General features: G+C 38.4%; 1 protein-coding gene across 1 annotated transcript; it reads right to left on the bottom strand.

The window, feature by feature from the left end:
* Positions 1-51,193: 51,193 nt before the first annotated feature.
* On the bottom strand, positions 51,194-65,545 carry grpr (gastrin-releasing peptide receptor). The gene is made up of 3 exons (XM_041259451.1): positions 65,053-65,545; positions 56,683-57,034; positions 51,194-52,670 (listed from the first exon to the last, which is right to left on the bottom strand). The coding sequence occupies exons 1-3, from the start codon at positions 65,469-65,471 to the stop codon at positions 52,278-52,280; spliced, it is 1,164 nt and encodes a 387-aa protein (XP_041115385.1). The 5' UTR covers positions 65,472-65,545; the 3' UTR covers positions 51,194-52,277.
* Positions 65,546-72,089: the final 6,544 nt, after the last annotated feature.

The following is a 72,089-nucleotide window of genomic DNA, read 5'->3' as shown; positions in this document are numbered from 1 at the left end:
TTGCCACAACCATATACTTATATTTTTTATTTCAAAATAAATATTTCAGTGATTATATGGAATTCAAAGTCATACATGTATCCTTTGTCCTTTTGTGTGGACTTAAAAGTGTCAATTCACCCTTTGTAGCTAATGACCTCACTTTCTTCTTCTCTTTTACGGTCAGTTTTTCTTTCTTTCACTACATACAGTACCTACACAGCGTGGGCATGACAGTGTGTAATGAGCCCTTAGTATACCAGCCTGTAATAATGTCTCTTAATCAGTTCTCCCTCTTTATTTGGATTCCGGACTCTGGTACAGTTGGGCTGAGTTGGAGACAGTGAGGGCTTTAATTAATAAGTGCTACAATACAACTACCTCGCAAGTATTGAGAAGAAGGGTAGATGAAGAATACTTTGGCAAGCTTTATTAGGTTTAGGTCTATGAGCAACATGTATGTGCGTGCAATAGTAAAATGTACTACGTCTAGTTCAGAAGGCTCTAAAGAAGTTCTACATGAGTGGCGATGACCAGCAATACTACGTAGAGCCTGAGATACTGGGAACCACATTCTCCACAACCGGATATTAAACCTGGGGTCAACAATGGAATGGAAATCTCACATGTTTCCACAATACCAAAGGTTGTGTGTTTTATACAACATACTTCAATTTCTGCAGTATGTTTCTTCATCACTTCTTCAAAATAGAATAAGCAGGGGAGGTTTTTCAAGGTAACAGACCCTGCAATCCCTCATATATATTTATAGGCCAGATCTTCGGTGGTTAGTTGCTTTTCTACCAGGGTGATAAACTTGTCCAAGTTTGCTGGCCCTCCCTGGCCCACACATTTACGTACGGGTCCTGGTACAGCACATAGATATCAATCCATCACCAGTAGTTCCAACATGCACTGTGATTTTTTTACGTCTGGCTGTAGCAAGCTGTTGCCGAGATGCAATAAATCAAACATCTGGGTATTGCTGTAGCTCCAGGCATGGTACTTCTGGGCTCTGATTGCCATGGTTACTCCCGCTCGAGCCAGTATCTCCATCTTCAGGTGATCGTAGTTGTTAGCTTAATTGGTGTTCAACTCATAATATGCTTTTTGGGCTTCCCCAATCAAGAAAGGAGCCAACACTCGAGCCAACTTCTCCTTGGGCCAGGCTTCTAATGTGGCTGGTCTTTCAAATGCCAAGAGGAAGGCTTCAACGTCATCATTCTCTGTCATTTTCTGTAGTAATTGGGATGACCTAATTGGGTCGGAACTTCCGGACCTCCTCCTGGTCTCGGTGAGATGTCCTTGTAGGAGCCTGTTGGCTTCTTGTTGAACCTTATTGGTTTCCTGATGTGCTTGTAGTGATGCATAGTGAAGCTCCTGCATCTTCCTCGTGCTCTCTTTATGAAGCTCCTGCATCTTCCTGGTGCTGTCTTGTTGTGATGCAGTTGCATTGACAAGCGCGTGCACCAGTTCACAAGCCTCTGCCATGTTGTCAGGAGATTCTCTCATTTAGAAGCTGTAATGGGGTACTGTAGCTTTTAGTCTGAATTTATGATCCCACCCTGACACCATATGTGAGCTTGTGGCTTGTTTTCAACAGTAACTTGAGAGATCAGCAGAAGGCAATAGTGAAAGTAAAACAGGTGCAGATTTTTTTTACAGTGGGTTCACACAAAATTTTCACTGTTGGGACCCAAAAACCCTAGCCCACTCATCGGGCCCTAGTCTTAACTTCTTTAGTTCCCTAGTTTTAACAGTTTGGGCTGGGCTAGCCCCAGATCAAACCAAAACGAAGACACTGTCCCATCCTGTGGGTGTGTTAGAAGCTATGTTTCTTTCAGTTGCTCTTAGACTGCAGTTCCACCACTGGCCACTATTCCCAGGTAAATTTCTCCTCTCCCAATCTTGGCAATTATATTATTCTTGGTCTCGGTTGTGCACTAGCTTTCCTTCTGTTTCCAGGTTCCACAGATAAGTAAGGGCGCCCCCTACAGCTAAGTTCCAGGCACTGAGGGTGAAGTAATTCTAGCTTGTGAGATCAAAGAAGAAAAATAACCAGGCCCACGTTCCCCACCTGAGCCAACTCAAAATACCACATTCTTTTATCAAACCACAACAAGCTAAAAATAAAAGTTTGTTAAACCTAATCTTTTCAAAACAGTCCAATAATCGTGGTTTCATAAACACAGTAATTTGGGTTTCATAAACACAGTCCAATAATTGTGGTTTCATTAAACACAGTTTTTCACCCCTGTGTCTCCTGGGGATTATTTAAATAGTGCACAGTCCTTAATATAAGCCTGGTGTAATACAGTGTTAGATGCTACAATGCATTTCTCAATAATGCAGTCTCTAGTGCCAGCAGTATACAAGCGATTTGTGTGCTGAGCGACACACTCCAAGTTCAGCCTTTTCAGAGCGCTACTGCGAATGTAAACAAACTCTCCACTCGTACTGTAAAGTAGGAATCAAACAGTCTTGGTTGCTGTCTGCACTCACAGCTCCCAGTGCATAAACACACAAGACAGTTTACTTCTAAAAATCTTAAACACACTCACGTTTAGATTATTAGAAAGTTCAACCACCTCACTGCATCATAGTTGTATTGTCTTGTCTGCAGGTTGCTTTGCTGGATTTCTCCAAAATATTCAGTTCGTTCACGATCAGGTTCTTTATAGCTGGCAATATACACTACGCTGCTGCTACAGAACTCCAAACCCTATGTATTCTGGGTGTCTCCTCAGGAGGTCGTTATGGTGGACATCTTCAGTAAAACTTTTGGTTTATGATTTATAACACTGCTTATGAAAACGTTTCTCTTTTTATTATCTTTGGGTGGAAAAGATATAATTAGTAAACGTTCCTGTCGTTGTCATATATATATATATATATATATATATATATATATATATATATATACACACACACACACACACACACACACACACACACACACACACACACACAGACATGGTATTGTATTATATTTGCAGCAAGACAAAGAAATACGTAATTTGCAAGCTTTCACTCCAGTTGTGTGCAATCACCTATCCCCATTTGAGCAAGCAGACTTGAAAGCATCTTCTAGCAGTGCTACTCAAAATGTAATGGAAAACAGAAAACAGAGTAAAGTGATTGTTGCAATCAGAGACCTGTTCCCCTCAGTAAAAAGAAAGATATATAAGTCTGCAACAAGAAGCATTTGTAATTTAAACTTCTGGGGCTTTATTTTATAAATGACATTGTCCCACTTTCAATCCAGACTACTTAATTTTTACGCTGTCACCAAATTCCTATCTACTCAACTAGTAGCTGACTGAGTTGAGTTATGTTAAGTTGTGTGCGTGTGCTCCGCTATTCCTTAACTATTAAAGCCACACTTAGTCGGCCCCTTGACTGGCGTTAATAACAAAGTTGTTTTTCACTGTATTTACACTTCATTATATGCTCCACTTCTCTTTGCCATCTTTCTGTATGGTTAGTGATGGGACACGGTAAAGTGCGTATTTGTGCTTGGGACGGGCTTTGTTAAAAGTGGGGGAAAATGTGACTGAGCTGAATAATTTAGACTGTCTTCTCCACAAATTAAACCTTGCTCATTGCTCATGCTTTGACGCAGAACAGAAACATCATGGTCCTTGGTCCATGGCCCAGTTATTCAATGTCAAGTACATTTGGATCAGGTTGCACACGTGGATGAGAAGAAAGTATAGAATTTACGTATAGAGTTGTGTCTGACCTGTTGGGGTCTGTGCAGTCTAAATATACCAAGTTATCAAGAAACTGTGATAAAGCCCCTACAGTAATTACATCTTTTCTTGGCGCTTCCTTGCAAATATTTTGATACTTTCTAGTTAGTGTAATCTTACAAAATATTTTGGGAAAATATTTTCTCATTAACTTAATTAACTTCTCTGGAGACAATCAAGGCAGAAGCCTTGTTTCTTGGGCAATATTGGCATGGCACATCATTATAACAGAAAGCAAAAAAAAAGCAAATGTTGTTTTTGGGTGCCTGTGTATATTGCAGTTCATAAACATGAAGAATTGGCAAGACAATTACATTTTTTTGTCTGGAAGATTGAGATTTAGACAAATTGAGATTGGGGAGGTTAAACTATACAGCAGATTATATTCTTAACTTGGTTTCAAGCATGGACAATAATAATGGAAATATTATATTATGATCTGGGCTGATGGCACATATTTTTTCATAGCAATTCATCTGACAAACACCTGGAACATAATGGTATGTACAAAACACATTAAACATCCATGGATAATAATAATGCTTGTTGCCTAGGTATCTTTCACTGTATCTATATTTAATGTAATTAGGTTTCACATGGAGAATGTAACATAGTTTATAGTCAACAGTCCTATGGCAATGCTGATTAAATAACCCTCTGGTTGTAGAACTTAATCTGTTGAATTGTCCTATGAAGTCCGGTCCACATCTTCTTTAATTATTCTAGAAATGTGTCCGAACAGTCTTTTGGATCTTTTGTAGTCCACTAGACTTAGAAGTGTTCGTTCGAACAGTCCCTTTTAATAGACGGCACGGTATCTCTCTCATCCTAGCACGTGACCTCTTCCTCAAAGTCCTTAGTCTCTAAGTATGTAACAACGTCTTCCTAATATTGCACCTTCAGCAGAGGTTGGCTTTATGATTTCCTTCAGTCAAGGCGCGGCAAACCTTGGGCTTTCGGAGTTTGAGAGCAACGTGTTTCTTTTTAGCTGAATTTTTTCGAGTGGTATTCTGTGTTGCACTTTCTTTATAAGTGTGATAGAGTGCCCGCCCCTGTGTGTATTTTCTGTTATATGCTGCGTGTGGTGTGTTAAATGTTGGTGTATAGGCACTGGTACACGGTGTCTGTGTTTCACGTGTGTTTAAAAATGTATCATTGTATTTAGGCACGGGATTGTACATCACTTCACGTGCATGTAAAGTAGTTAATATGAGCACGAGGTTGCACATAATTAATTCACGTGCTAGGATTCAAGTGAATAATTAATTGGTAATTGAATCCCAGCACAACAGTATATATAGATGAACGTTTTACTCACTGGGGGTTGTTGGGTGTTCAGTGAGTAGAGAACGAGAAGAAGAAGAAGAAGAAGAAGAAGAAGAAGAAGAAGAAGAAGAGTTTAATATCAATTGCTATTGCGTGCTAGTGGGACCAGCATGATACTCGTTTGTTTAAACTCATCATGTTTGTTAGTGTGTCGATCCGCTCACCGTGTTTGTTTAGTATAGGCCGTTTTGTTAGTCTACTTATTTTGGCGTAAAGTGCAGTGTCCTGCCTTTTGTCTGTTTAAACCTTTTATTTGCAATAAACCGGCGCAAGCAAGAGTCTTCATCATTTCACCTCATCTGTCCTGTCTTTGTGTATTCATTTCCTGGTTCTGACATCTCCACTCAGCCGTCTTTGTGACAATAAGGTTTCCCAGCGACAGCGAGTGGAAGCGACAGAGAGTGGGAGAAGTTCAACATGGTCTTCAAGCCAGTAATCTGTGACACCTGCTTGATGTGGGAAATCCGAGAAAACCCAGCGACAGCGAGTGGATCCAGCGACTAGTAAGAGTGCTAGAAATGGAGCTGGAAGAAGTGAGACAGCAACAGGATCTTGAGGAACTGGCAACCCACAATTCATGGAAGCAGTCACCCCTAAGACTGAAAGCCACCAGTTTGTCAGAACAGCTGGGTTCAGGTAGGCAGAAGCAGGGAAAAAAAGAAACTTCGTCAAACACAACCACCAGAAATCAAAACAACCAGGTTGAGACTTCAGAATTTTGATGAGCAGAACCAACAACAAGAGAAGAAAGGAACAACATCCAGGACCCCATTGACAGTGGTGACCAGACAGCAAAAAGAAGGGAGGTCATGATTGTTGGGGACTCCATATTGAGAAACACAGCAAGTTCAATTCGCAGTTTGGACCCCCTTACTACAACAGTGTGCTGCCTTCCGGGAGCCTCGGTCAAGCACATCACTGAGAACGTGGACAGGCTCCTAGAACGAACAGGAGACGACCCGGTAGTAGTCGTCCACATCGGTACAAACAACATTGGAAGAGACAGACCAAAATCCCTGCAAAACAAATTCAGAGAGCTAGGAAGGAAATTAAAAGAGAAAACCAAAACTGTGGTATTTTCTGGTATACTACCGGCACCTTGCAAAGGACCATATGGACAGCTGGAAATAATTAATCAAAACGCATGGCTGAAGATGTGGTGCACACGGGAAGGCTTCACCTATCTTGATCATTGGACCACATTCTACAACGAGGACTATCTGTATAGATGGAATGGACTGCACTTAAATAACAAGGGAACCAGTCTACTTGGAGAAAAGATCCTCAAGCAGGTTCAGAAGCATTTAAACTAGAAAGGAAGGGGGGAGAAATCAACAAAAAAACAGAAGGGAGACCGCATCAAAACAAGAACAACAACTCAGGTAAGACAACCATTAAATGTATTTATCTAAATGCTAGAAGTATCAGAAACAAAATTCTAGAACTTGAAGCTACTGCACTAACAAGTAACTATGATGTGATAGGTGTTACTGAAACTTGGTTGTCTGAGAGTGATGGGGACGAATATAATATTTGTGGGTATACACTGTATAGGAAAGACAGGCAGGACAGAAGAGGAGGAGGGGTAGCGCTATACATAAGAAACAGTCTTGAAGCCCAGGTGTTAAACCTGGACAAAGAAAATAAAACCGAATCAATATGGGTCAGAATAACAGACAAAAATTCAAAGGGCATAATAATAGGAGCATGCTATAGACCGCCAGATTCAGACGGTGAGCACAATAATCTGTTATACAATGACATTAGAAATGCGTGTAGCAAAGGAGAAGCCATACTAATGGGGGATTTCAACTTCCCCAAAATAAAATGGGAAAACCCAGTGGGTAGCACGAAGGATGAAATAGAAATGGTGGAAATGACAAATGACTGCTTCCTAACACAATTTGTCAAGGCACCGACTAGAGGGGAGGCATGCCTTGGTTTAGTCTTTTCAAAAAACGAAGATAGAATAACTAAAACAGAGGTCAGAGAAACACTGGCAAACTCAGACCACAACATGGTCTCATTTGAAGTGTTTTTTAAAACCCCAAAAGGAATGACTAAAGCTAAGGTTTAAAATTTTAGAAAAGCAAACTATGAAGGTATGAAACAGAGACTAACAGAAGTAGATTGGAGTAAAATAGAGAAAACACCCACAGAAGAAGGATGGTTGTTCTTCAAAAATGTAGTACTAGAGGCGCAAAACAATTACATCCCTAAAGTAGACAAATCTAAATGTAAAACTAAATTGCCAAAATGGTTTAATAGATCAATTAAAAAAAATATTCAGCGAAAAAGGCACTTTACACAGCATTAAAAAAGGACCAAAAAGAAAGTACGCAAAAAGAGTACACGGAACTGCAAACGCAAGTCAAAAAGGAAGTTAGAAAGGCCAAGAGAGAAATAGAAATGAACATTGCTAAGGGAGCTAAAACCAATTCCAAAATGTTTTTCCAATATTACAACAGCAAGAGAACATTCAAAGAGGAGATTAAATGTTTAAGAGATACAAATGGCAAAATCGTAGATGAAGAAAAAAAAAATAGCAAATATATTAAATGATTACTTTTCACAAGTTTTTACAAAGGAAGATACCGACAACATGCCCCATATGTCATCCAGTTCCCATCCAGTTTTAAATAACTTTAGCATAACTGAGGCAGAAGTGTTAAAGGGACTAGGAGCTCTTAAAATAAACAAATCCCCTGGGCCGGATGAGATCCTCCCAGTAGTACTCAAAGAAATGAAAGAAGTAATTTACAAACCGCTAACCAAGATCATGCAGCAGTCTCTTGACACAGGGGTGGTACCGACAGACTGGAAAATTGCAAACGTAATACCGATCCACAAAAAGGGACACAAAACTGAACCAGGTAACTACAGACCAGTAAGCCTGACTTCTATTATATGCAAACTTATGGAAACTATAATAAGATCCAAAATGGAAAATTACCTATATGGTAACAGGGTCCTGGGAGACAGTCAACATGGTTTTAGGAAAGGGAGATCGTGTCTAACTAACTTGCTTGATGTTTTTGAGGATGCAACATCGATAATGGATAATTGCAAAGCATATGACATGGTTTATTTAGATTTCCAGAAAGCTTTTGACAAAGTCCCGCACAAAAGATTAATTCTCAAACTGAACGCAGTTGGGATTCAAGGAAACACATGTACATGGATTAGGGAGTGGTTAACATGTAGAAAACAGAAAGTACTGATTAGAGGAAAAACCTCAGAATGGAGTGTGGTAACCAGTGGAGTACCACAGGGATCAGTATTAGGTCCTCTGCTATTCCTAATCTACATTAATGATTTAGATTCTGGTATAGTAAGCAAACTTGTTAAATTTGCAGACGACACAAAAGTAGGAGGAGTGGCAAACACTGTTGCAGCAGCAAAGGTCATTCAAAATGATCTAGACAAGATTCAGAACTGGGCAGACACATGGGAAATGACATTTAATAGAGAAAAGTGTAAGGTACTGCACGCGGGAAAATAAAAATGTACATTATAAATATCATATGGGAGATAGTGAAATTGGAGAAGGAATCTATGAAAAAGACCTAGGAGTTTTTGTTGACTCAGAAATGTCTTCATCTAGACAATGTGGGGAAGCTATAAAAAAGGCTAACAAGATGCTCGGATACATTGTGAAAAATGTTGAATTTAAATCAAGGGAAGTAATGTTAAAACTGTACAATGCACTAGTAAGACCTCATCTTGAATATTGTGTTCAGTTCTGGTCACCTCGCTATAAAAAAGATATTGCTGCTCTAGAAAGAGTGCAAAGAAGAGCGACCAGAATTATTCCGGGCTTAAAAGGCATGTCATATGCAGACAGGCTAAAAGAATTGAATCTGTTCAGTCTTGAACAAAGAAGACTACGCGGCGACCTAATTCAAACATTCAAAATTCTAAAAGGTATTGACAGTGTCGACCCAAGGGACTTTTTCAGCCTGAAAAAAGAAACAAGGACCAGGGGTCACAAATGGAGATTAGACAAAGGGGCATTCAGAACAGAAAATAGGAGGCACTTTTTTACACAGAGAATTGTGAGGGTCTGGAATCAACTCCCCAGTAATGTTGTTGAAGCTGACACCCTGGGATCCTTCAAGTTGCTTGATGAGATTTTGGGATCAATAAGCTACTAACAACCAAACAAGCAAGATGGGCCAAATGGCCTCCTCTCGTTTGTAAACTTTCTTATGTTCTTATGTTCTAATAATTCCAGTCATGACAGCCTTAACTTTTTTTTCTCAAATATAGTTTATTCATGTTAAAGTTCTTAGCTGAGTTTCCAAGAAGTAATAACCTTTGTCGTTTGCAAAGTTGTCGTTAATACTGATCATTATGTGCCCTTTTCTAAGGTCCCCTTTTGCTGCGCACAACGCTTTATCATTAACCTGTGTTTAGTAAATGTTGCGCTTAATGTCTTATTTATATTCAATTAATTAGTCAGGTTGCCAATAATTAATCAGTTTACAGGGAATGTCTCCTACAGTATGATAAACGTATTGTAAAAATAGCTATTTTGTACCATTCAAATAGTCTCAATCTGTGTATTGAAATCACAGAAAAAAAGGAAGAATTATTTTCATAAGAAACAGCGATAACGCTTCTGACACAAAAGGAAAGAAATTGGATTTTAAAATGGTACACAGGTGTTATTTTCACGACAATCGTAGTTAATTTCATTAAACAAATAAAGCTCTTTGTGATGGCTTCCCTGTTTATTTCATTTCTTTTCAACAACACCTACAGTTGTGAGATGTTTACTCAAATGATTGCACAGATAACTTTCAGCCTTTAGAGTGATTTTTCCAATTTTTTTTTTAAGCAATCAAATCAATGATGGTTTATGCATGCATCTTGTAATATAAATGCATCAGAAGTGTTTGCTCTCTCTATATAAATAATCCATCCAGTTTGCACTGTGTGTGGTCTTTGTTCAGCTCACTGAAGTCATTAAAAATGTAACTGACACTAATATTGTCAGGAATATCTGTTGTGCTGTTGAATTGCTGCATTAAATCAATACATTTGTTAACTAAAGGTAATCTTTGAGCTGTTTTTGCACTCATGTGGATTGCTCATCTGTAGCATGTGAATTACATTTTCCTTTTGTGCTTACAACTTAAGTTACCAGAGTACATTTAATTATATGATGAAATCAGAACAAACTGTACCAGCTTTTCAGTGCATTTTATCCAATACACAGAGTGAGATTGGGGGATGCAAGGGATTAAAGTGGAAACAACATGAGCTGTTCAATTTATCCATGTATTATCGTAATCACTTAATGCAACTGTCAGTTACATTTCTGGCTGTGTCTCTGTCCTCCATGATTCATTAAAAAATGTTTTAGAATTTTTTAAATATACTGAAACATAATTACTGTAATGGTATATTAATGGGAATTACGGTGATTTTTTTTTTTTCTTACTAGTAAAGAAATTAACATATTACTAAGAATTACTACAATCCTCAACAAAATTAGTAAAATCTAGTAATTTTAGATATCATGTTAGTTCAAATAAGATGGCTTTCCTACAGGATTTGAATATGCTGAATTGAAAAATAATTGAGTTTGTTTTGTCAGTTGAGGAGGTGTGGGGTTTATTGCATAATATGTTTATTGAGGTTGTCAACAAGCATGCACCATTTAAAAAACATTGGGACCGTGGACAGTGTTCTTCATGGATCACCAGGCAGTTCATTGCTCTTTATGGGTCTAGAGATCAAGCCTGGAAGAAGGCACAAATTCATGGTCAACAGAAGAATTGGGTCCACTATAGATAGCTCAAAAATCGGTGTACTTTAACTAAAAATTGCAAGTATAATTATTGCAATAATCTCCTAGACAAACCTAAAAAAAATGTGGTCTGTGGTTCAGAATATAGGTGGTGCATGCTCTTCAAATGGTCTACCAACAGAACTTAACACTGAACAAGTTTGTGGTCTGTGAAATGTTATTTATGCTTTTAACCAGTATTTTATACAAGCTAGTAATGCTGTGATGAGTCAAAGGGGTTTCGGTCTGCAATTCAGCCTCCCAACAGTAGAAGGCATCAAACCAACTCGGGACTTCCCTTACCAAGGTCTTGTGACCATGACAAAAGTCATCTTTTTGAGGGGCGGCACCTTGGTGAGGGGCGGAAGTACGAGTATGTAAATTCCAGCCACTGGAGTCAAGTGAAGTTAAGGATACCTGTCAGTCTGGGATTGGTGATCCACTGACTACCGGGGCGGGTTTGCATACTAAAGGGAACGTGCTACTGTGTTCGGGGTTGGTCCTGAGGAATAGAGGCGGGGAAAAAAAGGCTGGAGGGAAATCACGAAGAGGATTAAGAGGCTTCCGTTCCTTTATTTTTGATTACTCCAGCACTCCCTCCCTCACATCCCTCTTTATTGTTTTTTTTTCTTTTCCGTGTAATATTAAATAAAATTTTTATTTGTTTTACACGTAAATCGTTGTCTGGAAAATCCATTTTTACTCACACGCCTCACACGTGGTTCTGGAAGTGGGATATGGATCCAGCTACAGTCTTGGCGATGTTTAGGGAGCAGGAGGAGAAGCGAAAGGAGAGGGAAGCACGGCGCCAGGAACAGCTCGCCCAGTTCTTTGGTCAGCTGGTAGAGAAAATCTCGACTCCAGCGGTGGAAACAATGGTTGCCCGGATGTTTTCTTCACAACCAAAGTTACAGAAGATGACTCCGGAAGATGATCCTGAGGCGTTCTTGGTCACCTTTGAGAGAGTGGCAGAAGCAGCAGGGTGGCCCAAGGAACACTGGGCCATGAAATTGGCACCCTGTTTGACAGGAGAAGCGCAAGCAGCGTACAGAGCATTAATGGCCTCGGAGGCTGCGGATTATACAAAAGTAAAAGAAGCCATTCTCTCACGCCTCGGGATCACGGAAGAAACATACCGGCGCCGTTTCCAGGAATACCAGCTGTCCAAGGGGGTGCGGCCCCGGGTTGCGGGACAGTATCTTCTGGATCAGTGCACCCGGTGGCTGCAGCCGGAAGAACACACACCCCAAGAACTGGTGCAGAAGATCGCCATAGAGCAGTTCACATCCATACTACTGCCAGGAAATCGGGAGTGGGTTAAAAGGAATCAACCTACCACTCTCGAGAAGGCCATCATCCTGGTGGAGGCATATGAGGATGCAAATGAAGGCGCCGCCTCTGACCCCACTCCCGCGCCTAAACTAACCAGGACCAACCCATCAGTGAAGCCCAGAGGAGGTAACCAGACCTTCAGACCATGGAGGTCGAGGTTAGCCCCATCTTGGGCGAGAGAAAAACCCCCTAACCTGTTGGTCACTGACTCACAGGACAAGCAAACTCCGTTGGTGCCTTCTACCCCAGTTTGTTACCGATGCAATGAGCCCGGACATATAGCCAGGGACTGTCCGATGATGGAGGTAGACCTGGCAAGAAGATCCTGGTCGGCAGTAACAGGTAAGAACACTGGGGAATGTCGGGAGGGCCCTTATCAATTAAGAGTACAGGTCGGGGATAAGAGTACTAATGCATTTGCGGACTCTGGGTGTGCACAAACATTGATTCGACAAGCTCTTTTGGAGGGGGTAACCTGGGAGCCACAGGGTAAAGTGGCTATCTTATGTATCCATGGAGAAACTCGGGTTTATCCCACCACTAAAGTTAGACTTACTGTAGGTGATTATTCAGCTTACGTTAAAGTGGCTGTAGCGCAATGTTTACCATACCCTGTTCTCCTGGGAAGAGACTGGCCGTTTTTTGATCATATTTTAGGTCGGGAAATGGTCTTAGTTTCTACCAGGGGACAATCTAAGCAACGGGAGAAAACAATTGGCGAGATTTTCCCATTACAATCCGACCTGTTTAACCCTAAAATCCGCCCAAGAAAAACAAAAAGAGAGCGCAGGGTGGAAAAATATGAGGGAACTCTGAGACGACAAGGGGAGGGGTCTGACTCAAAGGTAAACCAATCTTGTAAACGGCAGGGTAAAGGAGTAGGTGTTCAGTGTGACCGGGGCTGCGAGGTTACTGATGTGGAAGGTCACATAATAAAAGACACTCCTCTCAGCGTACCTAATCATTGGGACCGAGATATTGACCTGGGCTATGAACAACAAAATGATCCCACATTACAGTATGCTTGGAAACAGGTTAGATATGTTGAGGGGAAGGATATGCAGGAAGGACAACCAGTGGTATTTCCGCATTTTTCTGTATCTGGGCACTTATTATATAGAATAACCCGGGCTCCCGGGACGGGACAGCTCGTAAAACAGTTATTGGTTCCTAGGCCTTTTCAGTCAGAAGTCATGAGATTGGCGCATGACATTCCATTTTCAGGTCATTTAGGAACTGAAAAGACTCAGGAACGAATTCTGGCCCGGTTTTTTTGGCCAGGGGTTTATGGTCTTGTGCGGAAGTATGTATCTGAGTGTCCGGAATGTCAATTAGCTGCCCCTAAGTTAGTTCGCCCCGCACCTCTGGTTCCACTGCCAATTATTGGAGTACCGTTTGAGAGGATTGGTGTAGATTTAGTAGGCCCTCTGGAGGGAGCAGAGTCAGGATATCGGTATATTTTGGTAGTAGTGGACTACGCAACACGATATCCAGAAGCTGTTCCCTTACGCTCTATGAGTGCAGAAGTAGTAGCAAATGAATTGGTTAAAATATTTTCTAGGGTGGGAATCCCGAAAGAAATTCTCACTGATCAGGGCACTAATTTTATGTCTGGCTGTATTCAGCAATTATACAAATTACTGAAAATCCGTTCAATTAGAACTTCAGTTTTTCATCCTCAAACGGATGGGCTTGTTGAACGATTTAATCAGACTTTAAAAAGTATGTTGCGCCGCTTTGTAGATCAGGAGAAACGTAATTGGGCTAAACTGCTTCCCTACTTGCTCTTTGCAGTTCGTGAGGTACCACAATCCTCAACGGGGTTCTCTCCGTTTGAGCTCTTGTACGGTCGGCAGCCGCGGGGTATCTTGGATCTCATAAGAGAAGGCTGGGAAGAACAGTCAAAAGACTCTAAAAATATAGTGAAATATGTATTACAGCTACGCGATCGCTTAGAATTAGTCGGTCGATTGGCACATGACAATCTCAAAGTGGCACAGCAGAAGCAACAGCAAAGCTACAATAAAAATGCAAGAATTAGGAACTTTCGACCTGGAGACAAAGTGTTGTTGTTGCTTCCCTCATCAGAATCTAAGTTGTTTGCTAAATGGCAGGGTCCCTTTGAGGTTATTCGAGCAATTGGTAAAGTTAATTATGAGATCCGACAGCCTGGGCGTCGGAAGGAAAATCAAATTTATCATGTTAATCTCCTCAAACCGTGGAAAGAACGGGCGGTCCATTTTATGTCTCCCGAACAGGAGGGAGAGGACTATGGACCCTCAATTGAGCCAGTATCAGCAGCTGGGGTTCCGATGGGGGAACAATTAACTCCTGATCAACGCAAAGAGGTAAGCAATTTAATCAAAATGTTTGGTGATGTGTTTTCTAACGTGCCCGGAAGAACGCATTTGATTGAACACGCGGTTATCACTCCGCCAGGTCTGAGAGTTAGACAGAGACCGTATCGCATTCCAGAAAGTCGGAGAGATTCTGTCCGGAGGGAGGTGGAGTGTATGTTGAAACTTGGGATAATTGAACCTTCCCGAAGTGAGTGGTGTAGCCCAATTGTACCAATAGACAAACCAGATGGGTCACTACGGTTATGTATAGACTTTAGGAGGGTGAATGCTATCTCTAAGTTTGATGCATATCCCATGCCTCGGGTAGATGAACTCTTAGACAGGCTGGGGCGAGCTCGGTTTATTTCAACTCTGGATCTGACGAAAGGATATTGGCAAATTCCATTAACGAAAGCCTCTCGTGAGAAAACGGCATTCTCAACCCCAGATGGTCTTTTTCAATTTTGTACTATGCCATTTGGACTTCATGGAGCTCCCGCAACTTTCCAGAGACTGATGGACAGGGTATTACAACCTCATCGAGAGTATGCAGCTGCATATATCGATGATGTAGTCATATACAGTTCTTCCTGGAAAGAACATTTGAGTAGATTAAAAGCCGTCCTACAGTCTCTGAGGAAGGCGGGGCTCACAGCGAACATGGCAAAGTGCGCTATTGGAAAAGAAGAAACAAAATATTTAGGTTTCATAATGGGTAAGGGTAGAGTGAAACCGTTGGTTTCAAAAGTCCAGGCTTTGTTGGATTCACCGGTACCTACCACAAAAACCCAGGTGAGATCATTGTTGGGATTGGCTGGTTATTACCGCCGCTTTATTCCACACTTTTCCACTATAGCCGCCCCTCTCACTGATCTCACTAAAAAGAACGCTCCAAATAAAATTAAGTGGAGTGCAGAGTGTCAGACAGCCTTTGAATCTATTAAAACTAATTTGAGTCAGGCCCCAGCATTAATAAGCCCGGATTTCAGCCGAGAGTTCATCCTGCAGACAGATGCATCGCAGACTGGTCTGGGGGCGGTTCTGTCCCAGGAAAAAAATGGTATAGAACACCCAATACTATATATTAGTCGGAAGTTACTGCCGAGAGAACAAAGGTACTCTGTGGTAGAAAAAGAATGCCTGGCAGTAAAATGGGCGGTGAAGTCCTTAAAATACTATCTTCTGGGACGACCCTTTGTACTCATCACAGATCACGCTTCTTTAAAGTGGTTAGACACGATGAAGGATTCAAACGCTAGGATTACGCGGTGGTACCTGGCGCTCCAACCCTTCGCTTTTCAAATAAGGCATCGTGCAGGTAAGTTACATCAAAACGCTGATTTTTTTTCCCGGGAGGGAGGGGAAAAGGAGGGGTTAGAGGTTTCCGAGTGTTCCTTCGGCTCCACTCTGAGGGGTGGGATATGTGATGAGTCAAAGGGGTTTCGGTCTGCAATTCAGCCTCCCAACAGTAGAAGGCATCAAACCAACTCGGGACTTCCCTTACCAAGGTCTTGTGACCATGACAAAAGTCATCTTTTTGAGGGGCGGCACCTTGGTGAGGGGCGGAAGTACGAGTATGTAAATTCCAGCCACTGGAGTCAAGTGAAGTTAAGGATACCTGTCAGTCTGGGATTGGTGATCCACTGACTACCGGGGAGGGGTTTGCATACTAAAGGGAACGTGCTACTGTGTTCGGGGTTGGTCCTGAGGAATAGAGGCGGGGAAAAAAAGGCTGGAGGGAAATCACGAAGAGGATTAAGAGGCTTCCGTTCCTTTATTTTTGATTACTCCAGCACTCCCTCCCTCACATCCCTCTTTATTGTTTTTTTTTCTTTTCCGTGTAATATTAAATAAAATTTTTATTTATTTTACACGTAAATCTCTGTCTGGAAAATCCATTTTTACTCACACGCCTCACAAATGCATTAATGGTAATTCCTGCATGTTTGTAAGCTCATATGTAAGTAAAGATGAACAAATAATGCTATATAAAAGCATTTGTAAAGATGATCCACCCAGCTCTTAAGACAAGGTTCTCCTTCTAACAGACAAGAAATGTTTGGTACTGTTAAATAAGATTGTAAGAACGTGACACCATCAACTATAGGTGCTTTCTTTTTAAAATTGGCTTGTAATATTTCATACCGTTTGGCTCGCTTATTTACTCTATCTTTAAACACTGAGACCATACCAACATTGTGTAAGCTTGCACATTTGGTACCAGTACACAAGGCAGGCTCTCGAATGGAGGTTGCCAACTACTGACCAATATCATTGTTGCCTGTTTCTCCAAAATGTTTGGAGAAGGTGGTGCTGGATCAGCTTAAAGCATTTATTGGCTCAAACAACCTGCTGTCCCCAGTCCAGTTTTAGAGAAGGCCATGGTACAATAACAGCAGTGACTAAAGTGGTCCATGACAAAGTGACTTGGATAGTTAGCATTTGGCAGCTGCAGCTTTTATTATTCTGTCCAAGACTTTCAATAGTGGGGTAGATGGAGGGAATTGGGTTTGTCTGATAAAGCTATTGTTTGGTTCCTTATTTAAGATAAACCACAACAGGTAAAGAGAGGAGGTATGTTTGTCTTCTATTTTAGAGATGAAAAAGGTTTACCGCAGGGCTCTATCCTGGGTTTCACTATAGATTGATGGTGTGTGTATTTGTTGGTCGATCAGCATTTATTTACAGCGCCCCTATGGAATGTGTAGCAGATGTATTTCTCATTGTGTTAATAAATTAAACTTCATCCAGGATATCCCAGTCAGAAGCCACAGCCATAAAAAATAAAATTGGCAATGACTAAATTTGAAAAAAAAAATGAAAAAAAATTGGTTCAGGAGAGGTATGGAAAGCAAACAACAAATCATACCAATTTTTTTTATTATTATTTTACGAGATGAGATGCAGCAATGCAAGAAATTGTCGAAGAGCTCCAACTTATTGAAGCAGAACATATCATCTCAAAGCTGCACTCTCTCCACCCTGTATACACCAGAGAGTGGAAGAGAAGCAGGGCCCCTGATAAACCACATTGTGGCCATTTCACCTTGTCTCATTGTGGAAGGACCAGGTCATCTGTAAAGAAAACAAACTCCAACCTTGTGAGTATCTGGAGACTTTTGGAAAATTGCTCAAGCTCCATCAAATTGGATGGGGACCTTTGGTGAATAGCAATTTTCAACTCTTTCCACATATTCTCAATTGGATTGAGGTCCGGGCTTTGACTGGGCCACCCCAGGACATTGAGCTTTTTGTTTTTAATCCACTCCAGTGTGGCTTTGGCTGTATATTTGGGGTCATAGTCCTGCTGGAAGATGAATCTTCTCCCAAGTCCCAGGTCTTTTGTAGACTTCAGCAGGTTTCCCTCCAGGATTTCTCTGTACTTGGCTCCACACATTTTGCCCTCTATCTTAAGCTTTCCAGGCCCTGACGCAGAGAAGCATTCCAATAGCCTGATGCTGCCACCACCATGCTTCAAGGTAGGGATGGTGTTTCCAGGGTGATGTGCTATGTTAGGCTTGCGCTAAACATAGTGCTTAACGTTGAGGCCAAAAAGCTCTATTTGGTCTCATCAGACCATAGAATCTTCTTCCACTTGGTCTCAGTCTCCCACATGCCTTCTGGCAAACTCTAGCTGAGATTTGATGTGAGTTTTTTTCAACAATGGCTTTCTTTTTGCCACTCTCCCATAAAGACTAGTTTTGTGAAGCACCCGGGCTATTGCTGCTGTATGCACAGTGTCTCCCAGCTCAGCCATGGCAGACTGTAACTCCTTTAGAGTTGCCATAGGCCTCTTGGTGGCCTCCCTGACGAGTATCCGGGCGAGAAGGGCACTAAGTTTTTGAGGACAGCCTGTTCTAGATAGATTCACAGTTGTGCCATATTCTCTCCATTTCTTAATAATGGACTTTACTGTGCTCTTCAAATGTTACAATGCCTTGGAAATGTTTTTATATTCTACCCTTCATTGGTGCTTTTGAAGAACCTTATTCCGGATTTGCTTTGTATGTTCCTTGGTCTTCATGATGTAGTTTTTGTTAGGAAGTGTACTAACCAACTGTGGGACCTCCCAGAGACAGGTGTATTTAACTTGAAATCATGTGAAACACCTTAAATGCACACAGCTGAACTCCATTCAACTAATTATGTGACTTCTAAAAACAACTGGTTGCACCAGAGCTTATTTAGGGGTGTCATAGCAAAGGGGGTGAATACTTATGCAATCAGTTATTTTCTGTTTTATATTTGTAATTAATTTAGAACAATTTGTAGATGTTATTTGACACTTTGACTTTATGCATGCACATGGATTAGGGAGTGGTTAACATGTAGAAAACAAAGTACTGATTAGAGAAATCTCAAAATGGAGCAAGGTAACCTGTGGTGTACCACAGGGATCATTATTAGGTCCTCTGCTATTGCTAATCTACATTAATGACTTAGGCTCTGGTATAGTAAAGAACCTTGTTAAAAAAATTAGGAGGTGTGGCAAACACTGCTGCAGCAGCAAAGGTCATTCAAAATGATCTAGACAGCATTCGGAACTGGGCAGACACATGGTAAATTATATTTTGTAACACCTGCCCGCCAAGACGGAGCGGGGCAAGCGCCACAGAATGGACAAAACAGTATAGCCAGACTAAGCCACAGAGGAAATTTCGCCCTCAGAATTAAAACAAACCGTAGTTTAAAACAAGTCTCTTAAGTAGGTTCTTTTATAGGGCGTGGAGCTGGGATACAAATCGGAAGGAGCACACAAACTACAACAATTAAAAATAATTCCAGGTTTTATTTGGAGAGGACACAGACTCAGATCATAAATATGCACAGTAACAAACAATTACTACTACCATTGACAGTATATAACCGTACAGACATGACGGAAGAGTTAAACACTTATAGCAACAAATCAACTGACTGTGCAGTGCTGCATTTGGACTGGCTTTGGTTTCGGACAAGTAAATGTCTGTCACAAGCTGCATCACAATTTGTTTTATTGATGTTAGTACTGTTAATATTACATTACTGTTTAAGTTGTTTATGTATACCGATTTTTACCAGTTTGGATTTGAGGAACATGGGTTGGAGGGTTTTAATTTACCTGTCTCATGGTCCTGAAAATAAGTGCTGATACCTGCTATTTTTTTTTTTAAATGCCAAAAACAGGCATATTTCATAACCCCAACATATTTCAGAACCCCACTTCCTTCATCAAGATGGTATTTCCCTCACCAGATGAACAGTGACCCAGGACCACACTCCAGAAAAGGTTGCCATAAGAATATCGGCATGATAAGAAAAATTACAATAAACATTACTGCTGTCTGTTTCTGGTCATCTTGCCAGGACACCCTTGTAAATGAGGTATCGATCTCAATGTGCTTATTCCCAGTTAAAGTGTGAATAAATACATTAAATAAATAAACAATGCCCTATTGTAATTAACTTTTAAACCACTATAAATGTGTTCATTCTGCAATATTTCTTTATTTTAAATAGCTTCAGCGGTCTTCAATAGAATGAGGTACTGAAAAGAAACTAAATACTTAAAGTCTGGTACGGAACAGTTAGGGTGCTATTTTGGATCGATGGCCATCTTGCAATATTCCCACTTATTCAGGCTCTCACAATTAACTGTATACCACAGATACATTTCAAATCACAAAACAAACATTATACTTCAACTCTACAGTTTGCATGCAAAAGCACATTATGAAAAAACATTTGTAGGTGAAAAACACAAAGTTGCTACATTTAAAAAATATATATATATATAAACATGTAAAGTATTCATTCTACTAAAATAATTGGCTTTACATAATCTCCGTCATTAAGAAATCGGTGTGTCCATTGTGAAAACATGACACGAAATAAATTCATGTAGCATCCCAAGTAGCACTATAGTATTAATGTGCATTCGCCACTGCACCGTACCTCTGTTCTGGTTGTGCTTTCTTCTGGTCTGGGTCCCCGCAAAGCCATTTCCTGCCACAGGAGGCTTTCCCTGATTCAAGGGGCGAGGCTACAGCATATCTGTCATATCATTCGTCAGATAGTTTTACTTTTTTATATATTTAGAGAAAACAATCAAGAGTAGTCTCCATTATTGCTTAAAAAGATCCAACGAGCACTGAAGTGCCTGGTACCACTATAAAAAGACAGAGACGACATCAACGAAAATCAAGCGCTAGGATTGACAATACATTTGTGGTGCTTGTTAAAGTTCTAGGATTGAAATTGAGTTTGAATCCTATCTTGAATGCTGCCATGTGGAACCATAACATTGCATTGCAAGATCAAAGCAATCAGAAATGTGTGTCGCTTGAACATAAATAATGTTGAGGTTTGCAGGAAAGTGAGCATTAAGATATCATTCAACACAAAATTACTTTTACAGCATTTAACAACACTGGGAAATCACCCATCCTATCAAGCACCTGTAAAGATAAGTGATTGATGAAATCCATGGGTATTCCCTGGTGTAGGTGTGTATATATATTATATATATATATCTATATATATATATATATATATATATATATATATATATATACATATATAGCACACTACCAGGGAATACCCATGGATTTCATCAATCACTTATATATAATCAACAATCTTATCCCTTAAATTTTTCCCACTGTTCTACTTTTATTATTAGATTGGTTGTTCCCTGTGGTTCACTTGCTGTGTGTTATTTGGAACATCATACATGTGTTCTTGTTTGTGTTTAGAATTCTTAGACAGGGTTAATAAAACATGATAGGCTAAAATTGCTGTTTACTCTAATATTTATGAATAAGGAATCCTTAAAATGAAGGTGCTACCAATATGATAACATGTTTGTTTTTTTGTTCTGGGGCCTGGATTAAATAAATAATGTGCCATTATGATGCATTCAATATCTACAGTGCAATGAACTTTGGTTGGATTGAGACCAGAGCTTGAAACTACAGATACTGTACCCATTTCCACTTTCTATTATCATACTCGGGTGCATTGTTGTTGAATCCTGAGCTTGTGACCACCAATAAGAACAATAAACACCACCTCCTGAAAGGGGCAGTCATGCATTTGCATAGATGCACAAGTTGAAATGGGAAGATTACATATGTATTCACTGGTTTTGCTTTATTGTTTCCCCTGGGACCCAAATCAACCCATGTGCTGAGGGAGTCGACAACAATTTGAACAGCACAATGCTGTCAGAATGGAGTTATCAGAAGAAAAACTGGATGAGTACTCCTTGCGCATGCAGGAGCCTGTGAAAGCATGTGAGTCATGGGGGAATCAGAGATTGGCAGCTGAGAAACATTCAACCCAGGCTGGAAGATTTGGAAAAACAATTCAACATGTTTTCCTTCCTTTCACAAGTTCTACAAAGTGGTGGCAGACAGTGTTGAGGGAGTTACTTTTAAAGAGTAATTACAGTTACTTGAACAGAGTAGTAATGAGTTACATTAACTTTTTTTTTTTTTACAGTTACAAGCTGTTATTTCTCAGACAAAGTTTACCTTTTACTGTGATTTTTTTAAGGTTTGGTCAGGCTGCACTGGCTAAAATTCTTTGATCGGCTATTCAGCTATCAAACACACTCGTTCCCACCTGAGATGCCATTTTCTAGTAAGGTGATATAAAAATAGGGTGACCAGACATCCCCGGTTTTCCATCAACTGTCCCGGTGTCCTGACTTTTTCTCAATCTTTAATAGGTCTCAGTTTTCAGCCATTTCATGCAGCGTGATATACTCTAAATACCTTTTAACGGAAACAACCGCTTTTAGTTTATGGCACCTGCAGTGAAATAAATAAATAAAGATAAGGGTAATCATGAACATTATTTTAATAAAGTGATTAACACAGACATACATGTGTGTGTGTAAATTTTTTTTTTGTTTGTTTAAATAATAGATGCTCAGTAATCGGATCCCGGTTAGCAGTGAATGGCAAAAGAACGCAGAATACATTTCAGTGTAGTTCTCAAACTTAATGGACCGGTAGTAATAATTGTAATAAAAAAAAAATAATAATTTGCACGGTAGACTGGCTCAGTGAGAACAAAAATACCCAAAAGTCAATGAACAGTGAGTAAGCAAGAACAGGTCTTTTGCTGCCCAGTCCAAAACAGGACAGTTGGCAACCCTAACTGTTGAACTGTTTTCTGATTTCCATAATATGCTTTACCTGTAGTCCTTTTGTACCTAAAAGCAACTTTATTTTTTCGCATTAAATGTTTTTTTTTTTTACCTGTCTGAAACAGGAGCCATTACCAGGGCTCTAAATTGGCATAAGAAAGGGCAAGGCCAAAATGGGCTTCAGTTCAACAGCTCAAGAGGGCACCAAGACCACTAAACTTAAGTCAATGCGAAAGTGTAGTATGTTGTCTAATTTTGCTTAGGGTTCGCATATAAAGCTAATTATTGGCAACAGAAAGAAACAACACAGTTTAACTTAATAACTATTCAGAAAATGCTGTTTTTCTGTCAACCAGCAGCCTAGATTGGAGCCTGGAGGACATAGCTCCCTGCTGTGAAGCCAGACGTTGGCTTTTATCGCTAATCCACAGGACCATTTTTGTTCAGTTTAGTCAGGTATGCAATTCAATATGTTAATGTAACATTATTCAGCAAGTTTCATTCGACTTTATGAAGCAAAATGAGTTAATTCTATAGCAAAATGTTTGGCCACAGTTGTTGAAATGGAAGGGAAAAGGATAATTGCCAAAGTACATTACAAATAATTCATCAGTCAGAAGTTGCAACCCCAGGATTACTTGTTGTTCAGTACAGTGTTGAAAATAATACACTGTGACAGAGCGAATTAGTCCTAGTCAACAATCTCCCTCCCGACCTGTGAGGACACTGTATAACCGGAGCAGAGTGCCCCGTAATGGATGGTTTGGCAGTTTATTCCAGGGCCAGTCGGACGCCGGCCATCCAGGAAGGGGGCGAGGCCATGATACTAATGCGGTAAGCGATGTGTCAGTCATGGATTGGAGGAAACGTGAATGGCCCCGCCACCAAAAGAGTGGCGTGACGCAGGGTATTTAGGGGAAGCGGCCCCAGTGATCTGCTCCTTTTGATGTGGTTACTGCTAGGATTGAATAAGGAAACAATCTATTAGTGTCATAAGTGTTTCGTATTCTATTTGTTTGTTCTGCTAGCTGTTTGTTGCTGTCGCTATGAGCCAGCATTAAACCCGGACTGCACTGCAGCACTTATTCACAAACTGTCTTTCACCACACCTGCACAAGAGCAGTGACCGTGTCTGTGTTGTGTGTTAAAGTGTCTTATTGTAAGTGCCTCACTGAACTGTAAACCCTTACTTTGCACGGAGCGATACACATGGCTGTGTAGAGCCTGTGCTTATTAGTTAAGTGTTGTTGACACGCAACCAAGCCAAATAAAGGAGCTGTTTTGTTGAACTTTAACTGTCTGTTTTATTATTGCATTGCAACAACTACACACGTTCACATATGCATATAGTAAGTAAGAGGAAAGCAATCTCATTATATGTCTGCCAAGGCTAATAATTATGGATTTGTTAATAAAGAAATACAAAGTTAAGATTTTCAGAATCGCTTCTATTTAACAAAATAATATAGGGTCAATTTACTGAACAAAGAGATCCTTTGGGCAGCACAGATTTTAATATTTCTCTTAACACCAAACTTAAAAATGAGACCTGTGATCTCAGTTTTTATTGCCTGTAGGGCAAACAACTAAAAAGCAGTACTGTCTGCTCTGCATACTAATTATGTTTAGTTTAGAAAAACATTTACAGATTAATCCAAATGCCTTCCATAGTGGTACCTTACAACAGCACATAAGAAAATACACTGAAAAAAATACTACTGAACCAAAACATTAATGTCTTATGGAAGCACACTCTTATGGGCCATCATAATGCTAGAAGTCATTTTCAATGTCAACAAAATGATCCAAGATTTAAACATTTTGAAAACTGGTTTCTTCCGGCTGGAAAAGAGATAAAACATCTGGGTTTTAATAGGAAATGTCTCTTATGAGCCGTTAAATGTATTGCAGCATTTTAGAGGGGGCCTGTTTATTGTGTGTACTGCTGCGACTAGTTCAACAGATTTAGGAGTACATCAACCAGCTTGGGAGTGCACTGTCACATTAATAATGGTAAGGGCTCCCCTGCTAAACTATTCCCTGCTTATGTTCTGTTACTGGATAGTTTTTGATGAGCAAGTAGATTGTTCAGTGAAGAGAGAGGGGATTGGGTTGGGATTTTGCCCATCGTTGATGTTAGTGAGAGGCAGGGCAGTTTTATCCCCTGCTGGGGATGAAATTCCCTGCAAAGGGCATATAGTGAAGGTACGTATGTCACAATTTTCCATACAGCTGAACCACTTATCCAATTGTAATAAAACTTTGTATTAACATTTTTTTTTTTGCATAAATGTAACAAATATCAGATTCTGAGTATATATTAGGTTGTCTGTCCGTACGTCTGTGTTACACTTACATTTCTTCATAAATCTGGAGAACAGCTTATCCAATTCACGGAACTTGGTACAGTATTAACATTATTTCTCAAGTTATAGAGAATCAAATTCTGGGGATATAGTGTACATATTAGTACATTTGCATCACTTATTTATTTAAATCTACAGTGCACTCAGTTTATAAGAATCGCATCCATCCCGGGTGTTTTGATTCTTATAAGCGGTTGATTCTTAAAAGCAGACCGATATGAGATTCTGTGGTGCAGAATCAAACTTAGTATGAGAATAAGAGCTTCCTCCCTGGCTGCAGTATAATGGGTTGACCATGAAAAATCCACAGCTGCTTTTCCTTAAATTATGGATGATAGTCAATTGGTTAACTGCTTATTAACGTTAATGACATCTCGATAAAAATGGCTTAGCCGATAGCTTTGTGATGGGGGTATAGAGGCGTAAGGAGGCAGAAGTAACAAACAAAAAACCTGATAATTTACACTGTCCTCGGCCTCATTACAATTAGCAAAAGTGTGCCATCAGCAGTTTAAATACAGTGGCTTGCGAAAGTATTGACCCCCCTTGGCATTTTTCCTATTTTGTTGCCTTACAACCTGGAATTAAAATGGATTTTTATTTAGATTTAATGTAATGGACATACACAACATAGTCCAAATTGGTGAAGTGAAATGAAAAAAATAACTTGTTTAAAAAAATTCTAAAAAATAAATAACGGAAAAGCGGCGCATGCATATGTATTCACCCCCTTTGCTATTAAGCCTCTAAATAAGATCTGGTGCAACCAGTTACCTTCAGAAGTCACATAATTAGTTAAATAAAGTCCACCTGTGTGCAATCTAAGTGTCACATGATCTGTCACATGATCTCAGTATATATACATCTGTTCTGAAAGGCCCCAGAGTCTGCAACACCACTAAGCAAGGGGCACCACCAAGCAAGCGGCACCATGAAGACCAAGGAGCTCTCCAAACAGGTCAGGGACAAAGTTGTGGAGAAGTACAGATCAGGGTTGGGTTATAAAAAAATATCCGAAACTTTGAACATCCCACGGAGCACCGTTAAAGCCATTATTAAAAAATGGAAAGAATATTGCACCACAACAAACCTGGCAAGAGAGGACCGCCCACCAAAACTCACGGACCAGGCAAGGAGGGCATTAATCAGAGAGGCAACAAAGAGACCAAAGATAACCCTGAAGGAGCTGCAAAGCTCCACAGCGGAGATTGGAGTATCTGTCCATAGGACCACTTTAAGCCGTACACTCCACAGAGCTGGGCTTTACGGAAGAGTGGGCAGAAAAAAGCCATTGCTTAAAGAAAAAAATAAGCAAACACATTTGGTGTTCGCCAAAAGGCATGTGGGAGACTCCCCAAACATGGAAGAAGGTACTTTGGTCAGATGAGACTAAAATTTAGCTTTTTGGCCATTAAGGAAAACGTTATGTCTGGCGTAAACCCAACACCTCTCATCACCCCGAGAACACCATCCCCACAGTGAAGCATGGTGGTGGCAGCATCATGCTGTGGGGATGTTTTTCATCGGCAGGGACTGGGAAACTGGTCAGAATTGAAGGAATGATGGATGGTGCTAAATACAGGGAAATTCTTGAGGGAAACCTGTTTCAGTCTTCTAGAGATTTCAAACTGGGACAGAGGTTCACCTTCCAGCAGGACAATGACCCTAAGCATACTGCTAAAGCAACACTCGAGTGGTTTAAGGGGAAACATTTAAATGTCTTGGAATGGCCTAGTCAAAGCCCAGACCTCAATCCAATTGAGAATCTGTGGTATGACTTAAAGATTGCTGTACATCAGCAGAACCCATCCAACTTGAAGGAGCTGGAGAAGTTTTGCCTTGAAGAATGGACAAAAATCCCAGTGGCTAGATGTGCCAAGCTTATAGATACATACTCCAAGAGACTTGCAGCTGTAATTGCTGCAAAAGGTGGCTCTACAAAGTATTGACTTTGGGGGGGTGAATACTTATGCACGCTCAAGTTTTCTGTTTTTTTGTCTTATTTCTTGTTTGTTTCACAATAAAAAATATTTTGCATCTTCAAAGTGGTAGGCAGGTTGTGTAAATCAAATGATACAAACCCCCCAAAAAATCCATTTTAATTCCAGGTTGTAAGGCAATAAAATAGGAAAAATGCCAAGGGGGGGTCAATACTTTCGCAAGCCACTGTATAGTATACAAATGTCAATGGTGCTCAATCAATTAGTACAATACATCAAAACAAGTCCTTATGGGTAAGCAGCTTGTTACATGATCATGATTGTGTTTACTCAAGGCTGCAGAATCCTATTTTACTACAGTATACTTGAAGCAATTGACTCGTGAGGATACCAAGTTTAACTGCCCTGCAGTGTTATGTGTAATGGCCTTTGAATTAAAATGATATTACAGGACAGTATTTTACTGTCAGGTCTACCAGTGCATTTAAGCATCTGTGGATTACTTATTTTCTGTTACGATGCAAATCTCACAGTTTTTCATTAAGCAGAGATGCAAAGCTCTGCAATACCACCCCCACCCCCTACATGCATATCACACAATAACACTGCTGTACTCAGTATGTATTCAGTTAATGTGTATTCACTTTATTGAAACAAATGTTCACTAACAAAGAACACAAACATACCTGAACAATGCAGTGGCACAGTCATGTTTGATTACAAGCAATGCAGTGTTTTCTGCATTATTGCACTAGGCACGTATGCAGCGTGGGTAATCAGGCGAGATGTGATCAAATTAAAAAAAGCTATATTGGATGTACACGTCATTGCACTTGATCAAGAACTGTATTACATATACTCAGTTTACACCAAAATGTTTCTTATACAAGGACTACTTAATTCTTACAAGCTGAGTATTTTACTTGGTTAGTATAGAAATTATTTGGTCCCAGTGCTTTTGATCACTATATGTGGTTGATTATTATATCAGTGATTCTTATAAATGGAGTACACTGTATATATAGATAACTTCTTGTAAAATTGTGATTAAACATTTCATGGCATTTCATGTACTATATTATGTGCATACTGACGATATGGTCATCATATTTTTAAAAAAATCATAATAGCTCTTATTTTGAATTTACAGCCATGGCGTGGGCTGTATAGTATGTTACAGACACACCACCAGAATGATCAGGGAGGGCCAGACAGAATCCAGCTGGTGCTGAGCCACGACAGAGAGCTGCAGAGTGCCCTTACAAGCTAATATAGGGAAAGATAGGGCCAGTATGTTAGTTATCAGATAAGACAAATTATGGGGAATGCTTTCGGCTGCCTCTTGCATGACAAAGTTGAAAAGAAACCCTTCTTTGATTAAACTGCAGTTTATCGTCCTCTTCAGCTCAAGCGGACACTTGCAAAACAGGTCTTTGTCCTCCAGGGGGTGGTCTTGAGCTTCTTGGTTTAAAGGGGCACCCACTAACCTTCAGTTCCCTGGAGCTGTTGTGAGGAATTGCTACAGAGAGGAAACAGAACTGGATGTTCTAAATTGGAGAAAAAAATGGGTTTAATAAGTAAATAAACACAGAGAACTCTCACCCAGTGGTAACATCTTGCAAATGAATAATGAGCCACGAAACATCCTTAAGAATGTGTCACTGGTGACAAGCCGTGCTGTTAGTGTTTTATTTTTTGTTTCTCGCTGTGTGCACTGTGGACTGTTTTGTTGAATCTGCTGCACTGAAACCTTTGTTTTTATTTTGAGTGCACTATCTGTGTTACCCCACTGCACTTTCACCAGCATTGTTGAATATGTCCCGCCTTAAGCATACTGCGCGACTGGTGATTGGGTCAGCAAGGGGAAGGTAAAAAGGGGGTGGCTAGAGAACCAGGAAGGGGAAGCACTGGGGAGAGCCATTTACTCGGTTCTCCTAGTAAATGGTATTTGGAAGAAGAAAGATCCAAGAGTGGCGGTGTGGAATACGAACAGGAACTTTGTATACTTTGGATCATTTATTTTTTGGATATCGGAACTTCATCGGAGCACAGGTAATACAGCCATTTGTTTCAGGACTATATTTTCTTTGTGGTTGGATTGGGACTGTGTTTTTTTCATTTGACTCTACCTGATGCATAACTATTATACAAAGAAGGAAGAGACTGACAGTTTAATGAAAAAGGGTTGTTTTTAACAGAACTTGAATTACTTGGTTACAAGAGGGGGCTGCCACCTGGGAGGAGGTAGGAGAGAGATAGTGGCATAGTATTGTGCAGTGGTGGTGGACTACTTACCGGGACGAACTCTCCAGGCTCGGTTGGGGAGTACCGGGAACTTGAAAAGACGCCAGCAAGAGGGTTAGCTAATTACTGTGTGCATTGCTCCGAGGCACCACTGGGGGCAGTTGATGACGGTGATACTTACCGGTTCCAGAGTTCAGGAGAGAGCAGTGGCAACACGGGTTCCATCCGGGCTGGAGAGACAAAGAGGTGGAGACACGCAAGGGCAGCTAAAGTCCAGCTAAAGGGAAGTAACCAGCTTTGCTGGATGTAGGAGGAATTGTGAACCTGCTTACCTGTATTTCATCTTCCCTGAAAGTTACTTCTGACCTTTCCCAGGTTTCCTGGGATCTCCCCTCTCTGTAGTCTGCTGCAGATTGGAGGACGGTTCCGGTGGGTGTAGTGCCTCCTGGATGATGACGACCTCAGGCATAACACCCCCTGTTCGATCTTTTCCATTCCTTTGCAGGATTCTGGACTACTAACTATAAACTGCACCTTGTCTCCTTTGTTGGATGTGCTGTGATTATTAATCAAGTGGTTTTTTTACCCATGGGAAGGTAGCCCCAAGTAGTATTTCTGAGCTTTGTATTTTGTTTGTTTTAGTGGGAGCTTCCTTGTGTCTGTATTTAAGTGAGCCTAACTCTGTGGAGAATTAAGTTTATTTTATTAATTTTGAACGTTGTTGTGTGTGCGGAACCCCAGGGATTGAAAAAAAGTGTAGGGATAATTAAAAGATTTCTTGACCACAAAGGTCCTTGCCCAAGTGGCGTAGTTGGCTACTTATATTCAAGTTCTTTCAGTATACTGGTTATTGCTGTCACCCTACCCATGACATATGCCACCCAGGTAAATACATACATTTCAATACAGCCAATGTAAATGAATGAAACTAGTATGAAAATTGCATTAATGAAGGTTGACTGTGCATTAACTGCTCACCAACATAAAACAAAGGTCATTGTTGAGAATAAACAAAGAGAAAGACCATACAAACTGGAACATTAATTTATAAATCTATGCAACCTAAATGAAACACATACAGTGGCTCTCAAAAGTATTCACCCCCCTTGGACTTTTCCACATTTTGTGTTACAGCATGGAATCAAAATGGATTTAATTAGGAGTCTTTGCCACAGATCAACACAGAAAAAGTCCATAGTGTCAAAGTGAAAAATAAAATCTACAAACTGTTCTAAATTAATTACAAATATATAACAGAAAATTATTGGTTACATAAGTATTCACCCCCTTGAGTAGAGGCACCTTTGGCAGCAATTGCAGCCATGAGTCTATTTGGATAAGTCTACCAGCTTTGCACATCTGGACACTGCAATTTTTGCCCAATCTTTTTTGCAAAATTGCCCATGCTCCGTCAACTTGGATGGGAACGTTTGGTGAACAGCAATGTTCAGCTGTTTCCACATTCTCAATTGGATTGAGGTCTGGGCTTTGACTAGGCCACTCCAGGACATTGACCTTTTTGTTTTTAAGCCACTCCAGTGTGCGTTTGGCTGTATGTTTGGGGTCATTATCTTGTTGAAAGATGAATCTTCTCCCAAGTCCCAGGTCTCTTGCAGACTTCAGCAGGTTTTCCTCCAGGATTTCTCTGTACTTAGCTGCATACATTTTGCCCTCTATCTTAAGCTTTCCACGCCCTGACGCAGAGAAGCATCCCCATAGCATGATGCTGCCACCACCATGCTTCACGGTAGGGATGGTGTTGTCAGGATGATGTGCATTGTTAGGCTTGCGCCAAACATAGCGTTTAGGCCAAAAAGCTCTATTTTGGTCTCATCAGACCATAGAATGTTCTTCCACTTGGTCTCAGAGTCTCCCACATGCCTTCTGGCAAACTCTAACCGATATCTGATGTGAGTTTTTTTCAACAATGGCTTTCTTTTTGCCACTCTCCCATAAAGGCCAGTTTTGTGAAGCACCCAGGCTATTGTGGCCATATGCACAGTGTCTCCTAGCTCAGCCGTGGAAGACTGTAACTCCTTTAGAGTTGCCATAGGCCTCTTGGTGGCCTCCCTGACTAGTGCTCTTCTCACCCGGATACTTAGTTTTTGAGGATGGCCTGTTCTAGACAGATTCACAGTTGTGCCTTATTCTCTCCATTTATTAATAATGGACTTTACTGTGCTCCAGGGCATATTCAATGCCTTGGAAATGTTCTTATATCCTACCCTTCATTGGTGCTTTTGAAGAACCTTATTCCGGATTTGCTTTGAATGTTCCTTCATCTTCATGATGTAGTTTTTGTTAGGAAATGTGCTAACCAACTGTGGGACCTCCTGGAGACAGGTGCATTTAACCTGAAATCACGTGAAACACCTTAATTGGACTCCATTCAACTAATTGTGTGACTTCTAAAGACAATTGGTTGCACCGGAGCTTATTTAGGTGTGTCATAGCAAAGGGGGTGAATACTTATGCAATCAATTATTTTCTGTTTTATATTTGTAATTTAGAACAATTTGTAGATTTTATTTTTCACTTTGACATTATGGACTTTTTTGTGTTGGTCAGTGGCAAAAACTCCTAATTAAATCCATTTTGATTCCATGTTGTAACACATTAAAATGTGGAAAAGTCCAAGGGGATTGAATACTTTTGCGAGCCACTGTAGTTACAAACTAACACTATATATATATATATATATATATATATATATATATATATATATATATATATATATATATATATATATACATACACACACAGCCATCAGTCTATTCAGAAGCAGACCCAGCAGTTGAAAAGGATCATTTTTCGTTGTACCTTACATAACATCTTTTTGACATTTATACATTTTAATCGACAGTTTTGTAAAACAAATAAATAAATTATTATGGAACCATATTGGGTCACTTCCTGCAGGGATTGGGAGTTTGAGATTCCTAATACCTGTTAAACAGGAAATGACTCTAATGTGGTTGCAGGATAAGCAGACTTGAAAACGGACCTGGAAAAGGAAATGATAAACACAAAAGCTAGTGTTGGTAAGCTAATGAGAGGTCTTTGTATTTCTAATACTCTACCTCAAGAATTAATCAGACCATAGAGATTATCTAGATCCCATACTGGTCCTTTCTACAAAACTATAGTTCACAGGAAATTACACACACTCTCCCCTCTCGACCAGAACATAGTCAGTACCCTAGCACAGAGCTAGGGGTCAGTGAGTTGTTGAAGGCGCCATATTGATTCCAAGGCCCATTTCAAAGAGCAAGGTTGTTATCCCCAGAGAAAAGCTATCATGTTTGCAGACCCATGGAGACAGGACATCACTGGAAGCGAGTTGTTTAATCTCAATAGCTCAAATACTGTTCCCTTTACACCTTATTATGTTCATTAGGTTATCTGACAGCTAATAGCTACACGTTACTTGTGAACAATTCAGTCATTGGGAATGTGTATAGCTGGATAAGGTGTATAACACCAGTTATAGGTTTAATGGGACTCCTGCTAAACAAAACATTTAAGTACTTAAGGGAATTGCAACAGACAAACTAACTCCATATAATATGTGAGCCCTTAGATAAGGATAGTTTAAAAGGCAATTGCAGACGGACATTGATTGCCATTACCGTATAGGAATTCCCAATGAATTGCTAGCAGTTTGTTTTTTATAAAAGCACTTGACAATATTCTTAGCAATATTACCAGCAGCTTCATGTGTATTCAGTATAGTTCTGTCCCAAGACTACTGCTGCATAAGTGATGATGGTGTCTATAAATGGTGACATAAGGTGGTGAAATATAGACACAATCAGAAACAAATCTGTAGTCAGAGAATCCAATAAAAAGTATAGAGAAAAAAAATGCTTTCAATCTGTTGTGTTGAATTTTGTGGCATGTTAATATTAACTAAAGAGGATGTTACCATCTTGGAATGGTTATGGATAAATACATCAGAGAAAGAAAAAGGTTACCATCAATCATGCACAGTATTTTACACTGGGCAATTTAGTGGAAACTGAGCAATGTTGACATCTGCTTGCAACTGTTGGTGTCTGCTGACACAGATGAGATATACTCTGCCTGCGGTGTGTTAAAAAGAGAACAATGACAAAACTGTTTATATTCATACCTCTTTGTGGCGGCAAAAAAGGGAATATATCCATCAATCTTTGCAAATGCTCGTATCTCTGTAAAACTTGGATTGTTCTGCCTGGAAAGTAATAACAAATGGGTTGGTGTCAAAATATCTTGACAATTCCAGGTATGGAAAATAGGTTCAGATAATAAATGTTGAATTACTTTTTCAGGTTAACTTTAAGAACTTGGTTCTTGTCCATTTTGGACTCTGAATTATCATTAGTCAAAAAGAGAATGCATGCATTTAGTGCATTCTGTTCTGACACATGTTAGGTCTTTAAAAGGTTGAGGTTATTAAAATTATGTCTGCCAGTATCCGGAGATGAGACATTAGATTTATGGGGTTTTTTTTGTTAAAAATGAAGAAATTAAATCTTCTACCTGCTTGTGCTGAACCATAAATTGTCATAAAAAGAGCAGACTACAAAAGACAAAACTGTATAAAATGGTCTTTGAGAAACAATTAAACTGAAAACAATTATCATTGAGAATTTGACCTTGAGAAATGTACAGTATAGAAGTTATGGAATTCATACTGGTTTGTATCATTTTGGCTGAATTATAAACCCAACCCAAGCTGTTGATAGCTTGATATTTGGGCATATGTTCTCCCAATCATCTCCAGTCAGATTTTCATTTCTATCTTCTGACCAATTATTATTTTTTTTTTTTTTTTAAGTTTAGAGAAGGCTTTGTGGTATTAACTCAAATTATTTTATACATTTTTGACAAGTTTTGTTATGGGTCCTGATATTGTTACATTAAATTAACAAAGATTTAAACAAGATGTCTTTATCAATATCAAAGAAATGAAAGAAGTTATTTACAAAATGCTAACCAAGATCATGCAACAGTCTCTTGACACAGGGGTTTTACTGATAGACTGGAAAATTGCAAATGTAATACCGAATCACAAAAAGGGAAACAAAACCGAACCGGTAACTACAGACCAATAAGCCTGACTTCTATTATATGGAAACTATAATAATATCCAAAATGGAAAATTACCTATATGGTAACAGTATCCTGGGAGACAGTCAACATGGTTTTAGGAAAGGGAGATCGTGTCTAACTAACCTGCTTGATTTTTTTGAGGATGCAACATCGATAATGGATAATTGCAAAGCATTTGACATGGTTTATTTAGATTTCCAGAAAGCTTTTGACAAAGTCAAAATTAATTCTCAAACTGAACGCCTTTAGGGATTCAAGGAAACAAATGAACATGGATTAGGGAGTGGTTAACATGGAGAAAACAGAAAGTACTGATTAGAGGAGAAACCTCAGAATGGAGTGTGGTAACCAGTGGAGTACCACAGGGATCAGTATTAGGTCCTCTGCTATTCCTAATCTACATTAATGATTTAGATTCTGGTATAGTAAGCAAACTTGTTAAATTTGCAGACAACACAAAAATAGGAGGAGTGGCAAACACTGTTGCAGCAGCAAAGATCATTCAAAATGATCTAGACAAGATTCAGAACTGGGCAGACACATGGCAAATGACATTTAATAGAGAAAAGTGTAAGGTACTGCACGCAGGAAATAAAAATGTACATTCTAAATATCATATGGGAGATACTGACATTGGAGAAGGAATCTATGAAAAAGACCTAGGAGTTTTTGTAGACTCAGAAATGACTTATAGACAATGTGGGGAAGCTATAAAAAAGCCCAACAACATGCTCGGATACATTGTGAAAAGTGTTGAATTTTAATTAAGGGAAGTAATGTTAAAACTGTAGAATGCATTCATAAGACCTCATCTTGAATATTGTGTTCAGTTCTGGTACCCTCGTTACAAAAAGGATATTGCTGCTCTAGAAAGAGTGCAAAGAAGAGCGACCAGAATTATTCTGGGTTTAAAAGGCATGTCATATGTAGACAGGCAAAAAGAATTGAATCTATTCAGTCTTGAACCAAGAAGACTATGTGGTGACCTAATTCAAGCATTCAAAATTTTAAAAGGTATTGTCAATGTCAACCCAAGGGACTTTTTCGACCTGAAAAAAGAAACAAGGACCAGGGGTCACAAATGGAGATTAGACAAAGGGGCATTCAGAACAGAAAATAGGAGGCACTTTTTTACACAGAGAATTGTGAGGGTCTGGAATCAACTCCCCAGTAATGTTGTTGAAGCTGACACCCTGGGATCCTTCAAGAAGCTGCTTGATGAGATTCTGGGATCAATAAGCTACTAACAACCAAATGAGCAAGATGGGCCGAATAGCCTCCTCTCATTTGTAAACTTTCTTATGTTCTTAATATACAGTATGTCTTGTTATTCTGACAGAAACCCCACTAATTAACTTTTATCTGGAAGAAAAAAATATTTTGATAAATGTAATATAAAACACTAATACACATTGGCCTCCAAATTATTGATTTAAACATTGAGGGATATAAATACTGTCGCTTTATAACTAATTATCCAGTTGACCCAGTGTTTAACAATAATAAATACAGGTTTATACATTTCAGTATGCCGCTATTAAGATACACTGTTTAGATCATTAGAATAGACCCATAACATCAGCACTGAATAAAAAAACAACGGATGCACATGAACAGGTTTTAGCAATTTTTTCTGTCTGGAGTTGTTCAAGACAAATATGTTTGGCTGCTACCCTAGTAGACATTAACCAGAGCTCGAACTGAATTGCACATGAAGTAGTTAAAATCTAGGACATTTTCCTACTTTTCAAAATGTAAACATTAGAAAGCAGATAGAAAGGTTCTGCTGTATAAACCCTTTTTCTTTGTCACAGAAAAGGGTAAAGATCTTTTACCTTGTAAATTGATATCCCACTATTCCACTCTGGATAGAGGAGAAAAAGACTTCCACTTCTTCACTTGAAGGTAATTTGAGGTTGATGGGGCATTTTAAAATGTGTTGACATAATTGTTGACAGTTTTCCTTTAGGGTGAATGATTACAGAGCTTGCAATGTCTGCATAGATTAAAATAAGGTCATCTATTCTATAAAGAACCCAATTTTAAAAATAAATACAAGTGGTCACTGCATAAGTTGAAGTGTTCTGGTGTAAAAAGCTTTAATAAAAGGGGCTATCCTTTCTGAAACAGAATATCCTTTATTATCATTGAGATTATATTTTATGGAAAGCAAAAAAAAAAAAAAGTTTTTTTCTAGTTAAGTCTGCAGTGTCTGTGATTCTTTCTATATTTCTTACCTCACAAAGTTTTAAAATGCTGTTCTCAGCAGTTTGCATGAAATAGAAAAGCAGTATTTACAGATTTATTATTAAACAATGTATCAAATCAAATACATGAACACTGAATTATTTATTGAACTTCAGAAAATGCTTATCTAATGTTATCGGTTCTAACTGAATGTGGAACAAATAAGGACTGTGGGGAAAAAAGTACTTTAAAATATTGCTTGATTATATTATTGCATCTCCCAGTCTGGAATGACACCTTGCTTTCAATGGAAAAGTTAGTGGCTCCGGGTAAACTTGGAATATTGATCATCTTTTATTTTGTGGCTGTAAATTCTTAGTAATGTCATAGATTAGCTTCTTGACAAAATGTCAAAGGTCAATGAAAGCATTAACCTGGATTTTCTAGTGTATTAAACTATTTAAAAAATGTTTGAAGAAAGTGATGGTTCAATGGCATGTAGGTATGTGGTTGATGTATTTCAATGGGTAATACTAATCTTTATTTTTTTATATAGCGCCTTTCATAGTGGATCACCATCACAAAGCGCTTTACAAGATAAGAGACTAGGGTGCATCAGTTGCAGATTCACTTACATCAACGTCTCGCCCAAAAGACGGAGCACAAGGAGGTTAAGTGACTTGCTCAGGGTCACACAATGAGTCAGTGGCTGAGCTGGGAAACTCCTGGTTACAAGCCTGTTCTTTAACTACTGGACCACACAGCCTCCTATAAAGGGTCATTCCATGTCAACTGAACCAGAGCTTCCCATCTCAAGAGTTTTGATTTTGCTTTATATTTTGTGTAGTGGAATATACAGGTCAGATATGAAACCAGGCCAAATATTTAAGCTCAATGATTAAGATTTGCTGAGATACACTCCCTTTGTGGGGTGAGAGGGGGTAGTCATACTTGAAACGCGTCTTATTTTGGAGTGGTTTTGAGGATCTGAAAATGATATGTAGAATGTCACTGGCCCTATGAATGCTTCTGTACAGATAGCCAGGTAGGTCTTCTGTAGAATTCATGCTAAAGGAAGTACCACTGCTTTAGGTCTCCATCTGTTTTTTCCAGTGGTATAGAAAAAGGTATTTGATGCAATTTTCAGATATCTAAATTACAGGTACAACTGCATGTGAGACAATGTTCTTGAAATCTGACTTAAAATGATATGGGCAGAACAGAATTGATTTTTGGATGAGTCTTGTGATGGATTGTGACTTGCTGTCTTTATATAGTGGTGGTGCCCCACCTGGACGACAGAGAATAATTAAATTGTGAAGGAGACAGGTTTCCATGTCAATTATTTTACCACAAGTCCTTCAAATGCTCATCTGTAACCCATGAATGCTTGTTTCAGAACTTTGCAAGAATCAAGATGGCAACAAAGAAGAAATAGGTCAACAAGTACCTCTGTAGCACTATGACAAACCACTTGCGTGTAAAGATTATACACATGTTATGGTTTTAATTTTAGGGATTTATTTATTTATACACGTATGGTTTCTCTTGGTTTAAACTATTTGCTAATATTGGCACATGTCAGCGAGCTGAGGGAACAAAATAAATCTTGTCCAGATGGATGATGTTTTGTGATAAACACTACTGTTTTGTGATAAGTCTGAATATTGTTTTTATTTTGAAATATTGGCTTTGTCAGTGTTTTTCATGTTAGTATAGAGAGGGTGGTTGCATAGGCTAGCATTTCTGCTCTGATTTGTTTTGGCTCAGTTCTTATATCTGCTTTAAAAGAGTTGATTTTTCTTGGCTTCTCTCAGGCAGTGCAAACTCCAGTACAACAGGAAAGAATTGCTCATTAATGTAGTTCCATTGAGAATTGGCAATTGCATAAAATTGTTGTCCATGTCTGTACATTCTGCACGTTTAATTTCCTTCTCAGTAACCAAACAGACACGAGGGAAAAGGGCACAGACAAATAGGCTTGTTATCTATAAGGGAATCAACAGAAACATAAATAAAATAGAAAATAATCCAGCCAAAATAGTGTCAGATTGATACATCAAAAATACTTCACTGAACAAAATACCCATTAATGGTTGTTGCATGTTTTTATGAGAGAGTTCAGTTTTACTCCATCTTTCTGTTGAAGTCTGTAGGACCGGTTAACTACACACTTCCCAAAATACACAAATCATTAAACAAACCTCCTGGACACCCTATAGTTGCGGATATGTGATCAACATTTATAGACTCTCTGCTGAGCAGATGATTTGGATAGAAAATTGTTTCTAAAATCTAAACAAAAAGATTAAAGATTTCTCTGCAGTTTTTGTTTCTACTTATGCAGTACATAGTGAAAATATTAAGAATCATTACGAAACATTGAAAGATTTTGTCGTCGTATTCCAGATTGGGTCCATTATGCGACAGTCTATGGTTATTTTTGTACAAAAGGTGCCAGAATTTAAATGATAAATTGGTCAGATCAGATTCATATATTCCCCTGAAACCATTTTATCAACCGAAACCAGGATTTTACAGGTGTAGGCAATGTGCAGTGTAGTAAATATGACACAGGCGAATACATTTTCGCACCCTAGAACGGGTAATGTATTTTCAATAAAGAGTAGGATTACATGTACATCAACACATGTATGTCTTTTAAAATGTCCTTATAGTTGGGGCTATGTAGGTAAAACAAGCAGACAACTAACAACTAGAATTAGTGAGCATGCAATTAGGCATAAAGACAAAACATCTTCCGTTTCAAGACACTTTCAAACACCTCCATCTGATTTCCAGTACAGGGATTGAAAGTATGTCACTGGGACAGAGAGGAGGTGATTTGGATAACAAACATTTGAAAAGAGAAACGTTTTGGATAGATAAATTGGATACTTTATCCCCTTTGGGTCTCAATGAGGATATTGATTGGTCGATGCTTTTGAAATAATTAAATAACAATGTATCGTCAAGGGGGAACGAGATGGTTTGCCTTAATTAAATATATAGGCCTAATGTCAATGATTGTTCTAATTATGAATTGTATAATCTGTTTATATTTATTGTTGTTTTTAATTGGTAATGATGTAGTGGTTTAAATCACCTGTGTAGCCACAGTAGCTAGGGTTAAACACTCTATACACGCTGAGGACCGAAACATGTTTGTGTTTTTTTTAATATGTTTTAAATTAAATAAAAATAAAGACATTTTGAGTGCAGACTTTTCGCTGTTTGTTTAGTTATATAATAATGGTCCACACACCGAACAAGAGAGTTTGAAAAAGTATATTAACCGCGTGAGGGCATTACTGGGAATGAATGGTCTTTCTAATGTAGAAGTACTAAAATAATCTTAAATATCAATGACACATGTTTTGGCATTTTCAATGTATTTAATTTTGTATTTATCTTTTGGTTTCTTCTTATGTTGTCTGGATCTTGTGATGCCGTAGATATGTCATCCATGTGACGTGTAATGTAGCATTATAAACACTCAATAATGGTGCATTATAACATTATGTATTTCCTTTCTTGAATATGTAAGCTGTATTGTATACTAAATGTACTATAGGTTCTATAGGGGGTTACTGTGGAAACAACCAACGGTGTTCTAGGATTGTAGATTGACAAAAGTCTAAGGGTTATGTCTAGATGTAAAAGTTTTCCTAGGAAATCTATACTATGAAGTCATGCAATAAGAAGTAACCTAGTGGGTTAACAGTTGCATCGAGAAAACAGTGTTATCTACCTTTGTTTCACCTATTAGATATAATATAATTTAATTTAAATTAAATTATTAAATTAATTTAATAAGTTCTTACAACGAATTAACTCGGGGGGGGGGGGGGGGGCGGGTCAGAGAGGGAGGAGCCGCCGCTCTCAGAGCCCAGAGGGCAGGAGCCATGGACCAGGGAGCCAGAAGGGGAGAAGGCTGATGCTCCACAGCAGCCCCTACATGTGCTGCTGAGAGGAGCCCAGCGGAGGCCCACTCAATCCTTACGGCAGGAGGTACCAGCCCTGCCTCAGAGGCCACTAGAAGGGTCCGACGCTGCTAGGGGGACCCACACCGTCCAAAGAGGCCATGCCCACACTGTCCAGGGGTGCTGCCTGCCCGCCAGCACTGCATCTGCTGGAGGGTCCAGGTCCTCCAAGAGCATCACCTTACTTCCTTGGAGATCCGGGGCCCCCTCAACCAAAGAAGGCTTGGGGGCTCCAACATCAACCCTGTCCACCCAAGGGACATAATGGGACTCTTCGGGGGCGGGGCGGGGGCTTGGGTTTAAAAGGGGGTTGGGAGTTGGCTGATTGCGGCCTGCTTACTTTATATGTGGGGGAAGGTGTTTGGCAGAGCCCTATATAGATTGGCAGGGAAGGGGTTAAATTCCCCTACCTGCCTGTGTTTATTGTGTTCAGGTGGCTGGGGTTGATTGGAGTAATTAACGATCAATCAGCACCCAGCCACCTGACATAAAAGGAGGTCTCATCTTCCCATTAGGGAGAGGAGGGGGCTGAGGAAGCAAGTGGAAGGTTGTGCTTGCTGTTTTTTTGGTTTGCTGTTTTGCGTTTTTTGTGAATCTTCTGGTCCAGTGAAGGCATCGCCCAGCCTGGAAACCTTTATTTTTGTAAGTCTTGTTTTGTGTTGTGTTTTCTGTGTATAAATACCTTTGTTTTGGCCCTTGTGCCCTTTTATTTTGTGCTTATTTATAATAAGTACTATTGTGTCTCTGGGCCTCTATCCACTTGTCAGCCTGTCACACTCAATAAAAGCTTTTTTTCTCCCTAAACAGTGTGGAGTACGGTGTGTAGATAAGTGGGAAAAAGAAAAATCCTCATTTAAATGCATAAAACTCAAAGGGGTGTAGACTTTCTATAGGCACTGGTGTGTGTATATTATATATATATATATATATATATATATATATATATATATATATATATAAATCAAGAAACTAGTGGATATAAGAAGATAACATTTCAGGAACTAAATTTGATATCTATTATATTTTTCCCCTTATTACTGATGATAATGGAATGAAGAATTATTTACTATTTTACTATGTTTGTTTTAACAAAAGGCTCTACATCAATAAAATCACTCGGGTGAAAAAATGTCTTGTATTTTGCCTGTATTTTAGCAACATGTTCAGGTAACAGAATAAATGTTTTGTAATTATAAAAGTACTTTTTATATACCATTTCCAAGTCTACTACTAAAAATCTATATTTTTAATGAATTTCAAAGATAGAAAGGCACAGATATAAAAATGTCTATACAAATCACAATGTCTTGTACTTTACCCTAACATCAATGTTTTTCTTACCATCACAGAAGTGGGGACAAGACGCACCCTTGGCAGAGTTTGCGAGTGATGGCAAGAGGGAGCGTGAGATCGGTGTATTGATGCAGCGTCTGCTGTGCTGCGGGCGCTTTTTCAGTCCATTGTTGTGAAGCGGGAGCTGAGTTTTCAGACATAGCTCTTGGTTTACATTTTGAACTACGTCTCCATCCTAACCTATGGTCATGAACTTTGGGTAATGACCGAAAGGACGAGTTCACGGGTACAAGCGGCAGGGTTGCTGGAGTCCCTCTCCATGACAAAGTGAGGAGCTCGACAATTGGGGAAAGCCTCGGAGTAGGAGAGGATCGAGAGGAGCCAGTTGAGGTGGTTCGGGCACATGGTAAGGATGCCGCCCGGGAGGCTTCCTTTGGAGATCTTCCAGGCAGGCCTCACTAGGCGGAGACCTCGAAGCGACTCAGGACATGCTGGAGGGATTACTAAGCACTAAGCACGGGGCAGCAGGTACTGTGCGCACTGCGTGCACTGAGCACCGTGTGTACCGCGTGCACAGGGCACCGTGTGCACCGGAAACCGGGCTACCGCTTGCACAGAGTACAATGCAGCGCCAGGCACTGTGCACACAGAGTACCGTGCAGCACTGGCACACTAGCCTGTATCGGTACAGCGAGTCAATAAGCACAGTGCACACCGTGGTACAGTAGCACGGGCTGAGTCTCACGCACCGCGTTATTAAAAAACACCGGGGCAACTATGCATGGTGCCTATGCTGACCCCGTGGTCACATACCTGAGCAACACGTAGCGTACAACAGAGGTGCAGGGCCGAAGCCACGGCAGGCGATTGACTTTATAACACAGTAATACAAAAAGTTACATATTACAGTACAGATTGGGGAGAGCACACTGTCTGCTTGATTTTAAGATCTACACACGTGGTGAAGGCCAACGCAGCCTCAGTACGCTTCAACTCAACAACGAGGAAACCTCGGTGAGGAGTATATGGCTGGTCCAGCTGTAAGCAGCTGCACTAGCTACAATCAAAACAAGGCCCGACCTGCAGCCCGCAGGTGGCTGGTAGGCTAACTCGACAGCGGGGACAAGGAAGGCCCAGTCCCGTGGAGTAACTGCGCTCTCCCAAGTAAGAAAGCATGAAAAAACACACAATTCTTAACAATGATACTTACCGTACTAAGACGTACAGACAGAGAGAAGCAGCCTGACACTCGGAGCGAGCAGGTGCTGATATTTAGAAACAGAAATAAAAAAAGGCTATAAATTAAAACTACTGATTCAGGGAAAGCGGGGTAGCCGGCTTTGAGCATGAAGTGCAGGGGAACTAGCAATAACTCACTCAGCGCTTTATAAGAAATAAAAAGTACTCAATGCAATGCAGAGAGGTCTTACTGTACCAATCTTGAGAAGCGAAAAGAGGGTGAGGCTCCCCTGCGTGACGGTTATGTACCCTCAGTAGGTGGGACCGAGGGGAGGGGGCATATCGGCAGCTTTGATAGAAAGAGCTCAGTGACACAGACCAATAGGCAGGCATATATCCCATAACAATGTTTTGGTGGCCATCTTCGAAATGAAATGGAACTATAAATTGTTTGAAAGTTGAAGCTTGACAGTAACCATCATGTAAACTAGGCAGGATTCCATCATTAGTTTTGTATGCAAACAGCTTTTTGATGATTGCACTATAGGAATTCAGAACACTACTTGGGGAATTATTTCAAAGTACAGATTAGTTTTGTGGCCATTTGGCAAATTACTGAGAATAAGCTTCAAGGACAGCAGAGAAACCAGCTGATTGCCATTGTTTTATTTATTTTAGATGTGGTACAGTATACAAATCTTTGTTGTAGATTACAACAAAGTATATTTCTTTGTCTTACAGAATCTATATTGACTTGGTCACACATAAAATAAAGCACCACATGCAAATCCAATACTGGGCATGTGTATGCTACCTTTTCAGATTTCTTTAAAGACAATTTTATTCATCAGTTTCCAGCATACAGTATATGGTTAGCATACTCAATTTAGCTTTACGTATAAAGAATGAAAAATAACCTTCAACAAACAAAATTTTGAAAGAGTTGAAACAAGTGTACATCACTGTGAAAGAGAGCAAATGAATCTGAATCAACAATCTCCCTCTCGACTGTTAAAGCACTGTACAACAGGAACTGTGTGTCTCGTACTGAATGGTTGAGCAGTTCATTCCAGGGGCAGTCGGAGACCGGCCATTCAGGAAGGGGGGCGGCGTCACGGTACCGGGAGTCATTGCCCTATTACGGTGAGCGAAGTTTCAGTCATGAATTGGAGGAGACGTGATTGAACTAGCTATCGGAGGGGGCGGGGCTGAGGGTACTTTAGGGGGACGTGACGCCGTAATCGGTTCCTTTGTTGTGGTTAATAAGTGGAAACAAGGGCTGTGGAAACGTGAGTGGAGTGTTTTGTTAACCTGTGTATATTTGTCTTTGTCAGATAGCTAATACAAAGCCAGGAACTGCAGCACGGAGCCAGCGCTAAGCCCAGACCACACTTGTAAATACACCACCATGGCTGAAAGCACCGCACCTGCACTGAGAGCACACAGAGTCTGAAGACATGTTTTGTGTCTGTGTTAAGTGTCTGTGTTTTGTCTTATTATTTTGGGATTACAAAACTCTTTTGCTATATGCCGGCAAGACCCATTGTTGGGTAGAGCCAGTCTTATTATTTAACTGTATCTAACAAAGGAGGAGGCTGAATTAAAAAAAATTGTTTGAACTGTAACTTTGTGTCTGTCATCGTCTGGAGCACCTGCATCACCCCTACACCTACACACTGCAACGCATACGTTCACAGTCATGTACCATATGCCTTTGAGTATATTTACAGTGTATGTGGCTTTGAGTTTCAAGTCTTGGAGCATACTGTCTTAGGTAAAAGCAATAGTTATAACCCTTTTTTACTTTTTTTTTTTTTTTTTATTCACTAACATAGCAATAATGTTGTTAACTGATTTTTTTGACCAGCAGAGAAACAAAATAATTCAAACTCTTTACAGTATCTGATGTCAATGCTCATATGCGTCTGTTTAAAAACACTATCTTTTGATACAACAAATAGAGAAAAAAACACTGTACATTTTCGTACACAAGCCCTTTACTCAAAATAAAAAAGGGCTTAGCCTTAGCTGGTATATAACGCTGGTAAATAAACACATAAATAAATAAGAATTATAATATCAGTTGCAAAAATTTAGTATAGTACAGGGTGATTAGAAAGAAAGTGTTATTGATGTGGTAAAGTTACTTTCTAATCACCTTGTATATTGATAAACCTAATTGACAAAACTGTCACTTGACCAAACAAATGTTTGTGCTATTGCTCACAAATCGGCCAGTAGACACTCTAGCACTCTAATAATCAAAGAACTATTGGCCCTTTTTAACTGCAGTCAATAGTCATAAATTAATTGTCTTCTATCATCACAGATTTTATAAAAAATATATAATGAATGGAGTTTTCCCATTATGGTGAAATATATTGTCCCTTGGTTGGAAAGGTAACCTCCTCAAGCCTTGGGACAATAATTGAACCCTATAAGCCTGAAGCCCAGTCAATATATGTCAGCCTGTTGGAGAGGGCCCCTGTATCACTACGATCTCCATTTCCTACCTCAGTCCTGTCTCAATCCACTCCTCCTGTTAGCCCAGATGAAAGCAGCCATGCGTAGCTTGGGCAGCGGGATTCTGCCTCCACTCCCGAGCTCCGTCTTAAAGCCTGGCTCCAGAGCTGCGCCCCGCCGATCGTCAGTCCCGGATGGGCAGAGGAGTGGCTTCTCTTTGGCTATCTTATCTGTCAGTCTATATTCACCTATATAAGCACAATTTTTTTGTGTTTGTTTTCTTCCTCCTCCTCCTCCTCCTCTTCTTCTATACCGCAAGCAATGCACAGGGCTCCCTGTAGGCGGTGCAGTGAGCTCACTCCCCCTGCCTCTGGTTCGGCAGCGCCGCCCATACGCCTACACGGCAGAGGTTCTCTCAGGAGCCAGAGGGGACCCCCCAGCCACACATTGTACTTTCACAGCTTATGCGCTTTTGCCTCTACATAGGCCCTCTATCCTAATCTTTCTTCTCTAGCGAGCTATGTGTCTTAGGCCTCTAAACCTGGTGCCGGCCCTGTCTAAATCTTTCTTCTTCCAGGTCTGCGACCTTCTGTCCCTATGGGTAGCCGCGTCTCCCCAGGCCACTAGAACTTGGTCCTCCGAGCAGTAAAGGGACTCTCCATGTGTTATATATTCTTCGGTTCCAACCATACCGGAACCTCTTGCTTTCATGGTATCTTGCTCCCAGATCGGCGAGGAAGCTCCTCACGGTTCTCCGAGTATTGAGAATCATGTCTGTTCTGTTTGTCTACTAATCTCAACCCTTAAAGACGCCCAGTGAATTGTATACTATAGTATGGGCATATATACCAATTTATAGCTGTGGATAGATGATCTTCTTTTGTAATTTGTACAGACACTTTCTTCAACCAACAAGCTGTTATCTCCGGGGAAAAAAGATTGAAAGAAACTAAAAACCGAGTGTTTATCACTGGTAAATTGGGCTGGTAAATAAATGCAATGAAAGGCTCTTTTATTTGTATTACTGTTTCAGTTTCTGTACACAGTTTCTGCTTTTAGCATGTGCAAAGTATGACCAATGATCATAATGAACCAATGAAAAATGCTGCACTCACTCCAACCCCTACTGTTTGTGCAGCAAGGAATCCCTTGTTTACCACAATACATTTGCATCAGTACAGTTTTACCATATGCTTTTTTCTGGGCTTTACACTGCTTGTCTTTGCTTTACCAGGCTTTCACTATGCTTTATTACACTTTACTATGGTAAACTTTCACAAGGGATATGACACTGCCATTGAATGGGAAACAAGAACAGTTTGTCAAATGAGGTTATTAAGGTTTTTTATTTTTTCATATCCAGTAATTTAGTGAATACAGCCTTGTCAAGTTAAAAGAGGAAGGGTTACACTGATCAGTCAATGGGAGCCTCTATCTCATAGCTTGAGCATTTACATTTGTCTCTGTTCCTTGAAAGGTCGCCAACCTTCTGCCTCCCCACCATGGGTGTGTTCCCATCAGCCTAGAGAGGAACAACAGGGCCAGTCCCACTCCATACACTGTCATTGTTCAAATGCTGTGAATACTGCAGTAAATTCCATTAAATTAGAATATTACATTTAAGTCTACAAACTGCCCTTATAAAAGTTTACCATAGTAAAAGCATAGCAAAGTTAACAAAGTATAGTGAAAGCATGGTAAAGCATAGAAAAGCAATGTAAAGAACAGTGAGATATGGTAAAGCATATTAGTAAACATGGGAAACCAGTGTAAATTATGGTTAATACATGGTACTACCATGGAAAAGGCATGGTAAAGTGCAAAAATACCATGGTAAACTTATATAAGGTTGAAGAATAGCACAAACTTAATTGGGATATCTAGGCAACTCAATACTAACTTCCATGAATGTAGATGAAAAATGACTGTATTGTTTACAGAGAAATGTTCAATTAAACTGTACTGTACCTCTTTCAGCAAGGTATGAAGTGTACTTCAGTGTGTGACAGTATAAGAAGAGATATAAACAATTCACAATTGAATATAGCTGGGTTTGCGAAGAAAGACTTTTTTGCAATTCAAAGCACGATATGAATTAACATGTTGTTAAAATTTCAGAAATAATTAGGAAAACAAAATATGGCAAAAGATTTCATAGTAGTTAGTATAATACTATTTTATTCACATAAAAACAACATTCTGAAATAAACACTGTAATACATTTTTGTAGTTACGGTTTTAATAAAATGGTTGTGTGATGCATTACACTGAAATTAACAATACTCTACATTAAATATATAATTTTCTTTGATATCACAGACACATTCAGTATATGCTTGTTTTAATCTCACAAACAAAATGTTTTTTTTATATATATATATATATATATATATATATATATATATATATATATATATATTTATATATTTTTTTTTTTTTTTTTTTACATTAACCACCATGGATATACACATGCAACAGAATGCTGGGAGTTGAGTGAAGTATGTGGGACTGTGTCCACTGCCTGGCCACTTTATTAGAACCTGTGAAGCTTAGTTTACTTAAGCATCGTTGCGGATCAAGTCCACACAACAATGCTGAACTTGTATGCTGACAGCAATGGCTACTTTCACGATGATAATGCATCAACCGACTGTGCCAAAAACGTGCACAAATGATTTGAGGATCACGACAGAGACGTCAGGAACCACAATCCCCCGATCTCAATCCAATAGAGCAATGCCAGGGTGAACTTGAAAAACACATTCGTCATCATGACTCTCTGTCTACCTCGCACCAATCTTGAAAAACATGTTCGTCATCATGACCCTCTGTGTACCTCGCACCAATCACTGAAAAACATGTACGTCATCATGACCCGCTGTGTATCTTGCACCAATTTTGAAAAACATGTACGTCATCATGACCTTCTGTTTACCTCGCACCAATCTTGAAAAACACGTTCGTCATCATGACCCTCTGTCTACCTTGCACCAATCTTGAAAAACACATTTGTTCATATTAAAGACTCAATGCATTAACATCCCACAAGAAACCACCCAGCACTTTGTGGAGTGTCAAGGCTGCGACCAGGACAAATAGTGGCCCAACACAACAATATGTACAGGTCCAAATGAAGCGGCCAGGTAGTGCGGTAAACTTACTTTCTACCATGAAACTAACCAAAGGTTACCAACTTTGATAGTAATGATCAGATTGCAGTAAATATGTATGACAAAGCATAGAGCTTTGGAGACCCTGCAATTATAAATTCAGCTCTCAGACAGCATCATGTGGATGTGACTAGTAAAAGTAGCATCATATGTTGTGAGGCCGGATAAAATGATATGGGGAAACAAATCTCTCACGTAAAAGATTTGTTTTCCGTTAACATGAAGTGCCACTCCAAAAGAAAGAAAACATGCTTTAATGTACAAATAACATTTAAAACCTGAACCAGCTGGGCTATTACACTGATACCAAAGCTACATTACTGCCAGAATGCATTCACAGTAATCACAGAAGATACAAGCCTGTATATTTAACTACAAATTAAAGCTGCGCTGAGTACATCCATGTGTAACAGACTCCTGTTACATCATAGTAAGAAAATGACTCTTGTGTTTCACAGCATTTAAATACAAAACTTATTTCTGTCCAACACATTGTAGTTTTAACAGTAAAACAAACTACACAGCATAAAAAACTTGCACACATATCTCTTATTTATTTCTGATAAATGTACAATGCAAAAAAAAAAAAAAAAAAAGTTTCTTGCACAAGCCTTAGCAGGCTGCCCCCTTAGTTTACAATGTTTGCTGCTGAAAATTCAAGACAATACTTAGAGTATCTCATTGCAACCCTTTCTATTGGACTACTAGACAACCAAGCGAGCCAGTGTCTGAATATATTGCCTGGAGGCTCAATGTCTGTTGTGTCAACAATCTAGAGGTCTTTTTAACAGCTTAAATTATTTTAAAATAAAATAAAAATATATGTTTAAATTATGTTCTTTAATAAAAGCTTCAGAACCCCAATGTGCAGCGTGTGAGGTTCTAGTGTGCCTCTACATTAACATGGGAGAGGAAAAACTGCTTGTGTGCAGACAGTAAGCCTCTCTGTGGAACAAAGACAAGACATAAATAAAAAAAAGACAGATAACGTTATTCTACAAAAAAAAAGGAAATGAGGAAACCAGATTGCATGATCTACAGTATACACCAAATAACTAATTATTAACACACATTGTTTAATTTGTGTGTGTCTAATTTAATTAACATTTTACCAGAAGGAAACATTTAAGGGAATTCTAACAAATGTCAAAAGCAATTAACAGTGTTAATTCGCTTAATGATTCACTCTTAGTTAAATGTCTGCTGCTCACAGTTGGTAGGAAGGGCCCCCAATATTTGGTATTAGTAAAGCTATACATTGTCTTTTTAGACCAAATTAGTCTGTAACTTAGTCTGTAAAGGGTATTCTGTATCATCATTTAGATTGTATCTGGTAATGGGCAAACTTAAAGTTCACAAGACAATGTAATCAGGCTTTCTAAACTCCCTGAGAATTGTACTAGTTTTGAAACAGTTCATTATCTACCTCAAATACATTTTTAGTAATATAACCTTAAATGTAAAAAGGGTTGCCTAGCGTAATTCTGTAACAAATCCGATTTGCCTTACATTTATTTGTACATAGAAGTCTTTAAATAATACATTTTGCTTACAAGTAGGGTTCAGGTGTTGTATGCTGGCTTTCAAATCAGTGCCTATTGTGAACCGATGTGATTTGTTTATATAGATCCTATTTTCACACTTTCCCCACTTATGATGTGACAAATGACTTGGGTCAGGGATTAACTGAGCTGAAATCATGACAACGTCATTATCAGTTATTTGTAACTGTTTATATGTAGGCTAGATCATGCATCTAAGTTCAATATTGTTGAATAAGTTCACACGCTCATGTAATCCCTTCAGAAACATTTAATAAACGTGGTACTTCAAGTGGAAATCCCATTTTAATGTGATTTCGATGTGTTGCTATGTTACTTCCCAAGAGTTTAGTACAGATACAATGATTTAAGCAAATTAAATTTTTTTTTTTTTTTTTTTTCCTAAAAGGAACACCAAAACCAATGTCTTAATTAAAGGGACCCTGTGTACACATTTGTTAATTCTTGTTTGTTACTTAATCAGTTTTGATAGTAAGCAGCTGTCCTAGTAACAAGGCTGTGAATACCTACACAATCAGTATCATGGAAAGGTAGATTATCACGACCTACATCTATGGATATGTCCCTCTATATATCTTCAGATCCTTACTCTTTCATTAACAAGGTAAACAATATACACACTTTATCACAACTGGATATGAGGTTCTCTAGATATATGTAAAAATGTAAGTCTCACATACATGCATACCTAAAGACAGATAGATTACATCTCCTATATCCCCAGATGTAGGAGACCTCTTCATATCCCGATATTGATACTCTCAATCATCTCACACATTCTAATCATATTTATCACAACTGGATATAAGCAGTTTTCTACATGTGTGACAAGAATGGTGCACATTTAGTTTAGTGCATCTAGCCATAGAATTGTTTCTTACCAATCTGTACACATATACAGTATCTGTTAAATTCACCAACCTTGGTGTGCGTGTGTGTGATCTATATATATATATATATATATATATATATATATATATATATATATATATATATATATATATATAGGTAGTATCAATATAGTTAAGTTCAAATTAACTTAAAGCTGTAGTTCCTTCTAATTATTATATACATGCATATAGCAACAAAAATAAATTAATTCATGCATAATACAGGCACAAGTAGTAGTGTTCAATACTACAGTTCAATTCAGGAAAAAAGAAACAGTTTGTACCTCCTCACTATCCTGCAGAACCAGCCTCTTCATGGCTGAGTAGACAGTGTTCCGAATTGCACTGATTTAGTGATGAAATGTGGTTTCCTCTCCTTTAACAAATGAATCAATGCAACCAAGCATTTGACGAAAGCAAATGGACAGTATTTCTTGACTACTGTACCACCAGTGTTATAAACAGCAACCAACTTTTATAGTATCAAGTTCTCTTGAAATATTTCATAAGTACAATCCCAGTGTAATCTGTTACTTACATGTGGTCTACAAGTATAACTTTACACATATGATATTGTTTAAAAGAGAATGGAAATACATAATGGGCCTAATTCACAAAGCCTTATAACTCATGATTTACTATATATATATATTTTTTAAAGTGTTTTGGAGGAGTTTTATTTTATTTTAATCAACCCCCCGTTTTTCTCCCCAATTTATTACCAGTTCCCTTAATGCAACAACTCCCCAGCTTAGGAGAACTGAAGGTCAGTGGGAATCCTGTGATCGCCCGCCACTTTTCACCAAGGAGCTCAAACCAGTGAAAATCTGCGAGCTCCCAGCCCCAGGAGGACAAAAGCTAGCCCTGCAGGTGTCCACTTCAGCTCTTCAGAGCAGTAGGGTCAGCTGGCTCACGGTGAGGAGAAACAGCCTGACGATTTTGTCTCTGCAGCCCCCTGGGAGCACCAGAGTACAAAAAATACTCCCTTCGGAATTCACAGTGAACATCAGGAAACCTGTGTTCTCTGGACTATATTATTTCCCTTGCAAACACACGGTCGTACTGTTACAAGGTGAGTGACACATTAGCTAAAGTTTTGTGAATAGGGCCCTTTCCTATCGTATGAGATTGTTATCTGCCCATTTTAATGGAACATTGTCACGCATCATCATCGTATTCTGTTGTAACCAGGTACAGTACTGTCACTCAAAACCTACTACCATTCATGATACACTTCCTTGTCAGAGCTGCTATACACAGTCTTCATGACATATGTGGTTTCCATTGATGAGACTGAAGCTGGCAGCGGAATGGTTGGTAGATTTAAGCGAGGTCATTCTGGTTGTGCTCCTGCCCATGCTTTGGGTTCGGATGAGCAGCCTTGCTCTGCAGCAGCACAGCTGGTTGTTAAATTGTTTTTGAAAGCTTTTACTCAACAGGTAAAGAGCGAAGGGGTTGACACATGAATTAGTGAATGCCAGGATTCGGGCACAGATGCTGGTTATATAGTGGAGCATAGAAGTGTCCACTTCTGAGTAGTGGTATGAGCGATACAAGTAGATGACGTGATTGGGCAGCCAGCAAAATGCAAATAGGCCTACAAAGACCAGCACTGTTTTTGCTAGCCTCTTTCTGGACTCAATCTGTAATGAAAGAAGAAAACATAGGTATTTTGGTTACACCTGAAGCATTAGTGTACAACTTCTACAACAGTCTTACAACTTATTGTTGCTTCTTCCTTATCACTGCATGCATTCGCATGTCAAAGACACTGAGTTATTCCACCATTTCTTTCAAAACCCCACGCCTACTGTGGATAAAGCAAATACAGAAACATGAATAAGAGGGACTCAATAGACATGATGCAGTGTACTGTTAGATTTATTTCTCCAGTGATTAAACATCCTTATTTGCAAGATGGTTTAGTTAAAGAAATATTTCTGTTTCATAATGTAACCTATGTGTAAATATGAGTATTGCATGAGTGGAACAAAAAACACTGAGACGCTGAAAAAGTTTTTCTTTAGTTTTATCCAGGTGTATTGATTGAGTTTATAAGTGGAGACTTGATGCCAATAATAATTAAAAAATGTAATATTTAATTATTTAAAGAAGACAGAACTATACAGATTTATTGTGTAGATGACACACCAATTAAATATTCAGTTTTGCACAAATAATGCAGTCAGAAATGACCATCATTGGAAACGTAATCGTTAACTTAAAGGGGTAATTTTTGCCAGCCTTAAAATTGCCCCGTAGGTATCATGACACTTTTGGCAAGGCAGTGTTAGCACTGTCAAAATGTGTTCCGCTGTGCAATACGCTCCACCGCTCATTAGACATGGACTTATGAATATGCATGGACAAATTGTAGGTGGGGCTAAGTGGGGCATTTGTAAATTAAGTCTATGATATTAAAATGAATATTTATTTTATATTAATATTTATGAAGTGGCAGAACAGCAGCGCCCACCCTAAAAGGGTCCACAAATAAGACCGATTTCAAATTGGTCTTATTTGGGAGCAAAGAAAAAGTCGGAAAGCAGCTGATAGGAGAAAGCATTATGGCAGCAGTCATAGGGGCCTGGAAAATCCACAGTATTGTAAAAAGAAATTCACGAATGACAATAAAAAATAAAAAAAAAAACAACGAATTTCACGAAACCAACATTTTATTAAAAAAATAAATTAAAAAAAATTATATTTACATTATATTCTACTGATGTAAGCTGCCTAAAATGTGTTATCACTGATAGTTCTTCAAAACCAAGGCTGAAACATTTTAACATTTAGGCCTAGCTACTGAGTCAACTCTTTAAACTTGATTACTATTGAAACAATCTTTAATAATGTAAACAACCTTGAATGATAAATTCTGTGTAATTCATAGCATACTTTGCTTCCTCTAATTTCAAAATATTGTAGCGATCTGTGCTAAATGTGTATGTTGTCCTGTCATTCCCGCCGTTCCTGTGTCACCCTGCATGAATCTGTGAGTTAAGCGTGTTTTCTGTCTAGGCGGTGCTCGTGTCTTGCCTGAGGTGTCACGTGCACAGTGCAGCTGTATGTAGACGGGGTCTGTGTTTGCTGCTCTGTGATTTGTGTTCGGTTCCGCCAGTCAGCTGCTTGTACAGGACTGAGGGACTGAGCAATTGGTCAGTGTGTATATAAATGTGCCCTTGTGTGTGTGAGCCCGTAGGGCTTGGGGGGAGGGTCTCTATTTAGGAGCTGCCTGCGAGCAGCTTGGGGCTGTTGTGTTGTGGTGTCCTGATGCTGACCTTAATAAACATCTGAATGAGATCTTGCTGCCTCCCTTTTGTTTACCCTGAAGCGCTACAATATTAAACACTGGAGAAATGTTAACTCCAAACCTGAAATGGCAAAACCGAAGCTTTTGTGTTTTGTTTGTTTTCTTTATACACACTGTACACTTCTAGTAGTATGTAGAAATGTCATGGTACAGTATGAGGAATTCACCAGTCATGAAGCCGGTATTTGTTTGACCCCATTGCCCTAGTAACCCAATGCATGGCATTGAGCCGGACCGTGTACAGCTCCTGCAGAGCTGCTTCTACTTGATAAAAGCATGAAATAAACAGGGGAGGTGAAGAGTGAGTACAGTAATGTAAAATACTGTAAGGAAAATAAAATGCATATTTTTCATGGTAGGCAGTCAAATACACGATTTCCGTGAAATTCATGCTGTCATGAATTTTCAGGGGCATGTCTTATGACGGAAAGTGCAGACTTCTAACCTTCCTGAACAACCCAGGAACAGAGGGAGAGTACTGAGAAGGGAGAGTATTTAGGGACCACATTCCCCTGAGGATTAAATTATAGCTCGATACTGGCTATTTCGTTGTGTACAATTGTTTTTATTGGCCGTGTAACAAATTATGTTCTTTATATTATGTAATTTGGTTTTATCCATCGTATAATAATATAATATAAAGTCAAGAAATTTAGCCAACATTGCCTCTACAAATGGCCTACCTATTGTTCAATTGAGATAGCCCATTTGGAGGGGAGGCGCTATTTTTCAGATAAATCTGTCAAAGACACCGGAGCAGCAGAATTTTCACATTTAAATGTGCCAGTTTACGCTGTGCCTCATTCATTTTGAGCCAGTTAATACATTTGGGATGGGGACAGATTTGTGCCGCTGCAGAGTGCTACTTTACACTCCGCCAGTTTAGAGCTACGTCAGTGGATCTTGATACGTGTCCCCCAGTATGTTTAGTTCTGCTTTACGGGTAACAGGATCCCTGTGCAGTACCTCTACAATGTAACACGGAAAGTAGCGTCAAAGCATAACATAGATTATTATTATTATATTAATGACAGGTTACAAACTGTATTTTAAAGCCTTGGTTATTATATATTTATCATTAAAAGATACATTCTCTGCTTCAACACACAGCTCAGTATGCATTAAGCTTAGCTGTTGCACAAAGCTTACATTTCTACATACCAGTAAATTGCTTTCAATTGGTTAATCCTTAAGGAACATTTACTCATTTATTTTATTCCACAACAAATTGAACACAATGACCAAATACTAAAAGCCCATTATTGATTTAACTAAGATGGAATAATTGCCTACTGACAATGCAGTAAAATGTTCTAGGAGATACATCTTTTGACATTGCAAATGGAATCATTAAGGGCAATGATCCAATGGCCAGATAAAATAAAAAATAAAAAACTAAGCAAATCCCCTTTTATAGCTATTATTGTTAATGGAGAAACAGCAAAGAAAACACACGAATTGACCAATTACCAGTCCCATTTTCTGGCAGGCTAGTGTTTGATTTGTGCTTTTGTTAATGGAAATCTCTAATGTGAAAAACTAGTGCTGTAATATTGACATTGATTTTAAGAAATATATGGCTATACTTCAACATACAGGTATATAGATGAATATGGGTCAGTAATGTATCCTCACATTCACATGGTGTACCTGTATGTTTTGTATCCATTCAAAACCATTAGCACAATGTGCAGCCAAAAATGTAAAGCACTTTTATATTCCATATTTTCATAACCAGCCACCTGATGAAAAACTAAAACGACCACACCCAAGCTGTTTTGAAAAAACCCAGATCTAAAAATTCAGCTATTGATTTCATATGCTGATTTTCAACTTACATTTATTTATTACATTAAGGGTGAGAACTGAGCGAATTAGGGTTAGCAAAACAGTATATCCGTCTATTACAAATTGCTTAAAACAAGAAAATGTTTTTTGTTTGCAAATAGTTAAGACAAACTATCCGTGGTAATATTAGCCAACATTTCAATTCTGTAGATGCTTTCTAATTGAACCAGCCAGACCATGTTCAGGTTTGTGATAATAATCTGTACAATACTAAAATAAATGTATAGTCTTTGTTGCATGTTATTGATAGAAGTATTTATATTTCCTCAAAAATCACTAATAACCCTTTCAATAAAAATACAGAGACAGTAAATGTTTTATGCACATCTCCTACAATGTAGAGATTGAGATTTCTATAACTGCTAGCAAATTAAATTTCATTATGAGAGCATGTTTCAGATAACGGTCACTTCGGACTGCAAGAGTTCAGATTATCCAGCGTTGTTGTATCTTGGCTTTTTAGACCCATTCCCAGATGACCCAAGACAACTCACCTGTCTCTTCACATGTATGTTACCTTCCACAGGCATGTTAGTCGCACTCCTGATCAGGTTCTTGGCAATGAAATAATAATATACTGAAATAATGATGAGTGGAATGACATAGAAAATAAGGAATGAAACCGTGGAATGGATTTTGGGGTGGAGGTCTCCTGAGTGAGGGTATGGGGCACAGGTAATGAATGTTTTGTTGGTTCCTGGGACATAGAAGGTGTGAAGGTCTGAAAAGATTGCCTCAGGGATGGCGAGAGTCATGGAGAAGATCCATATGAAAGCAGCTCTGATGCATATTTTTGCGGTGGCATGGGAGGTCTGGATATCCATGGGTCGGACAACAGCTTTGTACCTGAAAAAAACAAAAAAAACATTTGCTTAGATGGCTTGTATTGTTAATTCAGGAGTTGGCTGTTTTAAAAATGAAAAATAAATAGGCTTTGAAGAATCCACACATGTAGGATAAATCAGATTTGTGTGTAAAAGAAAAAAAAACACACACACAGCTCACGGTGATGGGATTTAAATGAACAATAAACAAGATAAAGGCAGCCTGAATCAGTTGCTACTTAACTGAGATAACTGGATTAAAGTAATACTTAAAAATAAAATAGCTCCTGGTATGATTTTAGTCTAATGTTGAACATTATTTCAAATTAAATATATTTCCAAAGTATCTACTATTTATAATGTACATTACTGCTGGGACAAATATCTGAATATTCAAATGAATATTTTTTGACATGTATTCGGACAGAAAAATTAGATGTTCATATTCACTACTTGTAAAGTCATGATGTAAAATAAAGGCACACATATACACACATAGGGGCCATTGCCACGCCCCCTGCCCCTGCTGCTATGCTGTCTCTTCCTGCGTTCAGAGCAATAAAATGGCTTTTATGAATTTTTGAAAAACGAACACATGTTTAAATTATGAGCAAATATCCAAACATGAAAATCCTGTGTGCGTTCATTTTAACCAAAATATTATATACTGGCACCTTCTTGTACTAGTCATATAGTCTGATTTCCCTGTTGCAATAGATTGTCACCACATACGCAAAACACATCCACAGAACTAGTTAAAAAAAAAAAAAAAACTCCCATCGCTAAAATAAGTCACTAAAGGGATTATAGCAAAAGAGGGCTAACTTCAGGCAAATAATGATGTAGTGTATAATAAAAATTTGTGGGAGTAAACTTGTTTTTCTCTGCATTGCCAATATATACCTCTGTTGATTTTGTTCTTTCTTTGCATGATTTTAATAATCACAGATATAAATGTTATAAATATATACCAAATACTAAAATAAGCAACTTAACAAGTAATGCAAGTCATAAATCAGTAGCGTTCATTATGTCGCCGGGGGTTCTGCGGTTCATACAAATGTACTTTAAAACTTAATAAATCAGAAGTAATTGATTGGCTAAGATACGTTACAATAACAGGATTGGCATAATGTACAGATGGTATATTCCTACATAGAAGTGCTTGCACAGCAGGGACAATTGTCTTGTCTTAAGTACTGTAATCTGTCTTTATTTCATTTCATGTGCTGGGGAATAAATCACATACAGCAATTAAAGCAAACTAAGAAACCAAGGAAGATTGGAATTTTAATCTGTTTTCTATGCTACTTTGCTTCAGGCTTGTGAGAGACAGCCAACGCAAAGTTCCCCTTCAGAACTCGAAGAAAATACATAACAGTATGGGTAGGTATGTAATTGTGCAGAGCAAAATACACGCAAATCCTATTTTGTTTTAATCCATAAACCCTTAATGTAGAAACTGATGTATAATGCAGGATTTTTAAAAAAAAACAGTGACAAGTTAGGAATCTTGAACCTCTGAAGAAATGAAGACTTCAAAATGACTTCAATATGTGACAACACAATCTCTTTGAAAAGCTGTTCAGCTCGTAACAGAGAAAACAATCAGTAATTGGCTGTTTTTGTTTTATATAATAAAAAAGGCATGGGAATGAAATATCAGTCATCTTAAATGGTGTATGCTGCGTGATGTTTAGATTAACTTTGTATAATTTTCTGCTTAGGTCATCACATCCTGGTAACTTTGTAAAACGCTGAGGTTTAAAGCTGTAGCCTCAATAGAGATCTCAGAATCAAGTTTAATCTCTAAATACATAACACCCTGTACACCAGAGAGTTACCGTTAACCTGACCCCCTGAAATATTCTTCACACACACATATATATAAACCATTCAACTTCATGGCGCACACAATATAGTGTATTCAATATGCTTTATTGCATTAAAAAAAGAGATAAAAGTCTACTGGTTTCGGCACCACAGTGCCTTCATCAGGATAGCGTGTCAACTTTTCACAGGAATTATATATAATTAACGATTTACAAGTAGAACACTTTAACCACAATAACCTCACATACGGCACATGAAAACAATTACACATTGAACCATACGTAAATTATTATCAATCATGCATTATCAAACACAATTTCATAATTTACACATGTACATGAACAATACAAATCATATATAATACAATCATATACAAACCCATTCATAAATAAAGTACTATAAAATGCTTTAGTGCATCAGCTATAAAGAATTACTATAAGAAAGGACTATAGTCTAGTTCATCATTTAAACCAAAGGGATGCAAAGTATTTCATGTATAAATCCAAAAAGACTTTCCTTTCAACAGTACATTCAAATGATCACCACCTCGTTTGGGATGATGGGATTTAAATGAACAATAAACAAGATAAAGGCATTCTGAATCACACACACATACACATGTAAAGCCTTTTTGTACCACTTAATTAAAGGCATACGCAAATACGAGACATACAATTACAAAATGTACATATACAAGATATATGCTCTATCTGACTATAATAAATGGAAAATGGTCTATATACTGTACCCTTAAAAAATATAGCAACAATCTCCTACTTTGTAGGGTCTATTTAGGGACCACTTGAAAGTAATGTCAAAGTAATCTCAGTGTAAAAGTAAAATTGAGCCAGTTTCACAGTATCACACTGCATGCCTGCATGGCTACAGAATTCATAAATTGTAACCACAACAGCACTTTTTTTTTTTTTTTTTTTTTTTTTTTTAAATGAGAGGTAAATATTTCAATGTGAATAGGCCATAATGGTAACGTAGTTTTCAGACCTTGTTTATTTTTTTCTCCTTTGTACAGTGGGATTGATTTTTTAATATATATAAATATATTATATATATATATTACAATGGAAATTAATCGATGTCGACGTTAGGGTTCGATTTACAACACTAATTATTATTATTATTATTATTATTATTATTATTATTATTAGTAGTAGTAGTAGTAGTAGTAGTAGTAATAATAATAATAATAATAATAATAATAATAATAATAATAATAATAATAAATCCAGCTTAAAGCAGGGAATCAATCAGGGGTGAGTTTATGTTTATAAATCAGTGAAAGTTTCACACCGTATTGCACACTGTACACAAAATGGATCATTCTGTGGTGCATGAAAAAAAAGACTCCCTTTCAAACACTGATCTCAGTGTTTTTTGCATACAAAGCAAGCCCAAATTTCTCATTGCATCAGCAGCTCTGATATAGTGTATATTGTAACACTCCATGAAAATAACTAGGTTCACACAGGCAGTATTCGTCCAAACTGTTTATTGTGAACACAGATAAAACAAATAAAAAGAAAAGGACCGCTTTCAGCCGTGGATCACGGCAAAGAAATAATTATAACTTGCTCTCTGCTTCACAGAGCTGTTTAAAAATGATTATGCCAGAGAATACATTCTTGTGTGAGTATATATTTATATTAAGCATGTTCCTTCATAATAAGCTACAGATTTTTTTTTCTAAATATGCAGTGTTAATCACGGGTATGTCAAACTGTATAACAGCAAGTGTAGTAATAAAATAGGTCTTAAAATTGGCTGCCGAGGCTGTCGTTAATTCAGACTTGACTAGAAAGCATTCAATAACTCCCAGGTATTGACAGCATTTTGCTGTCGTTCACTCTTATGAATAGCAAGTTGACGCTCAGGACCAATGAAAACTTTAATGAGGTCATCGTTAACCTTGCTCAGAATTCATTGAAAACATGCCTTCATAGACGAAAATCGTTGGGGCTTAACAACGCATCTGAATGATCTCTTATGAATAGCAACTGTCATTAAATAGGCGGCTGTGGACGCAATCCGATCATGTACTCCTGTTTTCTCACTAACCCTTTATGAACAGACCCCTTTATTCAGTAAAATAATTTCTCTCTTCTGGATGGCATTGTAATTTGTTATAATTAGGATGAGCACAAGCTGACAAGACTTTTTTTACGCCATGAATTTAGAGTTTGTTTTTATTTAAATAATTCCTCTCTCATTCTTGCAAATCAGTATGCAACAAGTCATGGTTATGGCAGTGACAAAAGATGGCTTTTCTCAGGTAGATTTAGAAGCTGCAAGAGGAGGAAGGAGGGCACTGTAAATTCAAAAATCAATGGAGCCGCTTATCTCACAATTAAACTGATGCGTGCTTTCAAAAAGAACTGTATTGAAAAGACTACCTACATAGAATTTTAATAAAACAGTAGATCTACATATTTATTCTGCAATGTAAATTCACAACGGCATATATTTGTCCAAGGAACAGTGTCCCATATTACAATAGTTTTTAATAATATAATATAAATCATTACAGTTTTTATTTATTTATTTATTACTTTAACACAGTTCCCACTTTAAGAACGTTCACAGATTATTGTGTTTTTTTTTTTTTTTTAATATGTTCTCAACATATATTTATTGTGGTAACAAAGTGGCCCAAAGGGTTGATTTCCCATCCATAGAAAATGTATTCCCTATTTGAATGTATTTTACTGCAGTCAGTTAACTGTTTAAAATGTCTTTTAGCTTACACTTAATTATCAGATGGCGACCTGCCATTCCCAACCTCCACAATGAGGAGGCTTGCTGGGTCTGTTTCCATGGTGCAGTGCATTATGAAAATTAAACTTGTCAGGGTACTGTATATACAGTAAAACAAATATGTTATACCATCTTCATTTTCTTACTAATGAATTTCCTAACATCCTTTAATTCACAAAATTCACAAAAATGTAAGGACTGTTTTCAGGAATGTTCTCTTAGGTTAAACAGTACTTTGGAAAATTAAATAAACCGTAAACCCCCTCAGCTGAAAAGAGTTTTGAAAACTACGAACATGATATAATTAATCAAAAGCAGCTTTAATTTTTTTTTTTAAAAGTCCTTTACAAAACTTTTGTCAGGTTGTGGATGGTGGGATTTTAACCATGTAACCAATGTCCCCCATAGAGTATCCTTATAACAAGTATTTAAACTTTAACAAACATTCATCACCAAAGGAATAAATAACAGCCTGCTCCATTACACAAAGCCAAATGCACCCTCCGTACAGAGATCCATGTCACCCAAATTCTATAACAATATCACAAATCTTGTCCTTTGCAGATTTTACAATTTTTCTCCCTTGAGTATCTCATGTTCATGGATATCTTAGACACAAACTACTTTTTTTTTTTACTGTCTGTCCGTCTGTCATGGGCAGCTCTACCGCAGATTATTACATATATTTGTTTTAAATCATACAGGTAATGTAGCTGCGTTGTGTGAGGTTCAAGCTTCAGAATGCTGCAGAGCTCAAACTCTGTGTTGTATGGTAGTCCCTGCTGTGGAGAACTGGGAAACATGGTCACATGCACATCTTGCATTGGAGTCCTGGGCCCTGGTTCCATTGTCAAGCTGTCACAGTGAACAGCAAACAGCAAACGCTGTCACAGTGATCAGCAAACAGCAAACGCTGTCACAGTGACCAGCAAACAGAAAACGCTATCACAGTGATCAACAACAGCAAACGTTGTCACAGTGACCAGCAAACAGAAAACGCTATCACAGTGATTAACAAACAGCAAACACTGTCACAGTGACCAGCAAACAGCAAACACTGTCACAGTTTAACTGACTATATACTCTACCAATAACATTATTGTTTTATGCATCGATTCAGCAATAGGCCTGGGTTACTATAGCATTGTGCGCACAAATTACCTTTCCAGTAATCCAATCGATAGTACCATTACCTTCTTTTCATGTCCTACAGGCGCTGTTGTTCCCTGCCTTCACGTTTATCTTTTTTGGGATACATGTTGATAGAGTCTGATACATTACTGCACTGTACTTTTTATGAATAATAAAAACAACATTATCATTTTCTGCACATTATTGAATCCGTCATTTCAAAATACCCCCCCCCCCCTTCCACTCAGTTGTTATAGTCATCAAAAGAAAAACAATAAATGGATTTTATCTATGTACACTATATTCCTCTCTCTTAAATGCAAACACTCCTTAATGCAAACCACAACCTAAAATGGTAAACTTAAGACAACAAATGATACATGGATATATGGATATATTTACTGCTGTAATATAATATATATTGACATTACAGCAGTAAATGTTTAAAACTGCTTTTTTTTTTTTTTTGTTTCAATTAATACATTGTGGGTTACACCAACAGTAAACACCACAGCATGTCAGTTTACATAACTGAGGTCTATTTGTATGATTCAGTAGATTTGTCCTACAAAGATGATAAACAAAAACAAAAACAAAAAGATTAAACAGCACTAAAATTAAACCAGGCAAAATCGTCTTTTTTTTTCATCCCAATAAACATTAAAAAGCATGTATTAAGTTACGAAAGAACTTATTTCCTAGTCGTCAAGGAAAGCAGTGGATTATACCCTTAATTCCCATAGGAAAAAACTGCTCACTATACAGGGGCGGTCAAGCGATTTAAAAAAAAAATGATCATGATTAATCTTGAGGTTAAAATTTTTTATCTCAGTTTGTACAAGTTTTATTATTATTATTATTTATTATTATTATTATTATTATTATTATTATTATTATTATTATTATTATTATCATCCAAAAAACAACCCAGCATAAAAACCTTGTTTATCTGTTTCTGGATTCTCTTTATAGTTTTATATTTATTTACAATCCAGCATTTGTTGTTAAATTGTTTGAACCAACTGCTAAATCGCAATGGAGTCAGTTTATTGCTCACCTTACTGCATTTACAATTATTAGTTTCCTTTACAGTTTCCTTTACTCATAAACTGATGTGATTATGAAAAAATAAATATATATATATATATATATATATATATATATATATATATATATATATATATATATATATATATACTATATTATATAGTAAACAATAGACTAATATATTCATATTACTTATTTGTATTTATTATAGTGGGCAATTTTATACATTGACTATGTTAAAATATGTATGGATGCTTAACTATATTAGTTCATTCATTTCATATTTATTTATTTTTATTTTTTGCATTGTCCTGTAATATACTTTTCTTTCATTTCTTCCTTTTTTTTATACCTGTGTACCAGAATATATGTTGTAGTTTAATCTTAAATTAATCTCCAGCAGAACTGACGGAAGATTGGAATTCAGGATTCAAATAAATAGGTATGCTGACAATTAAAAGTGTAATACATGCAGAATGTGTGCTGCTCAATAATTAAAAAGTTGAAGTGCAGTACACAGTTCTTGTTGTTTTGATCTAACTGTGCAAAGCAATTTTGAAGAACATATTATTATTATTATTATTATTATTATTATTATTATTATTATTATTATTATTATTATTATAATAATAATAATAATAATAATAATAAACACTACACAAGTTGTACATGTTTCTTGCTTCATATTTCAGAATTAACTGTAAATATTATAATATATTGTGATTACATATAACATCTGTACATAGATTCCCAATATAAATAATGTATTAGTATTTTTTTAAACAAATTTCTTATGTAAAGTTATTATAGTTTAAACCAAGTACTTTCTGTTATCTGTATCTAGGTTGTATGTGTATAACCAATTTTCTGCAGCACGTGCAGTAATGGAACACTAAGCAGAACTCAAAAGGAGGTTACATGGACTTCTAGTATCAAATATTTGATTACTGTAGATTTCTAAGATTCTGCAATGTACTGCCAGGCGTTTAAACATTTCAACCAGCACTGCAGACTTCTGATTATATTATTATATTAATAATAAAAATAACCACATTTGACGCGCGTATAATATCTAGTATAAACAAGTCTCTCACTTCTGTTACAGTATCCATTCACACACACATAACCCCATCTTATTGAAAAATGAATAGGTTAGCCGTGCTTTGTCCTGGTGTAGCCTATAGTAAAGCACGGTAGCCTTCCAAATATTAACACACGATTTAATATTAACAAACGATCTGAACTTCACCTAACTCGTACCTGTCTGCGGACAGCGCAGTGAGAGTGAAAACAGACACCCCCACTGAAGTGAGCTGGATGAAGGGAATGAGTTTGCAGCCGACTCTGCCGAAGAGCCACTCGTCCGCCAGGTACCTGCTAGCATCCACGGGGGCGCACGTCACCAGCAACAGCAGGTCTCCCAAAGCCAGGCTCGAGATGAACAGATTGGGAACATTCCTCATGGACTTCACAGTGCAGAAGATCTTGATCAGAGTAATGTTGCCGACGAGTCCTACCAGAATGATGAGCCCATAGACAACAGTGATTGCAATCCCTGGGTACCACCAGGATTCGTCAAACACGACCGTTGAGTGATTGATGCTTTCGCTCCCGGAAAAGTTTGATAAGACAAAGTTGGTCATTTCATGATTTAATACAAATGGTTCCTCGAGAGACATTCTACTTTGCCTCGTTCGCTGCTCTCAAGTTCTCAGAAAATAAAGTCTCTCAAGGCAAGTTACTAAATTCTTGTTTTTATTTCAATAAAATAAAAAATAATAAATAAATAAATAAATAATAATAATAATAATAATATAATAATAATAATAATATACTTCGGCGAGTCTACCATGGACCGCATACACATTTTTTTAATGTTTTATTTATTTTAGTATTTTCTGCATTTTCAAAATGTTTTATTTATTTCAGTGTCCTTGTTCATTCATTAAAAAAAATAATAATACATAATTCAAACATCAAACATAATGCACTAAAGTGTCCGCCTAGGAATATGTATATCATACACCGAATCACTAACAAAAATAACTTTTAATTCACTTGCTTAAGATTTTAACACAATAAATAGTCATGGAGTCCCCGGTCCTGTCTTTTCTAATTCGTGAGCGCTGACACAATATGTAATCTGTTCTACGTATCCTACTCACTCATCTGGACCTCTGTGGCAGTTACCCGAGACAAATATAACAAGACTTGGGGGTGGGGGGGTCGAGGGGGGGTCTGCGTTTTTAAAGCTTTGGGTCTGCAATCCTGCAGAGTCCCTACGTCACTTTGCTGCTTTCTGCTGTTCCATTGGAGAAGCAACACTAACACAATAGTATGCGCATGGGTTAGGAACTTGTAGATAAAATGCTCCCCCTTTTGGGGAAGCAGTGTGTTGCAGAGCCATCGCTGAGCTTAATACGATGCTGCGGTTGCAACATTTACAGTTCAGTGTATTTAAACACACCAAAAACCCTTGCAGTACTCGCTTTGCAGTAATAATAATAATAATAATAATAATAATAATAATAATAATAATAATAATAATACCTGATGTAACCGCGATTTAAAATGTCAATCTCTATAAGGCTAATAAACAAGTATGGAATTTAGCATGGCAGAGCAATAAAATAAATGTATAATATTAATGCACAAGTTGCCTAATAGAAAAAGGGAGAAATGTGAAGTGGAGGAGGAGCATATTATATGGTCAGAGGTAAAGCTGGTTCAAATGGAAAAGTGCACTTTAAAAGGGTTCTGTTAACCCTTAAGGGATCTTCAAGTTTTGTAGAAGAGTTTCTCTAGGGCAGATCATGTTTTTAGAAAAGACTGGCTGGTCCTAGCTTATTAGAGCTGTTCACATCAATCATTTGCTAACTTGCTAGCAGGATATTTCTGTTCCCTGGGTACAGCTCAACCCACATGACTGAGCTAACCAAATGTAGGTAGCATGCTAGCACCGCCTTGCTATCTGGCACTGGCTGTACTGTATGTTTTCAGTGGGAAAACAGTTAGAACAGTTGAGTTGAGTAACAGCAGCAGACAGTGCAAGTATACCCCAGACTCTGATTATTGAGTAGCAGCAGTAGACAATGCAAGTATACCACAGACTCTGATTACACTATGGAACACAATTTTTGTTCCTGGGTAGTAAGTGTTATTTCCTAATTGCTTATGCCCCAAAAGTATAGAAAATGGCTATTATTCCCTACAAACTTTGCTTTTGTGAATTGTATTTACAGTATAATTGTAAATCTCGAAAAAACTACTCACTTCTAAATCTTTTGTAGTCATTTTTGTATTACTTTAGTATAAATACATGTTAATTTGGATTTATATGTCGTTTTTGTCTGACTTTATGTGAACAAAAAGACACACATTTGCCCGTTTTCCCATTGGAAATAGTGATATTTTGAAATATCACTGTCCTGGTCACAAAAGCAAAGTTTGTGGGGAATAATAGCCATTTTCTATACTTTTGAGGCATAAGCAATTAGGAAATAACACTTACTACCCAGGAACAAAAAAAAAAAAAAAAAAATTGTTACACGGTGGTAGCAGCAGCAGACAGTACAAGATTATTTTTTCACAGACTATCCTATAGAAAATGGTGTGTCCCTCACCACCGGACTGTTTAAGAGATTTTCCTATAAAATATATAGCCCCCCCCCCCCCAACATGACAATTATTACTCTATTATTATGCTGATTAATTATGTATGAAACTGTATCAGGTCTTTGCAAATACTGTAGATAACTAAAATAAATGGCTATGATAGCAAACGTTTCTACATTCGTCATCTTGTAACACTGTAGAAGACTGCCGATAGATTTTAAATACTGCATAGTATTATTATTAGAAGTAGTGGTAATAGTAGTATAGTTGTTGTTGTTGCTCACATTAAACTTTAAATAACCAGAGACATAAATACATAATCTGCTTCAATATTTGACGTAGCTGTTATATTTCACTAATTTATCTGTAGAAATAATGCATTCAACTTTATGCAAGTATAAGCTTGTGGTCTCTTGCATTTTGTGATAATTCTGTATAGCAAAATGCATCAAATATTTAATTTCAATGTATTAAAATGAGTCTGGGGGGGGTGTGTGTGCACAGTTTTTCATAGGCTGATCTATGAAACTTAATCAGGGGGGATCATTTTCCATGGGGGACCAAATTTTTCATTGCAGTTGAGGCTGTGGGCCAAATTATATCTTTTATCTTTTATGTCCTCTGAATATATAATGTTTACATATATTATTCTTTAGTGGGTGTTTCATTTCTGAATAAAAATGTTAAAACAGCATTCAAATCAAAGGAATGACTTTAAAAAAACAGATTCAGTCTAAGGCAGCAACACTAATTTATTGAAATGCCTATAATCAACAGGGGTATTATCTGCACCATTAATTCTATTTGTTTTATCTTGCATACACCATAGGCTATTAGATGCCACTCATATCCTAAATTGCGCACAGTTTGAAATTATATGCACTGAATGCATAAATAAGTGGTCGCAAAGTCCGTCGTTCCTACCTCGCATACTTTGCTTTGCACATTGCCCAATCACGAGACAGCCATTTGAAAATCTTATCTGTTTTCTTGTATGGAACATTGCCTTTAAGCTCATGTTGTTTTATCGGTTTGGACAAATAATATCACCAAATAGCATGCTTTTCTGTGTAAAGTTTAATTTATTTATTTAATATAGATTTAGTATTTTTTTCTCCCAATTTATATTGTCCAATTATTTTGAGGCTCAGCTCACCTCTACCACCCCTGAGCTGACTCGGGAGGGTTGAAGATGAACACACGATGTCCTCCGAAGCGTGTGTCATCAGCCTCCCGCTTCTTTACACACTGCAGGCTCACCATGTAACCACCCAGGAGCTACAGCATCGGAGGACAACGCAGCTCTGGGCAGCTTACAGGCAGGCCCACAGGCGCCTGGCCAGACCACAGGGGTCACTGGTGCGCTGTGAGCCAAGGACACCTTGGCCGACATAAGCCCCCCCGATCAGTTTAAAAAATGTAGACTGGTCAAGAAAAAAAAGCCCTACAATGGTACTTCACTAAATTAACTGCCTACACCTGTGACCAACACCTTCCTTACTGGCACTTACAGTGCCGAGAGGAAGTATTCACCTCCCTTGAACATTTTCACAGTTTGTTGTGTTACAACCTGAAATCTTGATGCATTTAAATGGGATTTTTTTCCCTTTGATTTACACAATCTACTCAACACTTAAAATTTGTGAAAAAATGGGAGGGGGAGAAGGGGAAAAAACAAATCAATTAAAAATAAAAACCTGAAAAGTCTTCATTAGATAAGTCTTCACTCCCTTTGCTATGACACTCCTAAATAAGCTCAGGTGTAACCAATTGCCTTCAGAATTCACACAATAAGTTAAATGGAGTCCATCTGTGTGCAATAAAAGTGGTTCACATGATTTCAGCTTAAATACATCTGTCTCTGTAAGGTCCCACAGTTGGGTAGTGGATTCAAAGCAAAGATACAGTGCCTATAGAAAGTCTACACACCCCTGAACTTTTTTTCACATTTTGTTGTGTCAGTGCATCAGAGTTTCATGCATTTAAATGAGGATTTTTTTTCCACTTATCTGCACATCATACTCCACACTGTTAAAGGGGGAAAAAAATGTATTGAGAAAAAAAATTATATATTAAAATACAAAACTGAAAGATCATGATTGGATAAGTCTCCACCCCCCTGAGTTAATACTTGGTGGAAGCACCGTTGGCAGCAATTACAGCTGTGTCTGTTGGGATAGGTCTACGACCAACTTTGCACACCTAGATTTGGCAATATTTCTTTACAAAACTGTTAAAGCTCTGTCAAGTTCCGTGGGGAGCGTTGATGGACAGCAATCTTCAAGCCATGCCACAAATTTCAATTGGATTTAGGTCGGGGCTCTGACTGGGCCACTCAAGGACATTTCCCTTTTTGTTCCTTAGCCACTCCAGTGTAGCTTTTGCTGTGTGCTTTAGGTCATTGTCATGCTGAAAGGTGAACTTCTGTCCCAGTTTCAGCTTTCTTACAGAGGGCAGCAGGTTTTCTTCAAGGACTTCTCTGTAATTTGCTCCAATCATTTTCCCTTCTATCCTGACAAGTGCCCCAGTCCCTGCCGATGAGAAACATTCCCACAACATGATGCTGCCACGACCATGCTTCACAGTAGGGATGGTGTTCTTTGGGTGATGTGCTGTGTTGTCTTTGCGTCAAACATAACGCTTTGCATTTAGACCAAAAAGTTCCACTTTAGTTTCGTCAGACCACAAAACTTTTTGCCACATGGCTACAGAATCTCCTGACAATTTCTTTGCATACTTCAACCGGGATTCAAGGTGGGCTTTCTTGAGTAATGGCTTCCTTTTTGCCACCCTACCATACAGGCCAGATTTGTGGCGTGCTTGGGATATTGTTGTCACATGCACACTTTGACCACTCTTGGCCATAAAAGCCTGTAGCTCTTGCAAAGTTGCCACTGGCCTCTTGGTAGCCTCTCTGATCAGTCTCCTTCTTGCTCGGTCATCCAGTTTGGAGGGACTGTCTGATCTAGGCAGGGTCTTGGTGGTGCCATACACCTTCCACTTCTTAATAATCATCTTGACCATGCTCCAAGGGATATTCAAGGTCTTTGGTGTTTTTTATACCCATCCCCTGATCTGTGCCTTTCAACAACTTTGTCCCAGAGTTTTTTTGAAAGTGCCTTGGTGCTTATAGTTGAGCCCTTGCTTTGAAATGAACTACGCAGGAGAGGGAACCTACAGGAACTGCTGAATTTATCCTGAAATCATGTGAATTACTACAATTTAACACAAGTGGAGGCCACTTAACTTGGTGTATGATTTTGAAGGCGATTGGTTACACCTCAGCTAATTTAGGATTGCTATTACAAGGGGTGTGGACACTTATCCAACCAAGCTATTTCAGTTTTTATTTTTAATTAATTTTCTCCAAATTTCTATAATATTTTTTTCACTTGGAAGTTGTGGGGTAGGATATGTAGATAAATGAAAAAAAATATTTTAATGCATTTTAATTCCAGGCTATAAAGCAACAAAAGATAAAAATTTTGAAAGGGGGTGTAGACTTTCTATAGGCACTGTACTACCACGAAGACCAAGGAGCTTTCAAAACAACTCTGGGATAAAGTTGTGGAAAGGCACAGATCAGGGGAGGGGTATAAAAAGATTTCAAAGTCATCTTGGAGCACAGTCAAGTCGATCATTAAGAAGTGAAAGGTATACTGCACCACACAGAATCTGCTTGAACAGGCCATCCTCCCAAACTGAGTAGCCTGGGTAAGAAGGCATTGGTCAGGGAAGCCACCAAGAGACCAATAACAACTCAGAAAGACCTACTGTGTTCCATGGCTGAGATGGGAGAAACTATCCATGTGTCAACAATAGCTAAATACTCGACAAATCTGGCCTGTATGGAAGAGTGGCAAGAAGGAAGTCATTTCTGAAAAAAGCCCATGTACAATCCTGCTTGGAATTTGCAAAAAGGGATGTGGGAGAAAAGATGCGGCAAAAGAGTCTGTGGTCCTTTGAAACAAAAATTTAACTATTTGGCCTAAATGCAAAGCGTTATGTCTGGCGCAAACCCAACACAGCACATCACCCAGGTAACACCATCCCTACTGTGAAGCATGGTGGTGGCAGATTCATGCTATGGGGATGCTTTTCATTGGCAGGGACTGGGAAGCTTGTCAGGGTAGAGGGCAAAATGGATGGAGCTAAATACAGGCAAATCCTTGAGGAAAACCTGCTTCAGTCTGCAAAAGACCTAAGACTGGGACGGAGATTCACCTTTCAGCAGGACAATAACCCCAAGCACACAGCCAAAGCGACACTGGCGTGGCTTAAAAACAAGAAAGTGAATGTTCTAGAGTGGCCCAGTCAAAGCCCGGACTTGAATCCGATTGAGAATCTGTGGCAAGACTTGAAGATTGCTGTCCACCAACGATCCCCATCCAACTTGATAGAGCTTGAACAATTTTGCCAAGAAGAATGGGCGAATGTACCCCAAAATTCTTAAAGACTTACCCCAAAAAACTCACAGCTGTAATTGCTGCCAAAGGTGGTTCTACCAAGTATTGACTCGGGGGGGTGAATACTTATCTAACCAAGACATTTCAGTATTTTTTTTTTACTTTTCATGAACTGTTGTTTCACAATAAAAATTCTCTTGCCTCTTCAAAGTGTTGAGTAGGTTGTGTTAATCAAAAGGGGAAAAAAGTCCAATTTAAATGCATCAAGATTTCAGG

The sequence above is a fragment of the Polyodon spathula genome, chromosome 9 (genome assembly GCF_017654505.1).
Source record: "Polyodon spathula isolate WHYD16114869_AA chromosome 9, ASM1765450v1, whole genome shotgun sequence".
In the NCBI taxonomy this organism is placed as follows: Eukaryota; Metazoa; Chordata; class Actinopteri; order Acipenseriformes; family Polyodontidae; genus Polyodon; species Polyodon spathula.
Note: the sequence above shows the minus strand (reverse complement) of the source record. Positions and strands in the feature narration are given on the sequence as shown.

Bases quoted from the DNA above. Each gene is read 5' to 3' on its own strand.
- grpr (XM_041259451.1), bottom strand. From the start codon at position 65,471: ATGTCTCTCGAGGAACCATTTGTATTAAATCATGAAATGACCAACTTT. The intron at 57,035-65,052 runs GTACGAGTTAGG...TGTTTTTTTCAG, and splicing joins ACTGCGCTGTCCGCAGACAG to GTACAAAGCTGTTGTCCGAC. The intron at 52,671-56,682 runs GTGAGTTGTCTT...CTTTCATTACAG, and splicing joins ACATACATGTGAAGAGACAG to ATTGAGTCCAGAAAGAGGCT.